This window comes from Henckelia pumila, unplaced genomic scaffold (genome assembly GCF_033568475.1).
Source record: "Henckelia pumila isolate YLH828 unplaced genomic scaffold, ASM3356847v2 CTG_461:::fragment_3, whole genome shotgun sequence".
Lineage (NCBI taxonomy): Eukaryota > Viridiplantae > Streptophyta > Magnoliopsida > Lamiales > Gesneriaceae > Henckelia > Henckelia pumila.
In genome coordinates this window covers 6,627,592-6,698,108 of record NW_027331831.1, presented here as the reverse complement: position 1 = coordinate 6,698,108, position 70,517 = coordinate 6,627,592, and the positions used below count along the sequence as shown (strand labels likewise).

The 70,517-nt window shown below is 35.0% G+C and overlaps 10 protein-coding genes across 15 annotated transcripts; 6 read left to right on the top strand and 4 right to left on the bottom strand.

The window, feature by feature from the left end:
• The first annotated feature begins 4,125 nt into the window (after window positions 1-4,125).
• LOC140871947 (uncharacterized) lies at window positions 4,126-6,056 on the top strand. Its single transcript, XM_073274688.1, has 4 exons — window positions 4,126-5,136; window positions 5,229-5,358; window positions 5,476-5,666; window positions 5,736-6,056. The coding sequence occupies exons 1-4, from the start codon at window positions 4,126-4,128 to the stop codon at window positions 6,054-6,056; spliced, it is 1,653 nt and encodes a 550-aa protein (XP_073130789.1).
• An 18,242-nt stretch (window positions 6,057-24,298) lies between these two features.
• LOC140871671 (uncharacterized) lies at window positions 24,299-30,861 on the top strand. Of its 5 annotated transcripts, XM_073274292.1 has the most exons (17): window positions 24,300-24,731; window positions 24,898-24,985; window positions 25,644-25,704; window positions 26,108-26,244; window positions 26,412-26,464; window positions 26,546-26,618; window positions 26,701-26,840; window positions 26,952-27,122; window positions 27,204-27,425; window positions 27,588-27,628; window positions 27,930-28,017; window positions 28,096-28,294; window positions 28,382-28,483; window positions 28,638-29,375; window positions 29,499-29,718; window positions 30,456-30,558; window positions 30,654-30,861. In XM_073274292.1, the coding sequence occupies exons 1-14, from the start codon at window positions 24,551-24,553 to the stop codon at window positions 29,284-29,286; spliced, it is 2,205 nt and encodes a 734-aa protein (XP_073130393.1). In that variant the 5' UTR covers window positions 24,300-24,550; the 3' UTR covers window positions 29,287-29,375; window positions 29,499-29,718; window positions 30,456-30,558; window positions 30,654-30,861. The 5 variants fall into 5 exon arrangements, with proteins under 5 accessions (XP_073130394.1, XP_073130393.1, XP_073130392.1 ...); XM_073274293.1 differs by having other exon boundaries at window positions 24,299-24,731; window positions 26,710-26,840; window positions 30,456-30,861; XM_073274291.1 differs by having other exon boundaries at window positions 29,596-29,718; window positions 30,456-30,861.
• A 335-nt stretch (window positions 30,862-31,196) lies between these two features.
• Window positions 31,197-31,547, bottom strand: LOC140871946 (uncharacterized). The gene has a single exon (XM_073274687.1). The coding sequence runs from the start codon at window positions 31,545-31,547 to the stop codon at window positions 31,197-31,199; it is 351 nt and encodes a 116-aa protein (XP_073130788.1).
• Window positions 31,548-33,216: 1,669 nt separating this feature from the next.
• LOC140871515 (omega-amidase, chloroplastic) lies at window positions 33,217-37,470 on the bottom strand. Its single transcript, XM_073274050.1, has 10 exons — window positions 37,250-37,470; window positions 36,947-37,063; window positions 35,950-36,174; window positions 35,745-35,838; window positions 35,433-35,507; window positions 34,569-34,647; window positions 34,002-34,017; window positions 33,812-33,892; window positions 33,561-33,643; window positions 33,217-33,450 (listed from the first exon to the last, which is right to left on the bottom strand). Exons 1-10 carry the CDS (start codon window positions 37,322-37,324, stop codon window positions 33,375-33,377), a joined length of 921 nt encoding a protein of 306 aa, XP_073130151.1. The 5' UTR covers window positions 37,325-37,470; the 3' UTR covers window positions 33,217-33,374.
• A 3,038-nt stretch (window positions 37,471-40,508) lies between these two features.
• Window positions 40,509-41,261, top strand: LOC140871766 (17.3 kDa class II heat shock protein-like). Its single transcript, XM_073274456.1, has one exon. The coding sequence runs from the start codon at window positions 40,593-40,595 to the stop codon at window positions 41,055-41,057; it is 465 nt and encodes a 154-aa protein (XP_073130557.1). The 5' UTR covers window positions 40,509-40,592; the 3' UTR covers window positions 41,058-41,261.
• Window positions 41,262-42,503: 1,242 nt separating this feature from the next.
• On the top strand, window positions 42,504-43,192 carry LOC140871409 (17.3 kDa class II heat shock protein-like). Its single transcript, XM_073273909.1, has one exon. It carries the CDS (start codon window positions 42,573-42,575, stop codon window positions 43,035-43,037), a length of 465 nt encoding a protein of 154 aa, XP_073130010.1. The 5' UTR covers window positions 42,504-42,572; the 3' UTR covers window positions 43,038-43,192.
• A 5,071-nt stretch (window positions 43,193-48,263) lies between these two features.
• Window positions 48,264-48,992, top strand: LOC140871866 (17.3 kDa class II heat shock protein-like). Its single transcript, XM_073274609.1, has one exon. The coding sequence runs from the start codon at window positions 48,333-48,335 to the stop codon at window positions 48,795-48,797; it is 465 nt and encodes a 154-aa protein (XP_073130710.1). The 5' UTR covers window positions 48,264-48,332; the 3' UTR covers window positions 48,798-48,992.
• Window positions 48,993-50,459: 1,467 nt separating this feature from the next.
• Window positions 50,460-52,194, top strand: LOC140871822 (probable WRKY transcription factor 51). The gene is made up of 3 exons (XM_073274553.1): window positions 50,460-50,730; window positions 51,064-51,232; window positions 51,476-52,194. Exons 1-3 carry the CDS (start codon window positions 50,469-50,471, stop codon window positions 51,603-51,605), a joined length of 561 nt encoding a protein of 186 aa, XP_073130654.1. The 5' UTR covers window positions 50,460-50,468; the 3' UTR covers window positions 51,606-52,194.
• Window positions 52,195-52,214: 20 nt separating this feature from the next.
• On the bottom strand, window positions 52,215-56,296 carry LOC140871821 (protein PLASTID MOVEMENT IMPAIRED 1-RELATED 2-like). 2 transcript variants are annotated; one of them, XM_073274551.1, is made up of 3 exons: window positions 56,096-56,296; window positions 53,274-55,546; window positions 52,215-53,169 (listed from the first exon to the last, which is right to left on the bottom strand). In XM_073274551.1, exons 2-3 carry the CDS (start codon window positions 55,541-55,543, stop codon window positions 52,215-52,217), a joined length of 3,225 nt encoding a protein of 1,074 aa, XP_073130652.1. In that variant the 5' UTR covers window positions 55,544-55,546; window positions 56,096-56,296. The 2 variants fall into 2 exon arrangements, with proteins under 2 accessions (XP_073130652.1, XP_073130653.1); XM_073274552.1 differs by having other exon boundaries at window positions 52,215-53,163.
• Window positions 56,297-62,859: 6,563 nt separating this feature from the next.
• Window positions 62,860-63,894, bottom strand: LOC140871945 (uncharacterized). The gene has a single exon (XM_073274685.1). The coding sequence runs from the start codon at window positions 63,892-63,894 to the stop codon at window positions 62,860-62,862; it is 1,035 nt and encodes a 344-aa protein (XP_073130786.1).
• Between the last annotated feature and the right edge of the window lie 6,623 nt (window positions 63,895-70,517).

The window sequence follows — 70,517 nt, the reverse complement described above, 5'->3', positions numbered from 1 at the left end:
ATCCAACTGATGTCACTCTATCGATTAGAACTCCTAGCTAGCACACTCTCAATGTTCTTGACATCAAGTTAACAACCAACTACAAATTCTTTAACGTCTTTGTTCAAAAACTCTCACTAAACTATTTTATGTAACACATTTCTCTTTCGTGTGAGTGAGCTTTGTTCAAATGATGTATTATTCAATACTTGATTATGTAAGAGTGCCTGCAAACTTGATTCGGTGTGAAAGATTTAACTTTGAAAGCTCATCTATCTTCATGTTACTCACATCTCACTTTCTTATTCTTATTATAACTTCTAGACATTTTATGATGTTGAAACAAACATATTTGCGTTGTTGGAAATTTTACGAATTTGATCTGATTTTACTCTTCATCAGAATAGTTTGACATATCTGTTTTGGTCAAATTTCGATCTAGTATAGTCGAACTGATCTGTGCCATAGTTGAGCTGGTCCAATTCGAGATGGTCTGGTTCAAATTGATCTGATATGTTCGGTCGATTATAGATCTTGATTCATTGATTTTTGGGTAAAGTGATGAATACAAAAGTTGTATCCCTTTGTCTTGAATCACTCGATTTCAAGTTCGTAAAAGATAGACATTCTTGAAATACCAAACTATATACAGACTCGAACTCTTTCTTCATACTATACAGAAACTTCATCGTGATTTATCAGCTTCTTAAGCTTTGATTCAGACTTCGATTTGTGAAAATGATTTGTAGATCATTGTCCTAGATTTGTAAAGCATACTGATTCGTTTCATTTTGATAATTGAGATGATAGATATAACAAAAATATCAGAGCTGTTGTTTTTGATATAGTTGTTATATCAATTGCATCCAGCTTGATATTGCGACCATCATATCACCTAGATAACATCCGAACTAACTGAACTGGTCTAAAATATGACTTGTAGATATTTGAATTGGATTTTCAATCATTTTGGCGTCTGATCATTTGGATCATTTGGATTACTGTGATATGAGATATGTTTGAAACAATCAAATGACAGAATTTCAATTTGACTAAATTTCAATTTCATCTTCTTAAAACTTCCAACTTTTGATCTACCAGCTACACACTTGAATAAATATTTTAGAAACACAATAACAAATTTTGTTATCATCAAAATTAAGATTGTTTGTATTTTCAGACCCAACAATTTGAAACTTAATAATGTAGTAAAAATTATTATTATTATTATTAGTGGGTTTTTTTTTTTAAATATAGTCTTCTTGTTTTAAAATAAAATCCATCATCATTGCATTGACACTTGACAGTCATTATGTATTAATCTTTTTCATAAAGTTAAAGGAAATAAGATAAACTAATTTTGGTAATTTTTTTAAAATTTAGTTTTAGATTATTTTTAAAATTTAAAAAATACAAAGTTTTTTTTTTATATATAAAATTAGCGATCTCATGAGTACAGGTCAGTTTATGAGACGAATTTCCTATTCGACCTAACTTATAAAAAAATTACTTTTATGTTAATAATTTGATGCTTGTCATTTTATTTTTTTGTTTAGATCAGCGAACCAAGCTGCTCATGCTTTGGCTAGGAAAGCTGTTTCTATGTCTGGTCTGTTATGAAGGGCTACACCCTCTCCTACTTTAAGTTCCTCTCCAATTTTGCCGGATTTGGTTTAATGTTAGGGAAAACTGCAAATTTGGTCCTGTATGTTTGTCACTTTACGATTTTGGTCCTCTATGTTTTCATATTTCAGTTTTAGTCTCGCATTTCTGATTTTTGGCAATTTTGGTCCTTTTTATTCGAAAATGCTTACGTGGCACTATACACGTCAGCTCCACATCATCACTGAATTGGTGTCACGTCAGCGCCACGTCGGAAAAAGACTAAAATTTCTAAAAAAAATAAAGATAACAGACTAAAACTGAAATCTGAAAATATAAAGGACTGCGATCGCAAAGTGACAAATATATAGGACCAAAAAAGCAATTTTCCCTTAATGTTATATGTCATGGTTATTTAAAAAAAAGAAGTTATACTTCTCATTGTAATTATAAATCGAGTCAATCTATCTCGTGGACATAGATCATGAAACAGTACGTATCATAGGAGATCAACTAAAAAAAAGAGATCAACTAAATAATTAGTAATTTATTTGTCTTATTAAAAGTTAAAATAAAGGGCGAGTCACAAAATTTGGAGTATAAATAATACTTCATCAACATGCACATCTATCATATTATTAATTTCCCTTAACTTACGAACAAATCAATTAATTGTCTCTGTTCATTTTCATTTTTAGATGGTGGTTATTATTAATCAAAGGGGGAATTAGAAAAAAATCCCTAAACATAAACAAGTTTCAGCATTCAGTCCCTCCAACAGCTAAGTATTATTTGCACTCCCTGACACTCTAATTTATTTGTTTTTCACTCCCTACAAAGCCCAATTTACATATTTACCCTATATATATATAGATACATATACTATTATTTTCATCGGCAAATTTCTCTTTTCTGAACCCCACCTCCAATCTAAAGCCCTCACCACCCATTCAACGGCAGAAAACTCACGGCCTCAGCCAACGAAACCCATCAACCGACGAAACTCACCTACAAAGAGACTGAAGCAAGCAACGAGTCACCTTCTCCGTTCTTCGCTCTTGCATATTGACTGAAGTTGTGTGTAAGTGCTCATCTTTTGTATGTGTTTATTGACCATCGATACATCTGTGTCGTGTGTTAATGTTGAGATTTTTTAGTCGATTTGATCTTCTTTATATGTTTTTTTTCCAGATTTGTGTAGATTTGATCTATCCAGACTCATTTCAAATGGAATTGAGGTACTTGATATTCATTAGGTTTTAAACCCGAAAACATAATGTCATTAATATAAATTATGAATGAGAAGTCTTCATTTTGTTTTTTTATTATTTCCTTTACTTGAAATATATGATTTTTGGTTGATATAAAGAAACGATTAATTACCTTTGTGGTTTGGGGATTTACTCGGACATTATAACTTTGTGATTTAAAGTTTTTCTAATTGGTGTAGCCCGCAAGATTTTGTTATTCAATGATTGTTAAAATAGATCGTATGAGCTACAATCGAAATTCTCAAATTTGATAGATAGATTCATGTTTTTGGTTATATGAAGTTGGGTCTTGTTTTTATATTTTTTATATAGGTTTTGATACGATATTATGTTATAGACAATTATTGCATTTCTTCTAGTTGAAGTAAGTGAAGATTTTAATTTTTCAATATTGATGATAATAGTGCATGAATATTGAAGTGCAACGCTTCAAGATTTTTTTTTGGGATTTAAAAAAATCAATTGTAAACTCAATCATTGTTACGCATCTATCTACCAACGAGTTTTATTTATCCGAAGAAGATGATATTGTTGTGCAATCCATTCACCATTTTTTTTTGGCTTCTAATATTTTGTAATGTTATCTTCATTTGTCGTATTTTTTAGATGCCCAAATCCATGGTTCTCTTGTATATGAATTTCATAAAACTATGAATCAAATATTTTACCAAATAATAACATTTGGTTTAGATTGACATTTCAGCTTTAAATGAATTATAGTTCTAAAAATATCGTATGCGATAACTTTTATTGATTGAAAGCTACTTTTATTTTTGTAGAATGGAATCTGGAGTAGGGTCTTCTTCCAACCTTGCTTTTTTGGGTTGCTGCAAATGTAATGAGAAATTATTTGTGATTTCAATTATGAGTGGATGTAGTTTGGATGATTTATTTCAGAGTTTGTCAAGCAAATATGAACAAATTAATCCTCAATCTATGTCACTACAATACATAGCTCCACAGTACAAGATGTACGTTACCTTGAACAACAATGATGATGTCCGTAATATGATACATCTTCACATGTATATGAGGCTAACTATGATTGAATTGAGGGCCGAGAAAAAAGATCAGACTACAGGAGGTTTAAATACTGAGAGGTATAATTCACTCGTTCCTTTTTTTTTTTGCACTGTCTATACTGTTTACTTCAATAATTATTTGTTATCTTTATGTATAGATAGAGTTTGAAAGCGTGATTTTGTTGTTGTACTTCGTTATAGTTTTTTGGTGATTTTTAATGTTGATTTATCCTAAAAGTAATTCTAAAGTTATGGTTGTGAAATTCATAAGGGACGACGAAGATGACAGACAATCCAAAAGTGATAATGAGCTTGAAGAGGCTCCCGTACAAAATTCCCTTGATTCTTGGTTTCATTGCATACGTGGGGTGGGCCAAACATTCAAAGATGCTGCAGAATTTATAATTTATATGAAAAAATATCCTGTTGCTATAAGACGCTCATTTTTGTATGCCAAAAATGATCGAGATAAGATTATTGTTGTTTGTACTGAACATAGTTGCAAGTGGCGAGTTTATGCATCCAGACATAAGGCAGACAATATATTTGGGATAAGAAAATGCAATTTACAACACACTTGTGGAGAGGACAATTTATCTGGTAGAGGACATCCAAGAGCTGATTCAGCTTGGGTCGCAGATTTGATGAAGAATAAATTGAGGGGAGAGCCATCTTACCGTCCCTGTGCAATGGTGAAAGATATACACAGAGATTTTGGAGTAGATTTAGAGTATCACAAGGCTTGGAAGGGCAAGGAATTAGCTATGCAAGATCTCCATGGCACAGATAAGGGGTGTTATGACAAATTGAGATGGTATTGTCGTGCAGTTAGAGAAACAAATCCTGGTAGTGTGGCAGATTGTGAGATTGATATAGTAACCAATAAATTCAAACGGTTATTCCTTTGTTTTAATGCATGTGCAGTTGGTTTTGCTACTGGTTGTAGACCAATGATTTTTCTCGATGGAACTCATATTAAGAACAAATATAAAGGCAGTATCCTACTTGCAGTGGCAAAAGATGCCAATGATGATCTTTTTACATTGGCATACGCTGTAGTGGATGCTGAGAATGATTCAAATTGGGAATGGTTTTGTTTTCATTTGAGAGGTGTCCTTGTTTTGCAACATATCATGGTGTTTGAAAAGTTCACTTTTTTCTCAGATAGACATCCCGGTATTATCAAGGCTGTTAAGCTATTATTTTCGGGAAGTCACCATGCGTATTGTTTGAGGCACTTGGTGGATAATTTTGTGAAGCAGGTTAGTAAGTAATTTAACTTTTTGTTTGAAATCTTCAAATTGTATTATTTATTGATGGTCATATAAATGTGTTAACTTTTTTGTCATTGAAGGTCTTGCGAAGTTATCCATTACACAACAAAAAACATTGGTCATCTGTGTTCAAGAAAGCTGCATATGCCCCTTCACAACAAGAATTTACACGCCACATTAATAATATTTTGGAATCCATGCCTCGTGCTAGTACTTTTATCACAAGTTCTGATCCATAAAGTTGGGCAAATGCTTTGTTTCCTGGTAGGCGATGGGGTGTAATAAATAATAACATTTCCGAATGTTGGAACAACTGGGTTAAACCAGCTCGTCATCTTCCAATTGTTTCTATGGTGGATCATGTACGTGTGCAAATCATGAACATGATGCACAGACGACGGGAAACAACATCAGTCATGGTTCAGGAATTAAGCCCGAAGAAGGAGAAGGCTCTAGCTACCACATATATTGAATCCAGAAACTTGAGTATTAACAAATCATGTGGTTGGAAATTTGAGGTAGTTGATGGTGATAAATCATTTGCGGTTGATTTGAATGAATGGACTTGTTCATGCAAATCTTGACAGATTAATATGCTTCCGTGCAAGCATGCTTGTGCAGCTATTAAATCAAAGTCAATGTCGCTATATGCTTTTTGTGATCGGTATTTCCATATTGAAATGTATCGTCAAGCATATAAAGGAATGATCAATCCCATACCGACATTTGACATGTACGAGACCAACAATGATGAAGGATCTGTAATCAATGCTTCGGATATACGAAGTCAACCAGGCCGTAGAAGGACTAAGAGGATTCCGTCTCAAGTTGAAACACGTGTGTCAAAGTGTGATCGTTGTCATAAGCCAGGGCACAACAGACGTAGTTGCAAAGAAGCCATAGAATAGGTTTATATTGTTAATTGAAATAGTATCTCAATATTGAGTGTACCTACAATGATTTACTTGTTGACATCCTTTCTTATTATTTATGATTACTACGAAGTATTGATAACTAATTTATTTTTTTACATTTCTGTAGCAGAAAAAGGAGAGAGGAAGGGCAATTGATCGTGGATTTGCCTGCTAGGAAGCATACACGTTCCAGTGGTGGATTTGTGGTTTAGTTTTAGTTTAATGGTTTCAGTTCTTAGACATTTTAGTCCGAACTTTGTGGACTTCTATTTATTTATGGTTTTGTTTTGCCTAGATGGTTCTTGTGTTTGTATTGTGCACAGCATATTGATATGCTTGTTATCGTTGACGATTAATGTTGATGGTGTTGTTATTTGGTATTGTTGGATGCTCATAAAATAAACGCATATGCCTTTTTCTTCCAAATCCAGATTTCCCGCAGATGCATTAAAACAAGCGCAGAAGCGCTTCCTTTGTTTCTAAATTCTCTGTACAATAACGCAGATGCGTGAATTAAGCCGCAGATGCGGTTCTTCTTCCTTCTCAGTTTTCTGCTCACTGCCTCTTCACTCATAAGCGTGACTTTCTCCCGCATATGCGCAACTTGGATTCTTCTATTTATTTCTTCAAATCTCAGTCAATTCACGCAGAAGCGCGACATTCTCGTGCATATGCGTGATTTGATCAAATGCTTTTAATATCTTACAAATGAAATTCCTCAAGTCCCAATTTATTCCAATGTGCTTGTTTTACCACGTTATTTACTTTATTATCGGACATTTGTACTTTATGGTAGGCTTGGCTGTACCTAATTTTCAGAAATATGTACTCTCGTTAGTTATTTCAATATTTATTGGTTAGTGCATATTTATTTGCCAAGGAATTTTATTCACTAACCAAAGTGCACATGCATCTCCTATATTCACATCCTCAATGTAGTGAATAAATCGAAGGCCATGCTTGTGATTATACGCCATTTATACTATATTTAGTAGATACTAAATGCTTTTAATATCTTACAAATGAAATTTCTCAAGTCCCACATTATTCCAATGTGCTTGTTTTACCACGTTTTGTACTTTATTATTGGTCATTTGTACTTCATGGTAGGCTTGGCTGTACCTAATTTTCAAAAATATGTACTCTCGTTAGTTATTTCAATATTTATTGGTTAGTCATATTTATTTGCCAAGGAATTTTATTCACTAACCAAAGTGCACATGCATCTCCTATATTCACATCCTCAATGTAGTGAATAAATCGAAGGCCATGCTTGTGATTATACGTCATTTATACTATATTTAGTAGATACCAAATGATTTTAATATCTTACAAATGAAATTTTTCAAGTCCCACATTATTCCAATGTGCTTGTTTTACCACGTTTTGTACTTTATTATCGGTCATTTGTACTTCATGGTAGGCTTGGCTGTACCTAAATTTCAGAAATATGTACTCTCGTTAGTTATTTCAATATTTATTGGTTAGTGCATATTTAGTTGTCAAGGAATTTTATTCACTAACCAAAGTGCACATGCATCTCCTATATTCACATCCTCGATGTAGTGAATAAATCGAAGGCCATGCTTGTGATTATACGTCATTCATACTATATTTAGTAGATACCAAATGCTTTTAATATCTTACAAATGAAATTTCTCAAGTCCCACATTATTCCAATGTGCTTGTTTTACCACGTTTTGTACTTTATTATCGGTCATTTGTACTTCATGGTAGGCTTGGCTGTACCTAAATTTCAGAAATATGTACTCTCGTTAGTTATTTCAATATTTATTGGTTAGTGCATATTTATTTGCCAAGGAATTTTATTCATTAACCAAAGTTCACATGCATCTCCTATATTCACATCCTCAATGTAGTGAATAAATCGAAGGCCATGCTTGTGATTATACGTCAATTATACTATATTTAGTAGATACCAAATACTTTTAATATCTTACAAATGAAATTCCTCAAGTCTCACTTTATTCCAATGTGCTTGTTTTACCACGTTTTGTACTTTATTATCGGTCATTTGTACTTCATGGTAGGCTTGGCTGTACCTAATTTTCAAAAATATGTACTCTCGTTAGTTATTTCAATATTTATTGGTTAGTGCATATTTATTTGCTAAGAAATTTTATTCATTAACCAAAGTGCACATGCATCTCCTATATTCACATCCTCAATGTAGTGAATAAATCGAAGGCCATGCTTGTGATTATACGTCATTTATACTATATTTAGTAGATACCAAATGCTTTTAATATCTTACAAATGAAATTTCTCAAGTCCCACATTATTCCAATGTGTTTGTTTTACCACGTTTTGTACTTTATTATCGGTCATTTGTACTTCATGGTAGGCTTGGCTGTACCTAAATTTCAGAAATATGTACTCTCGTTAGTTATTTTAATATTTATTGGTTAGTGCATATTTATTTGCCAAGGAATTTTATTGACAAACCAAAGTGCACATGCATCTCCTATATTCACCTCCTCAATGTAGTGAATAAATCGAAGGCCATGCTTGTGATTATACGTCAATTATACTATATTTAGTAGATACCAAATGCTTTTAATATCTTACAAATGAAATTCCTCAAGTCTCACTTTATTCCAATGTGCTTGTTTTACCACGTTATGTACCTTATTATCGGACATTTGTACTTCATGATAGGCTTAACTGTACCTAATTTTCAGAAATATGTACGCTCGTTAGTTATTTCAATATTTATTGGTTAGTGCATATTTATTTGCCAAGGAATTTTATTCACTAACCAAAGTGCACATGCATCTCCTATATTCACATCCTAAATGTAGTGAATAAATCGAAGGCCATGCTTGTGATTATACGTCATTTATACTATATTTAGTAGATACCAAATGATTTTAATATCTTACAAATGAAATTCCTCAAGTCTCACTTTATTCCAATGTGCTTGTTTTACCACGTTTTATACTTTATTATCGGTCATTTGTACTTCATGGTAGGCTTGGTTGTACCTAATTTTCAAAAATATGTACTCTCGTTAGTTATTTCAATATTTATTGGTTAGTGCATATTTATTTGACAAGGAATTTTATTCACAAATCAAAGTGCACATGCATCTCCTATATTCACCTCCTCAATGTAGTGAATAAATCGAAGGCCATGCTTGTGATTATACGTCAATTATACTATATTTAGTAGATACCAAATGCTTTTAATATCTTAGAAATGAAATTTCTCAAGTCCCACATTATTCCAATGTGCTTGTTTTACCACGTTTTGTACTTTATTATCGGTCATTTGTACTTCATGGTAGGCTTGGTTGTACCTAAATTTCAGAAATATGTACTCTCGTTAGTTATTTCAATATTTATTGGTTAGTGCATATTTATTTGCCAGGGAATTTTATTCACAAACCAAAGTGCACATGCATCTCCTATATTCACATCCTCAATGTAGTGAATAAATCGAAGGCCATGCTTGTGATTATACGTCAATTATACTTTATTTAGTAGATACCAAATGCTTTTAATATCTTACAAATGAAATTCCTCAAGTCTCACTTTATTCCAATGTGCTTGTTTTACCACGTTATGTACCTTATTATCGGACATTTGTACTTCATGATAGGCTTAACTCTACCTAATTTTCAGAAATATGTACGCTCGTTCGTTATTTCAATATTTATTGGTTAGTGCATATTTATTTGCCAAGGAATTTTATTCACTAACCAAAGTGCATATGCATCTCCTATATTCACATCCTCAATGTAGTGAATAAATCGAAGGCCATGCTTGTAATTATACGTCATTTATACTATATTTAGTAGATACCAAATGCTTTTAATATCTTACAAATGAAATTCCTCAAGTCTCACTTTATTCCAATGTGCTTGTTTTACCACGTTTTGTACTTTATTATCGGTCATTTTGAAAGAGTGGGTGCCCGGTGAGCCAACTTGTGGCTAAGGGCTTTGATGACTCTTTGTATAAACAATCTTTTGTTTAATATAATTTACACTTTTATTAATGGCAATGACTTTATCTTTCTTCATATTGTTATATTGTGATATACTATTGTTGTTTTGATAAAGACCTTGAATATACTATAGTGTATGTAAGATGTGGTAGAACATGGGGATGTCTATCATGAAACACATCTTATAGTCACTGTATATTCTAAACTGTTCCTAGTCGATTGAGCCGTCCAATAATAAGGATAAGGATCGCTCGAGTTTGAGACTAGCATTTGCGATGCAGAGTACCACGTTTCATTGGTAAGGAACATAGAGATGTTCGAAGCATGCAAATGGATATTCATATGATGAATGATCGAACTACCCTATCCGGACTTTCCAAGTGGTTATCACTTATCGAGTGGATAAAGTCCGCGGTTTTGGTTGTACACCATTAGTCCTTACTACTTGAAACATCATTGAGACTCTATATGCTAGTACTGTGCTTTGACTCGTTTACCGACTCTATTGGGGTCATCAGGTGTCGGGATTGGGTACAGTTACAACACATATAGGAGTCGATGCTTTGTTGTCAAGGATTCACCACATACTTGCGAGTGTGGATATCCTATGCAATCTGAGGAGATATTAGTGTGACGAATCTCTGGCCAGAGTACATGATGTGTTTTAAGAAATGGTTTCTTAGTAACACATGCGATGTCACTATTTGATCTTCAAGATGTATTGCATAGTTATCGAATCTCGAACGACTCTCGATATACCAATGGTTGTTGATTCGATCGGGATATTTGGATGAAGGGACCGTACTGTACGCTAACCAAAATCTATTGGTTCTTGCAGGCACTATCAGTGATACCTAGGGAATCATGGGGCGATGTTGCTAGGCGCTCTTACCATGATTCGATGGGCAAGTCGGAAATTGTTGTTCCGAGTCACAAGGAGTTGTGAGCCCACGGCTAGCTGTATCCCTGAACCATTGAGGGTCACACAGAGTAATGGATTTTTAATCCCCGTTGAGATAGTTAAATTTAAAGAGTTAAATTTAATGAACAAAAAAGTTGGACTTCTTATTTAAGAGTAGAGGAGTAAGATTTCCTAAAATGACATAGGGATGGGCATTTTTGGAAATCACTGAATTCGGATTCAGAAAAATTTATCTTGACTTTAAAAGGTGCAGAAATGGTTTCTGTGCACATTGGTGAAATCGGTTTATCAATCGGAGTCATGATGAATTTTATATTAATTTCTGAACATGCGGGCTTTGCTTGTCGGGCTTGAACTTATGACTAATGGGCCCTAAGCTGTTAGTGGCCTACATTATAAATAAGTTATTGCAGTACAGAAATTACAGACAACAGGTCACAAAATTTTTGAAAACCCTAGTGATTTTCCTCTGAAGTGGCCGACCCCCTCTCCCCTCTGCTCGGTAAAATCCAGTCTGTGAATTTTGAATTACAGTCTGGTTTAACGGATCAAATTCGTTAAATCTCTTCGTAGAAACTTCTGATAGATTTTCTAGTGCAATCTATCAGAGGGATTAAATATCCGTTCGTGGACCTGATTGAAGAACAGTTCGTCCATCAGTTCCAGGGATATACAACAAGAGCAGAGCAATCTGTTGGTGTCCATAATCTCGCTTCGAGATTGGAGGTAAAAATTTATAATTGTTATTTAATTTTTACACACACAATTTAATCGTAAGGTTGATACCCATTATGGAATTGTTCCATATAAAATTTTTAAACTTCCGCTGCACCGGGTATCAATCCTGATTGATCTGATCGCCGCGTTCTCCAACACATTTGTATTTCATGGTAGGCTTGGCTGTACCTAATTTTCAAAAATATGTACTCTCGTTAGTTATTTCAATATTTATTGGTTAGTGCATATTTATTTGCCAAGGAATTTTATTCACAAACCAAAGTGCACATGCATCTCCTATATTCACCTCCTCAATGTAGTGAATAAATCGAAGGCCATGCTTGTGATTATCGTCAATTATACTATATTTACTAGATACCAAATGCTTTTAATATCTTACAAATAAAATTTCTCAAGTCCCACATTATTCCAATGTGCTTGTTTTACCACGTTTTGTACTTTATTATCGGTCATTTGTACTTCATGGTAGGCTTGGCTGTACCTAAATTTCAAAAATATGTACTCTCGTTAGTTATTTCAATATTTATTGGTTAGTGCATATTTATTTGCCAAGGAATTTTATTCACTAACCAAAGTGCACATGCATCTCCTATATTCACATCCTCAATGTAGTGAATAAATCGAAGGTCATGCTCTTGATTATACGTCATTTATACTATATTTAGTAGATACCAAATGCTTTTAATATCTTAGACATGAAATTCCTCAAGTCTCACTTTATTCCATTGTGCTTGTTTTACCACGTTATGTACTTTATTATCGGATATTTGTACTTCATGGTAGGCTTGGCTGTACCTAATTTTCTGAAATATGTACTCTCGTTAGTTATTTCAATATTTAAGCGCAAATTTAATTGTTCTTTATTTTCTGATACAAAATTCCGCAAAAGCGGCCATCTTCACTTTTAAAATCCTTAACTCCACCTTCACGCCCCCAATATCCTCAAAAGCGTGATCTACTCTTACCAAGCTCACGGTCCGACCAGTGCTCAATAATTATTCCGAAATCCAAACTTGACAATTGCAATACTTCACTCTCTCCGGTCGAAGCCATCATGTGAAAACTCTACACAAAAGTCTCCGAATTGCCTCTGCTTTTGCCCGAGTGTACTACATCGAAGTAGGTACTTGGCTATCCTTCTTAGGTTGCTTGAATTGTTATTGAGTAATTGTGAAGGAAGATATAGTTAGCCTTACATACACAAGGTGTTTGATAAATTGTGTAAGAGAGTGTGAAGGGGCTGAGTTGTTGAAATATTTATTGTGCACTTGTTGCTTATGATTAGTGGGTTATTTTGTGATAATTGGTTGAATTGAGTGTAAGGATGCCACCAAAAACAAAAGAAAAATGATCGGCCTCGTCGTCTTCGGGACAACCATCTTTTGATAAAAATAGGTTTTGGAATGCTGCCGCGGCGGCAAATTTTGTTGAATTGTCGCTCAAAAGTATGCATAAGGAGCGGGGAATGGATATGAGGGACTTAAACGCTAAAACTTTGATTGAAGCACGACGACGTATTTGGCAAGCATTTGTCAAACAACCTTCCGAGGCTGTCATGTCAATTGTTCGGGAGTTCTATGCCAATCTAATGGTGAAACATGATGAATACAAAGTGAAAGTGCGAGGGAAAATGGTGGCGTTTGATAATCAAACTATCAACGCCATGTATCAAATGTCGAACGTTGCATTTGACGATTATCAGCTTTTCACTGAGAATGAGTTCCCAGCCGCTGTCGTGCTACAGGCACTTTGTATTGAGGGTGCCGAATGGAAATTGAATAAGAAAGGTGTCCCTATTACATTGTACTCCAGATTTCTTAACCGGGACGCCAATAATTGGCATGAGTTTGCCGCCGCACGCATGTTGCCATCGGGTCACACTCTTGAAATTACGGTGGAAAGGGCTAGTTTGGTGTACTGCATAGTCACAGGAAGGACCGTTAATGCGGGTAAAGTGCTTCAGCAATCCATTTACGCTGCTAGTAAAAAATCTCATCTTAGCAGCTTAGTACATGTTTCATTGATTACGGATCTTTGTCGTTATGCTGGAGTGACTTGGGATGTCACTGAGCAACTTCATCCTACTCGTGCTCCTATTGTTCTTGTTGGGCCATTGAAAAGGGATAAACATAAGCAGACACAGCAGGCAGATATTGCACAGCCCCCACCACAGCCGTCTGAGCCTGCCCCTCCACTGATTCATCCGTCAACAGCACTTCCTTCACATGCTGCTCAAGGGAGTGACTATTCTGGCCGCTTCGATGCTTTGGAAAGGCAAATGCATAAGAAATGGAAGAGAATGCGAGAGCACATGGCATATGTGCATGATTTTAATGCGGCACTCGCTCAGAATTTCCCTCATACCAATGTGCCATATCCACCGCCACCACCATGGTCTTCAAATGACGAGTCTGACGATGATGGTACCAAGTCCTAATGCTCGGTACCGAGAGGTACATGTCCCTTGTTCTGTTTACTGATTTAAATCATTCTGGACAATGATTTGGTTTAAGTTTGGGGGGGTGATTTAGATTTTATGAAAGTGAGTATGTTTGAGTTGAGTTCAGTTCGTGTGGAGTTTTAAGTTTGTATTTTTGTTTTGTTTGTCGAGTGAAGTTGTTGTTAGTTGTAAATACAAAGTCATGAAAAGAAATGGAATGAACGAACAATGATGAAATATATTTTTATGAATTACATGAGTATCCGACTATTTGACAAATTGTGAACTGGAAAAGATAAAACAACTGAAAAGATGAACAAGGAGCGCATATGCGGTAAAAGAAAGTGCAGATGCGGTAAATGACAGAGAATTGAAGATACAAATTACCGCATATGCATTAAAATATGGTGCAGAAGCGGAAACATGCAGACAATTGAAGAAGCTAGGGGCGCATAGGCATGAGAAATCTGTGCAGAAGGGGCAAAGGGCAGAGATCTTGGTAAACAAGGAACGCATATGCGGTAAAAGAAAGTGCAGATGCGGTAAATGGCAGAGAATTGAAGATACAAATGACCGCATATGCATGAAAATATGGTGCATAAGCGGAAGCAGGCAGAGAATTGAAGAAGCTAGGGGCGCATCTGCGGGAAAAACACACGCATCTGCGTGAGGTTGCAGAGAATAAAATGAATGAATCACCGCATATGCGGCTTGTTTTAGAGCATCTGCTGAACCTGGAGTTCGCATCTTAAATTATGAATACTGGGGTCTAAACTCATAAACATGAGTTTTTTTTTGTTTAGTTTGCATCTTCAATTAAGTTTTTGCTTATAGCGGCTGATGTAACAAGTCAGGATACTTGTAAAATGTATTTATTATTCAGCTAGTTATGTACCTTATTATGATATAATTGTACCGGAATTACTCAATTTTGTACTTTGATTAACTTGTCAATTGTCGTTACATAACTCTATCGTGTAACTACATAAATGTCACAAATGTACGACATAAATAGGAAAATGACTTGGAATTACCATTTCAAAAAAAAACTTCGCATCAAAACATAATCATTAACCACAATTACAAGGATTTGTCTTTCAAAATGTGTGTAAGTTTTCAACCAACAAAATTATCCAAACTTAATCACCACCAACATAACAAACAAGTTAAATGGTTTTCAACAATCCTTTCTTATCGGATAAAATGGTAGCTGCAACACGAGTTCGATAAGCATTCATATTCACATCCCTTTGATACGCCCAGATTTCCTCTGTGTTTTTAGCCAAGCATTCGGTCCACATAAGTGCATAGACACCACACTCAAGTGTTGGACCTTGATCGCGACACTTTTCTGTCACCACTTCCTCATTGGCTAAGACAAAACCAGATTGGAACCGCATGTATCCAGAAAAAAATGATACCTATCAAAATTTAAAAGTTACAAGATTTCATTCTTAATATTATATTTAAACATTAAAATAGGGTCGTACTAATACTCACAAAAACATTTGTGGTGCCAGATGCGTATGGATCATGCAAGGAATTCCATATACTGAACACACCTTCTGCAGTTTTATACACAAGCAGAAACCAATGCCACCTATCATTCAATGGAAAAATGATGTCCTTGCATCTTGTAAATAGCTCCTCGTTTAAGTGCTTCAATCTTTCCCTAGTCGCAGATGTCAAGCTTGCAATAAAATCTTCGTAATCACCGCTCCGCAACTTACGTCTACTCCCATATTCTTTCAGTCTATTCAAAATTTCTCTCTGCAGAACAAAGATTGCAAAAATATCATACTTCTTATTTGGTCAAAAAAGACAATAAAACGTACATAATCGGGGTGCAAAGACGAACCTGAACCGTTGTGTCCACACAATATATTTCAGATCCATATTCCTTACTTTTTGCTTGCATAATTCGCATATAAACATTTATGATTTTGAAATCAACGGGTTGGCCAAAGACAAAGTGGCAAAATTTTCGACCATCTAACATAATACTTTCGTCTTCCCAAATTACGACACTACATAAAAAACAAAAAGTTAATGTTTTCTGAATCTATAAATTCAACAATAGTTATGAAAAAAATCATTGAATATAAGCGTACTCCAATTCCTCCATCGAAAGATATTGTGTCAAAATTTGTTTCTCTTCATCACTTGCTTCCTCATGTCCACAGTAATCGGTCCTACCTTTGAATTCATGTAGATCATCTTTCATTGGACTCTTAGCATTCTCATCAACATCTACAATGCACTTTTCCTTCAAACGAATACACTATGAACCACAATAGAAAATAACAAAAACTTGTCAGTGTGTGGAAATACATAAAACCAAAATATAAAGGATGAAGAGAATTTCAAACCCATTTTTGACCCTTTCTCTTAGGTCTTGGCGATGAACTGGGCGGCGTCACAAAGATCGAAGCTTTCCTTTTCTTCTTGCGGTCAACCCTTGTTCTTACTGTATCCACGATTGACGATTGAAAGCTGGTCATGATCTCTGCTTTACTGGTACCAACACAACTCATACTTTTCCTTTCCTCAACTGTTCCATCATTTTTATCAAATCCCACATCATTCTTAATTTCGTTTATAACATTTTGCACCACCAAATTAAGATCACTGTAATTGTCATGGTCATTAGACGATCCAATCTCAGATGAATTTCCAACAGCTTCAATCATTTCTTTCTCATTTTTTTCAATATTCTCTTCATCCTCGTTTTTGAAAATATGCACATTGCACATTACCTTGACTGTTCTCTATATTATCATCCTCAACATTTCTCTCAAAATTCTCATCTCTCTTCATATTCTCATTCTCCTCATTTGTCTCAGTATTCTCATGCCCATCATTTCTCTCAATAGGATCATCTTCTTTGGTCACAAATCCAACCTCATTTTTGCTCTGCAATTTAAATTCTGCTCCAACATCCATCATTTCTTTTTCAATCACAATCTTTGTCTTCCTACGACGCCTAACACTACCACATCCTAATTCAAAACACATTCGATTATTACTCACAACAACTTTTTTTTTCACAACTTCTGATCTTACTACATCGGTAGTACTGTCAGCCACTTTCAACACCTATGGTTGAGTAAACTATTAATTAATGGTTTGAACTTTTTAGTCAATTATCCATATTCCAAAAAAAGTATTTGGCAAAAGGTCAAACTACTTACGTCCAATTTCTTTTCCTCGGGAAAAGGATATATCGGCAAGACCTGTAAAATTATAAAATCACAAAAAATGTTGTCAGTGAAACCATGAAATTGAAATGAGCAATTCAATTCATTATATCAAACAATTACCTTTGTTGAATCTATGGATTTCAGCAATAATTCAGCTTTTTCCTCGTTCATTGGGATTTTGCTGTCCATCAACCGAAACAAGCGTGGGAACATTTTTAAACTACGTCGTACACCTAGAGAAGGCATTCTCTCGTATACCCAAGCCTAAACCAAATTAAATAATAGTCAATTAATCGATAAAACAATACAATAATAACTAAAGTAACAAAATACGCACCATTAATCCAACAGTGCATCCATCGAAATAAGTTTTACTTCCAGTTTTGCGTATTTCTCTCTGAATAAATCGAAACGCGGCATCTCCCCAAGCATATTCAAAGAATGTGGTAAGATTGTCCAGGTAAGGAAATATAAAACTCGGGGTAAAATAATTTCCGGTGGAAAATATTATGGAGTTGAAGATGAACAAAATGTAAAGCCGAACAAAATCATCAACTTCTAAGTCATCATCACTGCCTGCAAGAGAAATAAGTTTTTTATATATTGTCGCTCGCTTTGCTTTTCCAAATTGACCTCCAAATTGACGAGCCACAAATATAGAATCCATTCTTAGATCCAAGTCTACAGGCTGCCCAATATGATGCAATCCAAGAATAATAGAAAACTCTTCTGGAGCAAAGGGAATCATAATACCATCACCCACAGTCAAAGAACATGATTCAATCTAAAATCTATTCAATATGAAATCAACTCTACGACTACTAACAGCGAGTTCGGGAATGTCAACCCAATTAGCAAAAGGAGTCTCATTTATCCTAATCCATTGTTTTTGTCCTAGAATTGGTTTTAGTTCTGTCATCGCATCTTTAAAACAAGTGGGTGAGCATCGACTACAGTACAGTTTCATACTTCTCTTGTTTTGTCCTTCATCAACAACGTTCTCTTCCAATGTCGTTCCTGAACTCATATATATATATACAAAATTATCAATAAACCATAATATGATCAAGAACTGCGATAAAAAAATTTTTGCCATATAAATCACAAACAAACAAAAAATAACTTACATATAAATCACAAACACACAAAATATAGATATGATCATCACATTTTCATTACCAAATGTAAAACCATTTAATTAAGTGATAAAAATCTCTATTTCAATCATTGTTACATTGATTTTAAAATCCAGCTTATAATTATATAAGCATTTCGAATACTCAATTCAATCTAAATAAATAAATATACAAGTTTCATTTCAATACACCGATGTCGAAAGTTAACATTCAAAATTAGGTAACCGACGTAGAGAATTTAAGACACTACCCGCCATAATTCTTCCTAACAGGAAACAGGGGTGTGGTTTTTGCCCCACATAAAAATATTTTCTCCACTATAACATAATTTTTATATTTCATCAGGAAGAATAAACACTCAGTTTAATATTAAAACAAATTAACTGTAACCGGATGAACAAGAAAAAAACCCTACAATTCTAATGATCTGTAAGCGAATGAACAACAAAAAACCTAGAATTTAGGGATTAAGATTTAGCATACAGAAAAAAAAAGTAATATCAACAACAACCAATAATAACAAAATAGAATAGAAAAGAATTACTGAAATGGATTCCAAAAAACATTACGTTGTGAAGCTCTTTTCGATTTCAAATCTGGAGGATCAATGCTCGACTTCTTCTGCTTTGCCCTTTTTATGTTCTTCGACTTCTTGGGTTTATGCGACTTTTTCATCATCTTCCACGCCAAATTTGTTGACTAAATCTCGGATGCGCAGAAGACCAAACACAGATTAGGCCCGGTGAAGAAGAAAGGGAGAAAGGATGGATCGACTTCTTCTGCTTTGCCCTTTTATCTTTTGTTATTATTTAACATATATAAAATATATTTTTTTAAAAAAGGGTATATGGGTAATTTTGGGGCAAATGGGGAGTTGAAACAAAACATGAATATGGGTCAGGTAATGAAAATGGAAATTTACTGGCATGAGGACTGAAAAGCAAAATACCTTTGTGTTTGGGGATTTACTCCTAATTTACCGTTGATCAAATGACGAATATTATAAATATCATTTGATTTGGAAAGATATTCACAAGTTACGTGCAGGTACAACACGTACACATATGACATATGGTAGCTAGTAAACTATATATATATATATATATATATACACACACTACATTAAAGTGTTACTTGTCAACACTGTGATGTTATTGGTTAAAATTTATAATTAATGAATCTCTTAATAAATTAATACCGACATGTAAAAATTTACAGCACGTACACATATGGTAGAATAGTGAATTGCTGATTAATATAATTGATGATTGGATAATTATGAGTTTAACCCTTGATTTACAACAGAAGCGAATGTTGAAAAAATATTACATTGATTCTATTTCGATAAATAATTATAAAACGATTTTGCAAAAATATTTTTTTTATTAAAAAAATTGTTAAAAAATTTAAAAATTTGTTTTAATATTAAAATCTATCAATTTGGACAAGTATTTAAAAACATTGTTAATATCTTATTAGCTAGTGAAAACTTAAAGTATGTGTTAGATCTCCGAACTGGTAAATGTGACAAGTTATGTTGTATTGGGCTGAGTTTGAGTTTTTCCTATACCCTGAGGAATTGATCACTTATTTAGGTATTAAAACCTTTTATCGTTAATTTGTGTATTTGTTATTCCATTTAGTTTTTTTTATGCTTTTTTTTTTCAGAATTTAATATTTTGATTATATAAGCAGAAAAATTTCAGAAACATAAAAATGTGAACGCGTTTGAACTTCATGATGTCGATTGTTCATAAAAAGATTTTTCAACAATATAAATTATTATTTCATAATCTTGTAAAAAGCCTATTTAGTTAGCTTGTTTTTTGGGAAAAAAAAAAAAAAACACTTTTCTTATCTCTATCGCTCTTTTGGAACGAGTGTTTGGCTGGGATTATTTAGAGTAGTGTAATCGGAAATATTCTGAACAATCAAGTGTACGAAATTATGTGGCTTTAGGTATGATGAAAAGTTTGAAATTTTACCATCCATAAGCTTTTTTTTAATGATTCAATAACCGTTGTCGCTATCATTTGATATACAATAAGGTAGTGTTTGAAAGAGTTTCGAAAAATCATTTATCAGCTTTTTCTTAACAAAGTTTTGAAATTTTGTTAAAAAAAAGCTGTAAAATGCTTTCTAAAAGCTCTTCCAAACACTATCTAATTAATCCTCGAACCAACAACGAATGCAATCCATGAGCTTTTTCTTGAATTGTATTGTTCCATATGGTTTCGGCAGTTTGGTGATGTGGCACGGTAAATTTTGAATTTGTTACATACCATGCGTTTGTTTCTGCTTCTTATTTTACAAACTTGGACCTCGCCAATTTAGCAAATTTCAGTCCAAGAAAAAGTATGCATGCAATTGGATGAATTAGATGGTCCAGAATCCAGACTACTAGTCTTTAATACTCGATCCAACGGCTCAAAGACCTTGAGGTGGATTACTTTAAATAAAGGTTGGTTAAGTGAGTTGGAAATGAATTATTCTATACTACACCTAGAGTACTTTTTCTCCCATGATGTGGTCAAATATCAACCATTGGATTATCAAGACATATGTCAATTTTCATAAAAAAAATATATGGGTCACACGTGATCTAATGATATTGAAATAGGGAGAGAAGTACTCCCGGTGTAGCATAGACTAACCCGTTGGAAATCCGTGATCCGATGGGTCAAAGACCTTCTGCAAGATCTCTTCGGTTTGAGTTCATGGAGAGTTTGATCTGTATATATGAATTTTGGTTATTATACGTTTCTGTAAATTAACTAGATAACTTGGCGCTTCTATGAGAATTAAACGATTGTATTGCTCATTGTGATAGTGAATTCGATTGGAGTGTTGCTCGAAGGCCGTAATCTTGGATGTAAGATTGTTTATATTCTGAACCAAATAAAACTAGGGTTCTCGTGTTCTTACTTACTTGTTTCGATTCTTGTGAATGTTTCTGGTTTAAGTTACAACAGTGGTTGTATATGGTTTTGTAATGCAATCATGTAATTGGATTGTGTATTTGTGTTGGAAGGACTATCGTGTCAAGTAGCAAATGGGAAATTCGGAACTTTAATTTTATGAATCTTTTCAATTGTAATATATCATGAAGCATAATGGAAATCGTGGTTAAATAATGGAACAGTGATATTTATGTATTAACGCAAACACATATATTATGATTATCATACAAAGAGAGACACACATATTTGAAAGGTACCCGTATATGTTGTAAAATCTCTATAATTTAGAAGGTGTTTGGGAGAGCTTTTAAGCTCTTAAAAATAACTTTTAAGCTGTTTTAGAGCTTAAAAGCTCTCCGGATCTGTTTGGTAATTTTTTTTAAAAACAGCTTATAAGCTGTCAAAATAAGCTGTTTGACAGCTTATAAGCTGTTTTTAAAAAAGTAAGGGAGAGGTACTTTTTTCAAAAAGATCTTATTTTAAAATTATATCTCTCTAAAATATCCTTAAATATTTTAATAAATCTCCATCATATCCTCCACCCATTAAATATCAAATATTATTTTTAAAAAAAATTCAAATCACATAAATTTTTCTAAAATAAAAATATTATAACAATTTTATTTTTTAATATATGTTTATTCTAAAACTATTTTCATATATGTATAAACTCGAAACATAATTTTCATACAATTATATCTTTTTTGGTAATTTCGACAATAAAAAGATCTTATAATACCAAACACATCAATATCTTTAAGTTATTTAAAATAAGTTTATCCAAACACTTTAACAACTTATCTGTAAAATAAGTTCTAACAGCTTATAAGCTCGTAAAACATCTTTTAAGCTCATAAAACAGCTTATAAGCTCTAGTAGCTTATAAGCTCTTTTTAATAAGTTTAGTCAAACACCCTCTTAATACTTGATAAACCAATAATCTATAAAATAAATTTTCGATTTTGATTTGACCCAACGGATACACAATCTCACTGTTATATATACATAGAATCTATATTTTTAAATTTTAATTCAAATTATATTATGTATCGGTGAAACAACATGAATTTTTATAAGATTAAATTTATGTATTAAAAATTATACTATTTATTTAAATAATAAATGAACCATTCGAATAAAAGATTACGGATAATGAATACCAATATTCATGATTTCGTGCAGAGATGTAAACGAATCGAATTGTTCGCGAGCTATTCGGAGCTCGTCTCGATAAAAAGCTCGTTCGAGCTCGTTTGTTAAGCTCATCGAGCCGAACTCGAGCTTGATTTCGAACTCGAAGATTTTGAAGAGTCGAGGTTGAGCTTAAGGGATGTTCGGCGTGTGAAATCGCGAACATGTTCATTAATAGGCTCGAGAACTCGAGCTCAGCTCGTTTAGTTGGCTTACAAATATGTTCATTTACTTTATATGCCTTGCAAGCCCGAATTTGATTTGTTTATTTAGTTTGAGCTTGATTTTTATATATATTCCTGAATATGATATATGATTTGTGAACAAACTCAAGCTCGGCTCATACGTTGAGTGGACAATTAAAATATTAATACTAATGCAAATTACATGTGCAATATTATTTTGTAGAAAAAAAATATGAATTTACAACACATAACACGTAATCACAATTTGTATTTTTTATTTTAATTTAAATTATATTAAAATTAAAATGCTCTTAAAAACATAATAAATAAAATATTTTTATGTGCTATATTACTAATGAATGACAATTCAACCAATAAATTTCTAACGAACTGAAATAAAAATTTTATTTAAAACGTCTTACAATAATTAGAACTATATGTGATAGATTAATGATATTTAAAACTTTTAGTTAAAAAGGTAATTAACTTATCTAAATTAAATTTTGTGAGTTAAAAACTTGTTAACTTAATATATGTATATGCACAATATTTCAATTAAGTTGTAGAATATCATTAAATAAAATATTTCATATATTGTTGAATCGTGTTATAGGTAATCCATATCTCGTTAAAAAAAAATATATTGGTTTTTTAATAATATTTTAAAATAAATGTATTTTTTCAATTTAAAAGTAATATATATTATAATAATTAAACCACCCAATAAATTTTTATATACTTGTGAACTAAACATAAACAATGCTGATTTTCTTCAAGTATAGGTGCTCGAAAATTAAGTTTAGCATTTTTAGTTGGAAGCTTCAGATTTTATTTTAAAGGCATAAAGAAAACTGAAGCTTGTATTTTGAATTTATTAATTATTTGACCGTGTGATGAATTTTTTGGAATGATGAATATAATTGTGTACTATACAGTAGAGAAAAGTCCACATCGAGCTTGTACAACTTAGAAGCAGCCGAAGGTTTGATGCCGAAATTTGCATCTATAATTTGATTTATGATAAATTCATAGTTTTTAGGATATATTATGACTTCAGGAGTTAGTAATGATGATGTAAATTAATAAAGATCCAAAACTTTGATGAATAAAATTGATGGATTGTTTTTTGTTTTGTTTTGTTTTTTTTTTTCAAATTGAACTGGTTTTAAGGTTGAAGATTTACATCATAATAAAATTTTAAATCAAGTTGTCGATTTTATCGATAAATTATAATCGAAAAAAACTCAAACTCGAGCTCCGTTGTATCAATATATGCTTGACAAGCCCGGAACGAGCTTACTTAACACGTCCGAAAATGAAATTGCTTAATGAGACCGAAAACGAGCTCGAAAACGAGCTTGCTAACAAGCTTCTTAACTAACTGAGCCCGAGCTTTTACATATGCTAAACAAGACGAACTCGATTCTTATGATAAAAGCTCGGACCGAACTTAATCGAGTCCAAACAATTATTTATATCAACCCGAGGCCAACCCGAGCTTGATACTGGTTGTCTATCTTCGTGTATTATTCAGAGATAAATTCGAAGTCAAGCGCGAGGCACGTGACAAGTCTCGTCGTCTCCATTGGAACCGCTTCGATTCGATTGTCCGCAGCAAAACCCCGAGCCCCTGCTGAAGCCATAGCTCTGTGGATACTTACGGAGCCCTTTAACTCTCTATTCATACCATCGCATAGAAAATCACGCGGCTATAATTGGGGATTGCAGGTGAAACGCAGCAAAATCCATGTCAATTCGGTTCAAATTCAGGAGTTCTGTCAACTACGAAACGCTTCAGCTTGATGGCCGGGATTCCATATCTGTTGGAGAGCTTCGAGCGAGAATTATCGGCGGTAAGAGCTTCGGCGGCGTTCAGGAACAACAGCAGGGTTTCGATCTTGTCTTCGCCGATGCGCTATCCGCTCAAGGTTCTTAATTTCGCTCTGTTGTATTTCATGTTCTCTCAATGATTATTCTGTTTTGCTAATTTAATGTCGTATTTTTGTTGCCTGCGTTTGTTCTTTTTCTTTTCTTTTCTTTTTTTAAAATTAATGTTCTTTTATATTTTTAATGGGAAAACTGAATTTGATTCAGAGTACAAGGGGGATGATTTTCAAATTCCAACTGGATCCAGTGTGATTGTGAAGAGAGTTCCGGGAGGGGCTGTTCCATTGTCGGTTGTGTAAGTTCGTTTATGAGTGAATGGATCGTGCACCGAGCATTATTGTCTGTTTATGTGAACTCGCGTGATTTGGGTTTTACATTTTAGTAGGTTCATCATTCTATGACGGTTGGAGTTGTTCCGTTTGGACATATCTAGATATTTGAAGTTAATAATGGTTTTCGAAAGAGTAAATATCTGCTCGTGAAAATCGGAATCCGTGCCTGTTCTCATTATTCAACATGTAGTTCCGTGCTGAATCCATGAGCTTGCATTTGGATGTACTGTCGGCTGGTTTTGAAAATCAATGTTGGGACATTTATGTGCTTCTCGTGCATCCAAATTGAATTTGGTTATACTGTCAGCTTAAGGCATTTGTCTGTCAATTGTGTTGGCTTTCTTTTGTTCATCTCTTGAGGTCTTTAAGGATTTTTTGTACTTCTGTAACATTTTGGAGATGTTCTGTAAAAACCTTGAGCTTTGATTCGTAGTAAAAAAAGACAAACGTTCGCCTTTCTTTTTTATGTGTGCTGTGTTAGGACTTGTTGTGGGCGTAGTTATTGATGATCATTTACCATGTTTATCCTTCTATTTTCTTGCAAGCACTTCCAGCTGAAACAGGAGAAATTACTCAAAATTAGGGTTTGAAATTTAGTTTTTGATGTTGTCATTGCTGCAGGTCACCCATTGAAGCTGTAAAGGATTTAGGCACGAAAGACTCCTTTCCTTTGAATCCAGCTGTAAGCTATAGTTTCAGTCCTGACTTGCTTAAATTCTTTTGTTCGGTTGTATTTTTTTTCCTTTTGGAGCTGGCACCGTTCCCGAATGAGTATCGTGCATTATCATATTTACTCATGCTCATGTTCACATCCACAAACTTAAACATTGCCCCCACTTTTTTTTTTTCTGTGAGTAATTTTATTTCCGTTATGGGTTTTCTTGTTTTATGTTCTTCTGCTCATTAAGCTCTGTGGCGTGCAGTCTTGCACCAATTTTTTTTTGCATTTTACTGTTTCAAGTGGTCATGATCTAGTTTATGTTACTATATGGTCTTTGATTCTTCATTTGCCAAATGACTGTCTCCTCTCTTATATTTTGATTGCTGACATTGTTCATGATCATTGAGAACCTGTTCTTATGCAGAATGAACCAATGGATGCATTCGATGACTTTGGTTCTGAATTGTGTCCCTTACCTGACTCAAATGTGCAGCATTTTGACCTTGAAATAAAAAGGAATAACTTAACGGGAAACGAGAAAAAAGAAATTGATGGTATAAGGTATATCTCCTCCAGCACCTTTAATTATATGATAGCTATGGAAGTAATAGGAAACCAATAGGCGGGCATTTAACCAAGACCATGTCTCTGATTTACATGGTTTTCGTATTTGTACTTACATAATGAAGTTTTGCATACACTTGATTTGGATGCTACCTGGGGTTCAGGTTAGAATCTCAAAAGCTTGACTCAGATGTCACCGGTCCGGCAATTCCAGAAGGTTTGTGCTATTTTGGTTATCTTCTTCTCATTCTTTCTGTAGACTTGGCTTCAAATGGTGTACGTATCATGTCATTTTCAGGTTCTTATAAAACAGGGAACGATAGAAATTTTTTGCGGGAAACCACAGCCAAAGGACATCTGACATCAAACAAGTACAGAATTTGGGCTTCTTTCCTAAGCTTCTGACAGTTTTTACCCTTGCTGTTCTAATTCTCTGACCTTGATTTTGTTAAGCATTCAAAGGCTGATCACATCCAATTTCCCGGTTGCGCAAAGTAGTTATCTGCCTCCAGAAATGAAATGCGCTCTCTGCAACACTATTTTCAAGGAGGCTATGATGATACCCTGTTGCCAGCATAGCTTTTGCGAGAACTGTGGGTTATCTTTTATGTGAATTTTTCTTTGATCATTGCAACTTTAATACACTGTTTTCACCATCCTTACCGTAAAAAATCTCTTGAATAGTTGGTCACTATAATCTGCAGGTATTCGTTCAGTGCTAATTGAAGAAAAAAGGTGTCCAAAATGTTTTTCTACCAAATACAATGTCGAAGATCTGCTGCCAAATCTCTCACTCAGTCAAGCAATCGTGCGTTTCCTTGAATCTCAGATGCTTGACGGAGGCTTAGAGAAAACCATGCAGAAAGATGTGCCTGGTAGGATTTTTTTTTTTTTAATTTTTTTGGAAAATTTTCACGAACATGATAGATTCTTTTTTTTTTCCCTGGCCAATGCAGATGGAGAATCTCGAATTGAAGCTAAAGATGATGCTTCTTGTGCTTTAACTAGAGATGTAAAATCATCTCTTCTGGAACAGAAAGACAAACATTTACATGAGTCAGGAGTTGTGCATTCTCGTCATCATGATATTATGCAAAGAGGATCTAACGCTTTCACGCCCGTGGCCGATTTTCAGGGGGAGAATCAACCTGTTGTTCTCCCTCAAGCTAATATTCCTGGTGTGTGTACATACCTCTATTCCTAGTTTATACTTGGAATATGATATTCCAACAAGATGGAGCTGTTTTTCATTTTTGTAAATGTCACCTTCGTATAGAACTGCCTTCATGAGTTTTACTTGTTTTTTGATCCAACCTCTGCATTCATGCTATTTATTTCAGGCGGCGAGAAAAATTTTTCGGCTCCTGGTGGATATAAAAAGGTAATTTCATCAGTCATTTCTAGTTATAACTTTTTATTAATTTGAGATTTGGCTGAATTCTGATATCCAAGATTCCTAATTTAAAGCCTAATATCGGTCCTGTTTGGGAAATTTGTTTGTCCCAAAAATGTACACTCACAGATAGCAAAACAAAAACATGATCCACCCTAATTTTTGTTTTTGCCTTGCCTCTAGCTATTGTTTATATACAATAAAATTCCATTTTCAGCCTTCATATTTTATTAATCCAAGTAATCTATGTTTATGCTACTGGCATTGACATCCCTTGGTCTGAATTCAGTGGGGTCGTAATTGTTACACTTGCGGTTCACCTGACCATCTCATGAGAGACTGCCCGATGTCCTATCCAAGTCCAATGTTTCATCCAGGTATTTATCCAGCAACCAAGCGCTTTTACTTTGTTTATATCTGCAATTTTTTACATATTCGAATACATCAATGATCAGGAGACGGATCGTTTCAAGGAGGCATGCCAGGCTATGCACCTCCCTATTGGAATTGTCCTACATTACATCATTTTAGACCCTTTGCAAATATCTACAGTAGTCCAGCAATGATGCCATTCAATTTGCCAATGGTTCCAGCTTCACCTTTTGCTGTCCCTCCCTATTTTTCTTCCATGCATGGTGGTCTATCTGGGCCTGGGTAGGTCTTGTCTTCGACAGCCCTGTCTTCTACTTGCACCAAACAAATTTGCATGCATGTTGTTTTACAATAAAATAAATTTTTCAGTGGCAATATGATGATGGGAAATATGGGACCTCACAATGCTGAATACTTTGGGCTTCAATATCCTGAAAATAGAAGGAAACATTCAAACGAGAATCTACGAAGGTAATGATAAATTTTACCAGATAATTACTTCCTCCATTTCCTCCATTGTCATACACTGGGTAAAGTAGGAGATCATTCATGCTTGATATGTTTCCATTTAATTTTTCCCTTTGTATCTTTGGCTCAAATTGCTCATATAGTCTCCGTGCTTCAGAGAACCACTTTCTGATGATGAAGATGGTGGTTTTCCTGAGGTCTATCAGCCTAATAGCCCAGAAAAATCACATAACTACAAAGCAAAGAAGGTTCATGAGTCAAGCTTGAGTCACTCTGGAGAGAGTTATACTCGAAGAGCAGGGGGGAGAATTAAGCATGAAAAGTATGAGGAATCTGGCATTAACCGACATGAGAATAGCTCTCACTCCTCTTTTCCTGGAATAGAGAGGAGACCACATTCAGACAAGTCAAACTTGGTCAAAGATGATGTGTTTAAAAGCTCTGACCGGCATAGTGATGGTAGGCACAGACACCATCATGGTGAGTCAGAGAAGCACCATGAGAGAAGGGGATTCTGTGAAAGCGATTTGAGTTTGGGGCATCATTCAATCCAAAAAGGTGTTAAAAGAATAATTGAGCATGATGATGTCAGAGGCTCTCACAAGAAGCATCGGGACAGCTATTTGGAGTCAGGTTTTGAAAGAAGATCGCCTGATGACCCTAGGAGGGGATGCAAAAAGGGGGATGCAGGTCATTATCATAGAAACTCCAGGCATGTTGAGAAGATCTCGAGAGATAAAGAGCATGGCAGGCGGCAGAATACCAGTGTTTCTGATGAAGACCGCCATTACCGCAGAAGAAAATGAATGGACGCATTAAAACGTGTACTAGGTGACATGTATATACAGTCATGCATGAATGGGCGTTGTCGATCCATACCCTAGCCCTTCAATAGGTAATTTGTATTTGATTTAGTGCAGCTGTGGCTTTACTTAAGCTAATTCAGTAATCTTTTTAACTTAAAGGTCATTTAGTTCGTAGGCAGCGAGATAATAACGCCCTTGGTTTTGTGGTGCAGATTTTGTGAATTGAGTGAATAATATTCACGCAATTATCTCCAGGTTGTGCTATCATTTGTGATCGCTAACTAACCCTCTTCCCTTCTTGAATGTGAGGTTTGGATGCTGGCAAGAAAGTTTTTGCCAGGCTGTTCTGGCATTGGAAAATAGTGTGTTTTTGGTTCTTTTTTCTAAAGCCACTCGGTCATTTTTCGCACAGAGGTGATGAAGCTGATGAAGGTATGGTTTTTGTTTATTTATTTATTTATAATTATTTTTTTCGTGCTTCATTCGGGACTTTAATGAAATGAATTCGAATACAAATAAAAAAAGTAAAATGCTTTGAAAACCTGTGGCCAATTGGAAATCGCTCCGTAAAACCAAATCTGGATGATTTGATTAGCGATGGGCAGAGATTGGTGGTGGGAAATATTAAATTCAAATTTGATATTTTAGTTTTTTCAAGGAAAAAATGACCGATCTATGTATAAAAGTCGCCTATCGTCGCTATACTCGTAGATGAACTGAGCTGTTTTAAAAAATAAAACATGACAATGGGTTCCAAAGGTGTCATGATTCAGAAAAATAACTATGGCAATTTGTGATATATATAATCTTGATTTTGTGGAGCTGCGGGGTTATCATGGTATTTTTCGAACTTTTCGATAAGTCCAGCGACGCACAATTTAGGATGAACAAAATGTAAAAACTAATGGGGTAAACCTGATCCCCTAGACCATAAAATCCGAGAATAAAGTTGGAAAGCAATGGAGTTTCTGAACTGGGAAAAAGCAGCGAGAATGTAAAATTATGTTTTGTACCATTTTTAAAAATTCAATCAGTGTACCAACGTAGTGGTTTCTTGAAAAACAAAACCTTTGCCTTTAAAATGATCTCCCGAAGTCTTTTGGAATCACAACTACTCAAGACAACCCGTGGTTAATGAGATGCTATGTGATTCCTCCATATGTATGTAGTGGCGACAATTGGTTCAAACATGCGAGATTCACGTCCGGCCTCGGGGATTAACCGAACACCAACTCAACGACACAGCTACTATTCATGAGCACGAAACCGAAGGTCAAGTCACTTATTCTCTTCGTCTCCCCAAGTTCATGATGTTTTGTGCGTGTACCATGCTAATGACTTCCTTTCTTATGTATATATATTTCAAGGTTAAAATGACAGTGAACTGGGATAACAAGGGCAGGCTACTACGGTTGAAGTGGCGTCAAATGATGCACAGCCAAAGCCAATGAACAACTTGTTCCTTTGAACAAACAAGTTTACAGCATTAGCTTGAACTTTAATGTAATTGGCCTAAATTTGTCTCTCAGAGATCTAATCAAATTCATCAAAATAAAATATCCTTTTTTATTTTTATTTTTATTTTTTTAAAAAAATATTTCAAAACTGTTCCTACGATATTTGATGAATATTATATTTTTTATGTATTAATTTAAGTCAATCATTAGAATATATAATATATATATTGTATAATTCATTTTCATCTTTATTTTTTAACATATAAATATCTAAGTATTAGCAACCATGAATCGGATTACAAATGTTTTATTCAGATTAGACCTTTTTTTTGGTGGAATTAAATCAGATTAGAGAGTAAAATGTGAGTGGAGAATAGAAAGGAGAATTCAACAGCAATATATATGAGAGGGATTGTGGAATAGTTTCTACGCAGCAATATAAAAGCAAATCAATCAACTACGTTTCACTGGATCAAAGTTGGAAACGCCTATCACAGCGCCAATGATCGCAAAAAGCACGAACCCACCTGCCCCGATGCTGAGCAGAAAGTTCTTCAGTGACGGCGAGAAGCTGTCGGCCGCCGAAGCTGCGTCCGGCACCACCATTGCCGCCGTCAGAGCGGCCGAGGTAACAGCCGCGACGGCCTTTTCCTTCAAGGAAGCTTCGATCGCGCTGTTGTTTCTCGCAGATCTGACGATGACAGCTTTGGATTCCCTGACCGGAAGCGGCTTGAGGAATGCATCGGGAGCTGGCCGCTGGATGCGGGCGGAGGTAATCGTCATCGCCATGGAAATCGCGGCCATTATTGTGGCGCTATATATTTTTTTACAAGGTTAGTGTTTGTCAGTGCTGAAATTAAAATGGGAATAATAGTAATAGTAACAATAAATAAGAGGAGAGATTTCCCGATGACGTGGCATATTACGTGGCATATTCTTCACCGCGGTTTGGGCGATAAGGTTATCCACGAAGATTGACAAGTGGGAATGAGAACCTGTGGAACATATACTGCAAAATGATCCTAACAGCCAACATTTTAAAATATCTTACTTCGTATTACAATTATTATTTGTTGATGATGGCACATACAATGTCGAAATAGGTTGGGTCCGTTGAGTTAACATATCATGTTATATAGATGAGTTAGATTGATAAATTTTCAACCAGCATAAATGGTGGATCGGCTCGCACTGCCCCGCCAAGTGGTAGGCTGCAGGCCAACCCTGTCCGAACACGTCAAATAAAATTAAAAATTGACGGATCGATCCGTTCCGCACCATCAAATAGACGTGTTGAGTTGATAATTTACTAACCCCCTTAAATAGTGGGTTTCGTCCGTCAACTGACAAGTTTTGGTGAGTTGCGGTTTGACCCTTCTCACTGGTCTGTTTTGATTACTCTTCACTCATACGAAGCATAGTTTTCGAAAAAAATTATTTCTATTTCTAAATAAAAAGGGTAAATATTAATATTTGAAATTGAAACGTGATTAGAGAAAATAATATATAAAAAAATTGTTATAATATATAATAAAATATGTAATTAGTTTAATGAGATGAAGATTATTTTTAAACAAATTTAAACTTACATCATAACTTTATATAATTAATATAAAATAAAAATTCTGGTAAATAAACCAATTTTTGAGATATATTCTATTTAAGTAACTCAAAAAATTATTATTATTTTTATGTCAAAGATATTACTCACTGTTTGATATTACTCCTTATGTTTATAGATATGTTTATAGATATCACCTTTTTTTTTGGTTCCTTATATATAAGTTTAATATTTTTATACTCTTTTACTAGTATATTTCGATCAACTATATTTTAAAAATTGTGCGATCATTTCTTGAATATATTAAATAGGGCAAAAACTCCTATAAGACGGTCTTAAAGGTCATTTTTATGAGACGGGTATCTTGTATGAGTTATCCATTAAAAAGTATTATAATTTATGCCAAAAGTATTACTTATTATTATAAATATGAGTAGGGTTGACCCGTCTCACAGGAGTGTTACTCATTAAATAGGGATAAAATGAGAAGTTTATACTTTTCTATTGATTTTTTTAATCCGTGTTAAAAAAACAGGACTAGATAATCGAGACGAAAATAATACTTTTTTTTAATCGCAAATATAAACAAATCCATAATCCATGAGACCACATAAAGGAAAACTTGTTTTTAATATAAACTGTTGTTGACTTCTTGTATTATATATACCAGAAGGTTTATCAAAGATACGAAAAATCATCTTTTTAGGGGCCTATTACAATAGTTCATATGCTTTCAGCAGGGATTTTTATTTTTCATTTTTTGGAAGCAGGGTTTGAATCCTACTGTCTTGTTATCTGTAGCTGTATTGTTAATTTAAGCGGGTTCAAGTGATTAATTGATTTTGGTCTGTGTAATTTTTTTTAAAGAAGGAAAAACAATGATTTAAAGTAATATCTATGCATACTCTGGTGTCGAAATAACTTGGTGTAATCTTTTTATTCACTGAATATTTCCTACATCAACAAACGATTAAAGAGACTCAAAACAGGCTTTGAAATCACAAGGAACTAAGACCGAAAAGCTGCGAGAATCAACAGCTCAATGTTCTTCAAGTACCGGTTAGCACATATCAAGAATTCAATCTTTGGACATCTACCAACTGATAAAGGTCGCCTCGCCTTTGCTTCTCCAGAGGGAGATTTGTTCTGCACAATGTCAATGGGAAGATAAGAAACTTAAAAGAGTCGTCACGGCGATTTACTTGTTTATATATGTTATACGGCACAGAACATCTGGAGTTTTGATAGTTTCTTACCTTCTTAGCTCTATCTGTGAATAATCAATCTCTGCTATGATTGTTGCCTCCTCATGTTCGGTTGTCGCCAAAACTTCTCCAAACTTTCAAATATTGGCACATGATGGGGAAAGGTCGAATGCAATTTGATACAGATAAAAGTGAGAAAATTAAAGTCGCATATCAAATTTAAATTCATCATTTAATTTTCACTCGAATGTACTTCATATCGTGATATTTTTGTGTTGCCATCTATTTCAGGCATTACTTACTGGCCCGATCAGGGTAGAATGACCCCAAGCTACATATCCAGCTCCGGAATCTCGAGCAGGTGAACAAGTTGCTACATATATCTGTAAATACAGAGTCAATGAAACAAAAACCCAACATCACTATAAATTCGTGTTCATGAAAAATGACAAATAAATCAGAAGGGTAGATAAAGTAACGTGGTGTTCATACCTGATTGTCCACAGCCCTGCATAGAAGAGCGGATGACATGAGATGGTAAAATTAGATGATGATGTGATTTAACATGACAAATGACATCAAACAAAACTGCATTCTGGTTTATATCTCTCTTTTGTTCAATTCTCTACATGATCAATTTATACCAAAGTAGACAGTGGTTGATCCCAATTACTCAGTTAACATGCATAAAGCTATGGATACCATACTCGATGTAACATGTATCATGAAGTGCATCCAAGCTTTTGCTTTGAAGCCGTGAAGGAAGGGGCTCTGTTTTTGTCCAATAACATGTATGCAATGTTGCAAAGAAGCAGCATAAATGAAACAAGACGAGCCTAAGCCGAGCAAACTCATTCAATGACAATCAGTTCGAACCAACCCAAGTTGGTTGTATCAATCACTCTAAATGCAAGAGAGAATTAACATATATATGCAGAGAAGTAATGTGTCAGCATAGCATTCCAGTGAACATAATAGAAAGCAGAAAACTCTTGCAAATAGAGTCTAAAGGTAAACTTAAATAATCTCCAACAGGCAATAACTATAATAAATAATAACCTAGCCCTTTGTAGCAACTCCCAATGCAAAGGCCCCGTAGTCATGTTGAATGCCCCTGGATAACAAATCAAGTTTGCACCTGGGCAAAAATTTTTACACGAAACGAATGAATAATAATTAATAAGGAAGAAAATTCATGGCATCCACTAATGACTTCAGTGAATTTTAGTCCTGATTTAAAATAGGAAACTGTTTTCCCATCTTTCAAATAATCATTATGTCCTCAATAAATAAAGTAATAAACACTCTAATTAGCAAGAAACATTTATACGAGAGCATGGCTAGGAAGAGTTCTACCAGAAAGGTCGACCATATTGAGCATATATATGAAAGTTCCACATTTTGTAACCGATGAAGGTGAAACAAACTTTTGCGATGACAGGCCAAGTTCTATAATGTTTAAAAAATAAAAGGTGTCATACATGTAACTTCAAATTATACAGTTGCTTTTATTATATAAAAATTCCACATCTTGCATCTTCAAGGCTCTCGAGAAGGTAACTTAAAAGAATTTTCTAATAATATAACACGCTCAATAAGAACTTGTACAATCTTCATGAGAGGGCAAGAGGCTTCCAAAATTGAGATGCATCTCATTCACAACACACACACCCCCTTAAGGAGGCACATAGCTTCATATATCCAGTCATTAAAAAAAAAAAGTTGATGGTTGTCTACACACTCTACATGTTCTCATGGGCATAACACACAAATGCAAAGACCCTGCCTTGTGCTTGAGTCAGATACGTTTTCTCAGCATGTTGCTCGTGCCTTGCCGCAAATTAAGCATGCGATATGGATAAAAAAGTAAAAAAGTAACTACATTGAAAAATATCAAATAAATAAATTTAATCATGAATTAACCTCTTGCTGCATAGAGCATCGCAAGTTCCTGAAATCTGATGTCATAGCATATACCAATCCCAATTCTGCCAACATCTGCACATACATAAATGGACAATGTGAGACTTTTATGAAAGATGTGCACAAAATTTATCAATGCATGGATCCACAGTCTACTCTTATCCGGGAGGATTCATTCCTAGAATTGAAAATGGGAAAAATCTAATTGATGACCATGCCCATCCTAGAAATTGCGCTAGTAGAATATACAACAATGAGCGGTCTGGAAAATCAGTATTTAGGGAATTTAATCATATAAAATTACATTAACACCTGTGTCCACTACGGTAGGAGTCTCCCCAGCTGTAAGAGTCTTGGATTCTTTAAAGGTAATCTTTCCAGGAATATCAATATCAAAAAGGTGAATCTGTCATCAAACTAAACTCCGTTACAATAAGAAGTTAACTTTCTCCCATAGCAACACCATTTTAGATGGATTATCTGTAGAACTTTTTCATAAATGAATACATTTATTAACCTTATGATGCTTAGCTTTCAGCTTTCCATCAGGCCCAAAGACACAACACGTGTTGTACAACTTATCTCCACAGCGTTCAGGAATTGAACCTCCGACTATGGTGATGTTTAGAAGACGAGAAACATCAGACAACATGGCTGTCGATGGCGAAGCATCAAAGCCCGCATCGATATCCTCAGCATATACTGGAAAGCTATCATTTGAATATGGACTGTTCCATATTTCCTGATGAAAAAGTACACAGGTAATGTCACAAAATACTCGCATTGAGACAAACTTATTTTGCACAGTGAAATTGATAAGACCATGGCGATCCCAGAGTTAACCAAAACCAGTGGTGACTGGTGAGCTGTGGAACATAAACTTTTGAAAATTTTATGCATAAAACGTGAAAGGTTTTTCACCTGGCCACAAGTGACACTTTGCAAAAATAAAAAAAAATGAGCTGCACACCTTTACAATCGGTAGTGATTTATTGCTTATGGCTGACACCAAAGCACAGAAAAGTGAATCAATTTCTGGAATTTGGAAATATTCGGTTATTGAGATATGCCTTCATCTTTAACACAGAAACATAAGGGGAACCAAAACCAAATGAAATGAGATAATTAAAGCAACAGCTAAATTTGGGAAAAAATTCAGGATTCCCCCATAGATTTTAAATTCATCACGCACTTTATACAGAATGGTGGGAACTCAAATTTTCCTTCAAATTAAATTGAACATTGTTAATTCCTATGGGAAGAACTAGATTTCATGCACTCAAACAAAGAGCAGCAGACCACATCTACGATATTTCCAAGCAATTAGTGAGCAGAAAAAGATATGTTCATCTATGAAATCTAATCCCTCACACTAATGTTCAACTCCGCAAAACAAAGTAGTATATATCAATAATTATTCAGCCTCATAGTGATCAAAAGCAAACAGGATGCACCAAAAGAAAAAACACAAACGGGCAAAACTATTAAGGAATCGATATATAGAATGAACCTACTGGCAAAACAACAAGCTTTGCCCCTTTCTCAGCAGCCTCTTCTATCGCAGTGCGTGCATGCAGGATGTTCTTCTGCTTGTCGTCGGTGACTTTCAATTGGCACAATCCGATCTTAAACTAAATAAACACCAACAAGAAAAACCAATTTAGTTTGTAAAAAACAACCTCATTTGCAACCTTAATCCACACATTTCCAGAAACCCACAAACATAAACACACAGTAGGCCCTGTATAAATCAAGAACGGAGGCATTCGAAAGAACCAAAACATGAACTTTAAATCCAACAACTTAAAGCCGATTGCCTTAGTGATCGGAGGAGCGGACGACGGGAGGGCAGGGGGTGCTCGAGCTTTTTCAGGGCTGAAAGTGGAGGCCATGGATGAAAGGGAAGCTGCGGCAATAAAGTTTGTACGCCTTGATTTGCTGCTGTGCGCGATTACAGTTCTTGGAGTGAGGCGATTCCAAGAATGGGGAAGGATGGAGGAAAGAGGCCGCGCAGAACAAAATTGATGAGTCGCAGCCAAAAGACTTGAAGACCAGTAGACTCCACCAATTCTCATTTCTTCGTATTAACCTTGAGATGCTCGCTTGATAAATAGGGGAAAATTTTATTTCCATTACAATATATTTCTAAATATAATTGTAATTATTTATTGAAAAATCAAAATACGAATCTAGTTTGAATATAATTATTGTTAATGATCCAGGCTGAGTGTAAAATTGATTTGTTTTTAGCTGGATGAGTTGCATCTTAGTTGTAACTGATACCAATGTTTTCATAACCAGACCGGTTTTGACCGGACCGAAAAACCGTTTATATAATATAATATAATAAATAATATCTTTTAAATTTTAAAAATCTAAAAGATGTATATAAATAAACAAAAATATATTTATCATAGTTTAAAAAATAAATAACTATATAAATATATTCAAAATATTAATTATAGTTATATATATATTATATTTTTATAAATAAATAAATTAATTAAAAAAATATAATAATAGAAAAATAATATTTTTAACGAAGTACAAATTTCAAATAATCATGTGTATATATATAATAAAATAATAAATTAAGATTTTAAAATTAAAAAAAACAATTTAAAAAAAATAAAAAAAATTCAAAAACCGGTTCAACCGGTTTTTTGGCCGGTTCTTGGCCGGTTCGCCCGGTTTTGAGCGGTTGAACCGTTAAAACGATTTTTAGGGGTATTTCGGACCGCACCAGTGATCGGTTCCCGGTCGAACCGGCCAGTTCGGTTCGGTTTTTAAAACACTGACTGATACATTACTCCGGCTCCACTGGATTTTAATTTTCCCCATTCGACTCCATTGATTATCGCCAAGTTCGATCAAATCAGGTTTGAGTCAAGTTTTGATTGAATCCACCTATAATTTGACTAACTTACACCTTTATTACCTGAGATGTTTTTTTTTTTTTTTAAATATGTATCACAATTTAAAATAACAAAAAAAACAAGCAAACATGATTGTTTAGTTGAGCCCATAAAATAAGAAGCCATTTTTCTTTACGGGTATTAGAAGCCATTTTATTAGCCTTAGGTGGAGAGGTTCCTATCTGTCCTGTTCCTGAGGCAGCACAATCCGATCATTTTGGCCCATCAACATAAAGATGAGTCCAAGTCCAATAAAAATGGCAGCCACAAATTGAAATGAAAGTTTCATTTAAAGATTTGGACCAAGTCAAAAGATAATAGAGGAGAGTGGAAAGAGAATGTGGCTCATTTTCATAGAGTGGGAAGTTACTCCAATCGGGAACAAAAAAGGAATCAGCAGCAACAAGTGAAGGCTCTCACAAACATTCACAGCTAAATTCCAAGCTCCAAAAAGCTCTGAATTCATCAGAATATTTTTTGCCAATTTTCGAAGTTCATAATTTGTCTGCTTATGTCCAGATATTTCAGTGCACGTTTTCATCACTTTTTGTTGGTTTCTTGTTAGAGGTGTCAAAATGGGCTAGGCTCGTCGAGTTGGCCTGCCCGTCATACAAAATAGGTGGGTTGAGTTGATAATTTTCCAACCTACGTTAAAGTGGGCTGGCTCGCACCACACCGCCCCGCCTAATGGTGGGTTGGGGTGGGTTGCAGGTTGGCCCGTCAAAACCCGTCAAATTACACGTAAGTCCACCGAATTGACCCGCCTCGCCACTTAAAATAGGTGAGTTGGGTTGAGTTTTTTTCACCTGCTTAAAAGTGGGCCGGCCCGCCCCGTCTAATGGTGGGTTGCAACGGGTTGTAGGCCGGCCAGTCCGCCAGCCCGTTTTGACATCTCTATTCTTTGTAATGTCCAATAACATTTTATTTGTTTTTTATGACAAACATGTGTCATTTTCAAGTTTGTAATAACAACGTTCAATTTTCTATTATTATTAGGATATTTTCTCCAATATTTTCAGTGTTATTTGGCATATAATCGGTGAAATTGAGACCGACGACCAAACCAAAGCTCACATTTTCTCTTGGTTTTAGAAGTCAGATTTTTATTTTATTTTCATTTCATTTTGGCACATTTGTGTCTGACACACACCCGCTTGAACCATTTTTGTGTGCAAACAACAATATTTTTTGTTTAAAATTAAACATTTCTATCGCTAAGCACTCGGGAAGATCTTCAAATAAAATTGCATAATATGTGGTGAATAGAGATTGGTGAGGTGGTCTCTTAAATTAATGAGACGATTTGATTCGACTCATATCCACTATAGAAAAAACGATATTTTTTCACGAATCGAGTCGAATAAGAAATATATTATACAAAATTGATCGTGAGAAAAACTTTTGCGCAATGTAAAACACATGAAAAATTGGAACATGGTAAATTGATTCCATGTCTGAAACATTTTCGATTATAAAGACTTTGTTTGAACAAGTATTTATAAAATTTATAAAATATTTTAAAAATAATAAATATGTATTTGAACAACTATTCTATAAAAAAATTTTGAACATTTCAAAAATAATGTTGTTTTGATTTTTATCATTATTTCATTATAAAAAAACATCTAAAAACACGTCTCAATTATTTTTTAAAAATTATATTTGAAAAACACTTTTTCAAAATATTTTTTAAAAACATCTCATAAAAATCATGTCAAAACAAATACTTTAAATTTTTATTTATTTATAAAAAACTAAAAATAATTTCAAAATATACATTCAAACGGAACCAACGATTTTTCTAAAGTTTCTCTCGTCTTTTTCGGTAGTTGGTGACACAGACACTCCAACCTTTATGTATTCAACAATGTAAATATGTAGTTTAACCGGACAAGTAAATATTATATGAACTCTCAAAAATCATCCAAAGAATCTGGGCTGGATTTGTAAAATTCGTAACAGGGTTTTGGTGAGTGGACTTACATGCCCATTAAGGCAATCACATCAGCCCAAACACTAGCCCATTAAAGCAATTACATCAGCCCAAAAATTGTGCCCATTTATTATCCTTCTAGAAATCGCTAGACTTCGCTCTGGAAACACCTCCTTTCTTCTCGAGACTTCCTGTATATCTATCTATATATACTCATCAATCGGATCCTCGTTCATATCACAGATTTCAAGAAATTGGAAGCGAAAATAAAAAAAACGTGATCCACAATCCAGATTAGTAGCAAGTGTAGGCATGGATATCAGGTTCCTCGGACTCGATTCCCCACTCTTCCACCTGTTCGACGCCGCAGAGGATTCCGACGGCGGAAAATCCGTCGGGGCACCCACCAGTACCTACTATCGCGACGCCAAGGCAATGGCGGCGACGCCTGCGGATATCAAGGAGTACCCGAAAGCGTACGAGTTCGTGATCGACATGCCGGGGCTGAAATCAGGCGATATCAAAGTTCAAGTGGAGGATGGGAATGTGCTGCTGATCAGCGGCGAGCGTAAGAGAGAACAAGAGAAGGAGGGTCAGAAATACGTGAGGATGGAACGTAGGGTGGGGAAATTCATGCGCAAGTTCGTGCTGCCGGAGAATGCCAACACGGAGGCGATCAAGGCCGTGTGCCACGACGGCGTGCTGACTGTGACGGTGGAGAAACTGCCGCCGCCGGAGCCCAAAAAACCAAGGACTATTGAGGTTCAAATTGCTTGAAGAAATGCTCTGCTAGCTGTTTTTTGGTTCTGAAAATAATAGTAGCCTTGTTGGGTGTTTGTTCTGTGATGGAATAATTGTGGAAATGTTTTGGTTTTTGATCTGAGGGGTGAAGATGTTTCTGTTTCTGTTTCTGTTTCTGTTTGTGCTCTGTAGTTTTGAGAACTATTTTTTAAAAAAAATATGGTTTCTTAATTTTCAAAATCTTTTGTGTTCATATTCATAGATGGTATGAGATTAATTATTCTGGTAAAAAAAATTATCATATGGGCATGAAAGAGCATATTTTATTAATTAAATTAAATTTCTAACTCACGATCATTTTCTATAACACAACTATTTTCCAAATATTCAGATCATATTTAGATAGTCAGTTGTGTTTTCTGAGATATAATAACAGATATCAAGAAGGGATATATCCACAATCCAAGATGTGAAAATATATTCGACCCACGAAATAGGAGAGGTATAAGAAAGAGCAAAATGTATTATTATTTACTGTTTGGTATCTCCAGACTCCAATGTTTTGATTGTATACCAAAGTTGAAATTACACTAATAATGAGATAAAAATAACTGTCAAGCTGAGAGAATATAATTAAGATTAAATATTTTTCCTTGAAAATCACCAATCACGATATACATATATATTTGGTCTTATTTTGGGGTATATATTTTCAAATTTCTTGAAAAGTAACTTAAAAACAATTTTCATAAAATATAGTAAAAAATATGGGCATTCAAATTAAAGCATAATTTTACTTTTATTTAATGTATTGAGACGTGAAAAACATTGGTTTTCATTTTACTAAAAAATAACATCTAAAATAATTTTCTTAATTTACATATATATATATTTATGTTTTTTTTGAAACCATATATATATATATATAATTATTTAAAATATTTAAAATTACAATTATAGTCATATTACATGACTTTATTTAAAAATATATAATTCTCAAAAATAGCTTCCTTTTTTTAAAATATTTTAATCATATATTTTATCTTTTAAGTTCAATCTTTATTCTTGTTTATATTTTAAATTTTCAAGATTATTATATTACTATTAGTAAAAGATATAAAATTATTAACTTGAAAAGAACACAAAATTATTATATTTAGATAATTATTGATTTGAAATGTGCAAAAAAAAAACACTATTATGTATCAGCATCATATTATTAAATTTGAGAAAGTAATATAACTTGTTGCCATTATTATTATTATTATTATTATTATTATTATTATTATTTATAAACCAAAACTCTCAAAATACAAAAACATTTTAGGCTAATACAGTCTAAAATTAGGCCCGATTATTATAAATTTCTAGAAACTGCTAGAATAAGTCCCTTCTTCCTCATTTCCTCTGGAAATTTCACCTTTCTTCCCGACACTTCCGCCATGTCTATCCCTATATATACACCTCAACAATTCTTCCATTGCATCAGAAAATTTTCAGAAGTCCAACAAATCCCACATTTTCCCCATCAATAACAAGCCAACTATCGACATGGATATAAGGTTTCTTGGATTCGACTCCCCATTGCACCACTTGTTCGGAGCTGCGGAGGATTCTGATGGCCACAAACCCGTCGGCGCACCCACCAGGTCCTACTATCGCGACGCCAAGGCCATGGCGGCGACGCCGGCTGACATCAAGGAGTACCCGAAATCATACGAGTTCGTGATCGACATGCCGGGACTGAAATCCGGCGACATCAAAGTGCAAGTAGAGGAAGGGAACGTGCTGCTTATCAGTGGCGAGCGTAAGAGAGAAGAAGAGAAGGAAGGTGTGAAGTACGTGAGGATGGAACGAAGGGTTGGGAAATTTATGCGGAAATTCGTGTTGCCGGAAAATGCCGACGTCGAGGCGATCAAGGCGGTGTGTCAGGACGGCGTGCTGACTGTGACGGTGGAGAAATTGCCGCCGCCGGAGCCGAAAAAGCCGAGGACTATCGAGGTTCAAATCGCTTGATCTGAAGAAAAAGCTCTGTTTTCTGTTGGTATTAGTAAGTCCTTTTGAGTGGTGGGTCTGGTATGGAATAAGTGATGCTCAGTTTTGGTCTTTGGTGGATTGTGTTGTCCTTTTGTTTGAGAATTATGAAAGTGTGTGTTTCTTGACTTTCAGAATCACTTATGCTATTGCCATCCTTTTAATTATGGCATCTTACTCCAAAGAAAAGTGACTTGAATTCGAATCTTTCACCTCGAATCTCAAATCTAAATAATAATGAGAAAAAAACATTACAATCCCATATGGTTTCTTGAACAATTCACTTATCGGATCGTAATTATGGGCATTAAAATGATTTCGATCATAATGTTGGCTTAGCAATTTGTGCCTCCCATTATAATCTTCGAGAGTACAACTAACTTCACTTGTATAGTTTTCTTATCACATTTAGCTCATTTGGGCACAGTTGATTGTTTCCTAAAACCAATGTAATTACTTTACTTGGTTAAATACCGATTGTTTATACTCCATATGACGTGAGTCACGTGACGATCTACGTTGTTAATAGGTGAATATGGAAGATTTGTATAATATGGCAAGTAAATCTGTGTAAAACTATAAAATATGCTTTTTTCCTTTCATAGAAACCTCAACTATGCCGAGGTATATATCTTATCTATCTATATATACAGCTACACAATAACACAAACCTCGGCTCGCATCCGAATTCAAAAAAGCAAATCCTCGGAAACAAGTATCGACATGAATATGATGATTCCCGGAACCGAATCTTCAGTCTTGTCCCAGTTTTCCGCCGGAGGTGGCAACACACGATCCATGGAGTTCAACTCTTGTGATGCTGCGGCCATGGCGCCAGCGGATGTCAAGGAGTGCCCCGGATCATTCGAGTATTTAATCGACATGCCGGGGATTAAATCAGGCGATATTAAAGTGCAAGTGGGGGATGGGAATATGCTGACCATCAGCGGGGTGCGCAAGAGGCCAGAAGTGAAGACAGATGAGAAGTACGTGAGAAGGGATCGAAAGTGCGGAACATTAATGCAGGAATTCGTGTTGCCGGTGAACTCCAACACCGATGAGATCAAGGCGGTGTGTAAGGACGGCGTGCTGACTGTGACGGTGGAGAAGTCGCTGCCGAAAAAACCCAGAATTATCGAGGTTCAAGGTTCTTGAAGAATGCACTGTTACTTGTTTTTATTAGTATCTCGTGTGATTTTGGCTACTGTTCTTCACCTTCAAGGGAATAAAACAAATAGCATCTGTTTTATTTTGGTCCATTCATGAATCATGAGTATTGCATCAATCATCCTGTGTTTTCAAGTTTTATAATGCAGAAGACTCCCTTGAGCACACAGTAGTGCCTCTTAGAAAATTGCCTATGTTGTTCAAGTTTATCAGGATTTGAGAATCGGAAGAGGAAGAAACACTTTCATCATTATAACTCAAGTTTTTCAGAATGAAAAATACTAACAAAAAGTGTTCAAATATTCAAGATATCCCCGACAAAATACATTCTTATAGCAAAGAATAAAAATGCTATTTGTGTGTGTGTGTGTGTGTTTTTTTTTTTCAAGCCAACACACTTAATACTCCCCTCGAGATGGAACGTGTATATAATGAACATCCATCTTGGTTCGCAAAGTATGAAAACTGAGTTGACAACAAGATTTGGTGAACAAATCTGCTAGCTGCAAATTTAAAGAGACATGAAGAAAAAGAACTTTGATGATGAACTCTATATCTTTCACGCACAACATGACAATCGATTTTATTATGCTTCGGTGCTCATGGAAAACTAGGTTGGGTCCGAAGCCATGTGAATGGTTCCTTGGCCATCACAAACAACACTGTAGGTTGAGGAAGAGAAATGCATACAAGTCCTCAAGAAGAGAGAACGACCAAACCACCTCACATGTAGCACTAGCCGTGGAAGGATACTTCGCCTCTGTAGATAATCGTGATATCGTTTGTTGTTTCTTAGACTTTCACGATATTAAAGACTCTCCAAGAGGCACACAAAAACTAGTAACAGAACCGCGTGTATCAAGATAAGTGGCCCAGTTCGAATATGAGAAAAAAGTAAGCTTAAGAGGGGACAACGAGCTATAAAACAGCCCGTGTCCAACCGTATGTTTGAGTACTGAAAATGCAGCCTGAAGATGTATCTCTTAGGTTAGCAACGAATTGACTCGGCTTATTCACAGATAAGCTAAATCAGGTCTTGTGACTGTGAGATACAACAGTTTTCCAATCAATTTTCGATACATGGATGGACCATACAACAATTCACATTCTTCACAACTAATCTTTAGGTTAGTGTCAATAGGAATATTGCGTGGTTTACAACCAGTAACTCCTGATTCAGTCAATAACTAAAGAGCATAATGCTGCTGACAAATGGATATGCCACACTGTGAAATAGAAGGAGTGACATCTTACTTTAAAGAAGAGTGTCAAATCCAAATCTAAGTAATAATTATAACAGAAGCAAAAAAAATCGCATATAGTTTCTCTGTCAATTCACTTGTCATCGGATCAATTATTCATGGGCACTAAATTGATTTCGAACATAATGTTCAACTGGCAATTTGTGCCTCCCATGATAATCCTCTGGAGTGCAACTATCTTACTCGTATTTCTCTTTTAACATTGAGTTCATTTCGGCACAGTTAGTGTCTTCCTAAACACTTCTTCAAATGAATTGTATAAATGAGTGAGACGACATACACTCGTGAAATGTTATCGGTTGTAAACAAATAGCATGAACAGCTAGGTAGCTAGATGCGCCAAATCAATCACACTGGAACAATAGAAATGAATGTGTTGATCGTCATAGGATGGAGCCAACAGAAGAAAACATGGCTTCAAAGCATTTCATGTAGATTTTCATGCAAATTGAAATTAAGAAAAAAAGAAATTTCTCTATCAAAAGTTATTTACGTTGAAAAACGGTTGAGTTCATGCTAACAAAAGGGCAGTAAAATGATGCTAGATCCAAAGATCCAAAATTAATTTGAACATGTGGACGGACCATACATAGACAAATTAAAATTGAACCATTGGATGTAGTGTAAGGTTACTACTCTTTTGCTAGCATCTCGTCAACCAAAAAAACATCTAAAGTATCACATTACTTATCATATTTAATGGCAAATATCACATTAGCTCGTATGATGTCAAGATCTACTTTTTAAATTAGAAAGATGGTAAAAATTAACAAAGGTTCAAGTCCAGTATAATGTAAATTTAGATGAATATGGAAAATTTGCATAATATGGTAAAAAAATCTGTGTAAAAGTATACAATATGCTTTTTTCCTTTGGTAGGAACCGCAACTCTCTCTTCTAAGGGATGCATCCATGTATCTATATATACAGCTAAACAAATCTTCGCTAGAATCAGAAAGCCGAAATCCCTAGGGGAACGATCGGAAACAGGATTCGACATGAATACGAGATTACCTGGAAATATACCCCAGTTTGGCATCGGCATTGGCAACACGCCACCCATGGGGTTCAACTCTTGCTTCGCCGCCCACGCCATGGCGCCAGCGGATGTGAAGGAGTGCCCGGGATCATTCGAGTATGTGATCGATATGCCGGGGATCAAATCAGGCGACATTAAAGTGCAGGTGGGCGATGGGAATGTACTTGTCATCAGCGGAGAGCGAAAGAGACAAGAAGCAAAGGCAGGTGAGAAGTACGTGAAAATGGATCGAAAGTGCCTCAATTTGATGCAGAAATTCGTGTTGCCGGTGAACTCCAACACCGACGAGATCAAGGCGGTGTGTAAGGACGGCGTGCTGACCGTCACGGTGGAGAAATTGCTGCCCAAAAAGCCCAGAATTATCCAGGTTCAAGCTGCTTGAAGATTTGCCCCAATTATCCTGTGTCTTTGATTAACCTCGTATGTATATATACGAGTAAAATGACAATGGTTGCGTGCATACAATAATGATCACAACATGATGATTTTATACGCGATATTTTTTAAAATATTTATATATTTCATACTGAAATAAACTGTAGAATTAAAAAAAATATGATTAAGAATAATTAATTAGATATTTTTCAAAATATTTATATATTTCATATTGAAATAAACTGTACAATGAAAAAAAATATGATTAAAGAATAATTAATTAGAGACAAGCAAACATGAAAAAATTAGTCTACATGTGAAAAAAAGTTACGAGGAAAGTTATATTTACGTGGAGAAGTTAGCAAACATGCGAAAAAAATGTGAAGAGGGTAAAATGAGAAAAAAAAATTAATGTTCTCAAACAAACGATTTTTGTAATACTGTCAACTATATAATATAGTAGAGATATATCGATAAATATCCACAATTAATCACACATAATTTTTCCTCTTAAAAAAAAAAATAAATTTGCCCAATGTTGTTTGAGTTGTTCGTATTCAAGAGTAGCTTCGTTGACTAGCAAATTTGTACCAAAAAAACAAAAACCTCCCTACGGTTTTCAAGTAAGAATTCGTCTATATCATCAGGTTAAAAATATATGTAGACCAGTTTTTTTTTTGTTTTTTTTTTATTTTAAAAAAAGGTATTACATTAACAAAAATTATGATGATTAGGTAATTATTTTTCAGTTATATAAAACAATATATATTTCATTTCAATGGCCTTCATTAGGTGTGACTAAAGTTCTAAAACCGACAGATTTTTATTATAATGAAAGAGAGAATTGGAACATAACTGATCTTGTCAATGTTTGAACCAGTTCGAAATAAAATTAATTTTTAAAATTTAAGAAGAAATTATGCGACTCATGAAATAATTAAACCAACTTTACTTTATTACGCAATAATTGTATCATAAAAATTAATCTTGCCGTAAATTAAATAAACAAAGTGTTATAACTCAAGTAGTTTATTTTTTTTAAAAAAACTCAAGTAGTTTAATTGCACAATTTAATTTATCATATATACTATTTCAGTATTTTGGAAAATAATTTTGATTTTAATTTTAGAGACCATTCCAAGTGGACCGTGCTCGACTGAGAATATAGGAAAACAAAAGTTGAAGGCCCATTGGTTACGCGCAATTATACCAGCCCAATCCAATCTAAAATTAGGCCCAATTATTATAAATTCTAGAAACTGCTAGAGAAAGTCCCTTCTTCCCCGTTTCCTCTGGAAATTTCACATTTCTTCCCCACACTTCCGCCATGTCTATCCCTATATATACAGCTGAACAAATCTTCCATTGCATCAGAAAAATCGTAAGTGCATAAAATCCCACATTTTCCCGATCAATAACAACCCAACTATCGACATGGATATAAGGTTTCTTGGATTCGATTCCCCATTGCACCACTTGTTCGGCGCTGCGGAGGATTCTGATGGAAACAAATCCGTCGGCGCACCCACCAGGGCCTACTATCGCGACGCCAAGGCCATGGCGGCGACGCCGGCTGATGTCAAGGAGTGCCTGAAATCATACGAGTTTGTGATCGACATGCCGGGACTGAAATCCGGCGACATCAAAGTCCAAGTGGAGGAAGGGAACGTGCTGCTTATCAGTGGCGAGCGCAAGAGTGAAGAAGAGAAGGAAGGCGTAAAATACGTGAGGATGGAACGAAGGGTCGGGAAATTTATGAGGAAATTTGTGTTACCGGAAAATGCGGACGTGGAGGCGATCAAGGCGGTGTGCCAGGACGGAGTGCTGATTGTGACGGTGGAGAAATTGCCGCCGCCGGAGCCGAAAAAGCCGAGGACTATCGAGGTTCAAATCGCTTGAAGGAAAGCTCTGCCAACTGTTTGTTTTTGTTGCTTTTGCGTGAATGTTATGTATAAATAAGTGTTGTCTCTTTGTGGGCTCCTAGTTCTTGAGCGGATGGATTGAGCGTGTTCAATGGTTTGCAGAATTTTACCTTAAAAAAAAAAAAATGGTTTGCAGAATTTTATATAATATTTTCTTGATCTTGACGTTTCATGCACTTTTGATATATAAACCACGAGATGATTCAATTATAAAAATGAGTGGATTCCATATACTTAAAATAAATTTGTCAAAAAATAATCAATTTGGCAAAGGCTTCTCTGTATGCACAACACGTTGAAACTAATTCAAAACGAAACAAATATTCGTTCCTGGTAAAATAACCCTAGTGGACCCAAGAGACCACGGTGGTTTCGAGGACCCGGGTGGTCCTAAGGGCCCGGTGATCATGGGAGCCCGGGTAAAGTGGGGAAGTCGGACATTTAGGAAACATGCTCTTGGGAGCCGGGAGAAGAAGAGAGCTGGTGGGGCCTAAACTTTCTATTTCAAGGGTCATGAAAAGGCCACGTCTATCTTACATCATGCTCTTATTACAGACCAAATCATTACCAATCACGTTTCAACGGTATGAGTTTTTCTTGAAATTACGGGGTGTCTAATCAAACGTGATAACTGTCCCATCACATTAAAAGCCGTCAGTTAGCTCATACCATGTAATTATTAATAACCCAGGCCACTGGCCAACATGTATAAATACCGGGCTCCCGAGCCTAGCCAAGGTACGTTCATTATCACCTATCACCATTGTATCGCACACACTCACCCTTCCAAAATTCTTAAGCTCATTCCATACATCTTAACCTAACTTAAGGATCGGAGTGACGACGCCAAAAACCCTTTCGGATCTCTACTTATGAGTTTCTTTGTTTCCTGGCGTGTAGATTGCATCCAAGACGGGACGAAGGAGCTTGCTGGAATTTCACCCGGATACTCTGCCCATCATTCGGGAACCCATTTTATGATAATCGCATCAATTGTATTTACTCTTAAGGCCAAAACTTTGGGAGGTGGCTATTATACTTCCAACCTTCAAATTCAACAATACCGTACTGACTGGTGTTTGATTGTCTAAATTGACTAAGGAAGTAGCGGATCAAACACGAGACTCTCAAACCAACAACTCTGTCCACACGCCAAGCATGACACATCTCGCTCCCCTGCCCATTTTTCACTCGGGAGTTGGGGACCATAAGCTCGTGTTATGCATTTTACGGGCCTGACGGTGCCGCCAGTAGTATTCTCAAATTACCTTATGAGGAATGAACTAAATTCTGTTCATATTCTTAGGCCCAAAAATGAAGTTTTGGGGGTTAGGGGAAGAGTCAAGGGACTCTCCTCGTGCTACCGAGCCAAAGAGTGGGGTAGTCGAGCCAGTCGCGTTTCACGGATGAAAAACATTCCAAGAAAACTCCAGTTTTTTCCATAATATTACCTTTCAGCTCCTTCGTCTAAATTTCAAAGTCCGTCACAATGTGGTCCCAGCTCATAATTCTAGGCCACCACCAGATTGATTGATGGGCAATCAGTAAAACAAACATGAAGGTTCTGGCCCAAAACAGGAGCTTGCCAAGAAAGTCCCTAGAACCCAAGCAGCTTATATTATATATACACACCAAAGCACCTCACTTGATGATCATGGCTCAAAACCCCGATCCCGATATATTTCATGCCACTTTTTGGCCACAGTGCTTCTCGGGGAGCATGTATTCCCTCAAAACTAACTTCGAGGTTTCTGAGTTATCGGAGTTCAATGGGTACTTTGCCGAGGAAAACCCAGCATTTGCTTCATTACCTGAAGCTTATATATCTCAAAATTCGAACTCCATGGTGAATGATGACGGCATTAACTTTGCTGGGAGCAACAGCTCTTTTCATGAAAGTTCTAGCAACAGTAAGCAAAGTCATTCATAGCCAAGTTCCAAACTTTATAGCATCATTTTTTTTGAACAATTCATAGCATCAAATTTTACATATATATGTTTGCTAACATACACGGATGCGACATCAAAGAACACATGTTCATATACTAGTTTCATGCATACATGTATCAAAGTATTTGTCGCCCACAGACGATGGATTTCAACAAGGGCCGAGCAGAGTAATTGTGCCTCCTATGAAGAAAATATCTCCGAATTTGCCGTGATGATTTTTCACATTTTCTTTGTTGATAATAAATGTAAAGGTTTACATAATAGCTTATATTGCCCTCTCATCACCATTACAGATGTGATGCCAGATGCCGTGAATGTGATAACAAGAGAAAGTGACAAGCAAAAGAAAGTAACGAGAGAAAAGATTGCTTTTAAGACCGAGTCAGATATTGAGATACTAGATGATGGTTTCAAGTGGAGGAAGTATGGGAAAAAGATGGTAAAAAGCAGCCCCAATCCAAGGTTCCACATTACTTCATGACACATGATTTCTTCTACGATATTATCGTCTATCACATGAGTAACTCAGTCTCATTCAAACTCAAATTCTGGAACCAATTTTTGTATCACTATGCTGATAAATGGACCAATTCTGCAATATTTACCACACTGCAGTTCGTGTCAAATCAAGATTGGAGACAGCTTCTAATTCTTTGTTAAGTAACTTCGAAATTTACACAACTGATCACAAAATGTAATCAACAGGAACTATTACAAGTGCGCGGTTGAAGGATGCCCAGTTAAAAAGAGAGTTGACAGAGATAAAGAGGATTCACGATATGTCATAACAACATATGAGGCCATCCACAATCATCAAGGACATCCTCAACCTTGATTTCAGTAATTGGAATTTCATACAAATGTCATCACTATTGTTTGAACTTCTACACTTTTTCAAGAAATAGAGAATGCAGCTGTATGTACCTTGAAGAATTTTTCAGAATTCTTGACAGTAATTTAAGACAGATCCCAGAGCTTTCAGTAGGATGCTCAACTGTTGCAAAATAAAGTGAATAAATTGCACAAATTTCACAGCTGGTAATTTGTTGCGAATATTGCCCACCATTCTCAAAAGCGTTGGAAATAAAGGTATCCTAGAATTACCAGGAAAAGCAGAACTTGTTTTTAAGATTAACATATGGCACACAGGCTTCAAAGTCCACTACCAGCAACAAAAGGAAATAGGTTGTTTGGTTATCGATGATTTAATCTGTGATTTAAACATATCCCACAACAAATTTATCTCCTTCATTGTTGGAGGAAAAAAATGCGCTGAATCTCTATGGCTTTCAAAACGATAGCATTACCCTGTGATCTGCGTCAAGGAGAGGTTATTGTTTGGGTCCTTCGAACCTCTAGACAAGTACCAACATATAATTTTACCAAAGGAAAAGCTGATACTATCAAATATGTATTGTTTTTTTTCCCGCAAGCTGTTGGATTTTTATGGGAATATAATATCAGGATTTCTTATGTGCACATTTAGCCCAACTATCTCATCCCATGTAGCTGCTTCACCTCGGATATGTGACGATATGCTCCAAAGGACGTCCACAGGCCATGCCATTCTCATTATTCTAGAAGAAGACTGTACAATTGCCATAGATTTGTAAACATGATTCTTGTTCGTTCGACCCAATCCACTAGAGAGCAACCATCGGGATCCTGATTGCTGTTGTTTATTAGTTCCCCAAAGCTCTTTACCAACTGAAGTATTTAGTAGGCCGGTAATATGGACTTCCGAGAATTTAAATTGAGGAATACCCTTTTCAAAGACCCACCTTTTTTGTTCGGAGCCAACAATCTCTTCAACCAATCTTTTGCCCAAACCATCCTTTTCATCATTTAAAATTTTCCCTGATGTGCAGGCCAGTGAATGGGAGGGAATTCTCTCTACCTCAATCATCGCAAGCATTGAGGAACCAACCATTTCATTATCACGCAAGGGATCTCTAAGCTGAACTTTTAAACCCATTATGAACTTTTTATTTGAAGTAGCATAATCCCGTCCCCTGCTCATATCTAAAGACTCAGCGCAATGAGCTGCAAGAAGTTTCAAACCATTTTCATCAGTGCCATAGTCAGTGTCAAAACCTTCAACGTCTAACGTCATCCAGTCTTCCAGTGACAATGAATATTTGACTAACTCATCAACACCAGAGACTTGCAAGCCTGATGTCCTTTCAGAACCAAAGTTCACACAAATTTCAGTAGCCTCATCTGGAGCAGAACTCCCGGAACACTGGATCCCAACTTTCGAAGGTGATTCTTGATCTGGTAGACCAGACTGAATCCTCAGTCCTTCAAGTAAAAGGCATTCAAAATTGCTTATAGCCACGGGAACAATATTTTCAAAAGATACACAATCTGAATCTATCTCGTCCAAACCCGACCTGTAACTTTTCAGAAAAAAAAAAGAAGACAAAAACAAAACAAGTCTTTAAAAATGAAATATTAGAATTTGATGGAAACTTCATGATGCCATATTCAAGAATTCACAGACCTCTTAAAAGCCTCTGATATGGATTCAACCTCTGGCACCACTTGTTGTACCATTTTCCCCGTGATATCTTCCAAAGGCATCAATTTATTTGCTTGAATAGACATCTTTTCAACTCCTACGGATGCCCAACAACGAAGTATTTCCGTGACAGTGAGCCCCATGGCTTTGGGAAACACAACTGGAGCAGAAACTTGCACGATTAATCTAGCCCCATTATTTGCATTTCTGAAAAGTAAAGGATTCATTGACCTCAAGAAACCACCACCCTTTATCTGAATGATTGGACCAAGGCATTCTTGAAGAGAAGGCAACTTTAAAGGTTCTGCTGGGGGCACATAGACTGGGCTTCCAAATCCACCAGAGCTAGAACATGGAGAATTCTGAAAATCCTTCTCATTCAAACCCCATTCATGCATTAAAGCTTCCGTTTCCAAATTTTCGATTAATTTGGCATTTTGTTTACTCAGTGAGTGGGTTATAGTACCTAGATACTGTTCATCAGCTAGAGTAGCTGGGGACAAACCAAAATCTTCTGCATGTGGCATTCTCTCATAGCCATTGGGCATGCGACAAAAAAATTCCTGCTCCATTATCACATCGGTATCAAGAGAGTCATTTTCCCACGGAAGGTTGTCCTCCTCAAACTGTTTCAATAGTTGACCTCTGGGAGACTCAAGATAGCTATCAAAAACTATGTCATCTGTACTCTGTTTACGACACAACATGTTAAGAAAATCGTTTTCTATAGATTCTGCAGCATCGTCCAAGCTAAGAGATTTATGAACCTTACTACTTTTGTTGCAAGACTGGATTTTCATGGATGTTTCTTGCTCATAAATATTGTTTATGACATGTGGCGAATCTAAATCTGCTGATCTAGATGCCATCAAATCATAGAAAACTAAATCAAGTTCTTCGTCAGATGGTTCTTTAATGGACAAGCTATTTTCTATGTGTTTGGTATCATCAATCTCGTCATGGTCATCACTACCAAGCTTTGGATTACATTCAATCTTCTCATCAAAAACTATCTCTTCCCAATCAAAAATTTCGGCAACATTAATAATTTCAATTCGAGAACTGTCCATTCTTTGACTACCATGTCGCTCGAGCTTCGCCTGATCCAACATGGATCTTTCTAAACCGAGCTCAGTTATGGAAAACCTGGTATCATCAACCTCGTGTGCAATATTACCACCAGCAGACTCAAGAGAAGGGGCAGCCTTAGGTTCTAGGGACTGCAAAGACTCGTGAGCATAATCAAACTCCAGAACATCACACATCTTTTCCTGGTCAAGCTTTTGGTACAACAAAGAAACTGAATCTGCGAGTTTCGATCCTGTGCTTGGGAGATTTTCATCTAGAAATTTCAGTTCTAGTGACTGGGACCGACGATGCGACCGTTTACGTGAACCTGTAGGGATGGTACCATGGTAATTTATCTGGCTTGTTTTATGACTATTACCAAAATCAGTAATATAATTTGCTCTGGTTGGTCCACGTTTGCTCTCAGCATTAGGAACTTTCACATGATTACCTGACTCAAATGACTTGCTATCCATCAAGAAAAATCCAAAACTAACATTCAACATGGCACCTTTTGCTATGCCTGTGAGCTTAAAGCTAGTAGTCCACTTCCCTGAGCCCCCCTCTTCACTCTCTAACTCCTCCAAAGTCATGGGGAGCAACCTTGTTAGATCAATCCAGTGTTTCCCAATGTCAATTGTTGTAGCCCCTATCACTGAGGTATGAAGCAAGAAGACTTTCGGTTCATAGTTTGCTGAATTATGAGTCCTGTTTCTGCTACAATTAACAGTACTCCAGTCCATGAGAGTCTCTTCAAATTCGGCCAGTCCCAAATATACACGGGAAGGGTGAGTTTTCAACATCTTTCCCTTCCGACTCCAAGCCACACACAGGTTAAGACCGTTACAATTCGAAGGCAACCCTTCGATAGCGTGCACGTGGAGAAAGAAACAACAATTAAGCTGATGATTACGGTTGTGGGTCAGAGCCTTTAAAGGCTTCCAATTCCATATTGATGATTTTTTGTCCTTTTGTGGTGAATCTTGAATCTTAAATTTATTTCTTGCTTCTAAAAGGCCGTATTTAGCTACCACATTAATACGGTGATCAGAAGTTGGATTCAATGCCTTGCGCTGGTTTCCATGTAAATAAAGGGCGTGGCTGATTTCTTCAATATCGTGCAACAAAAGCCCACCGCCAAACTCTTCTTTGTCCGTCTTCACGAAGTTGAGTTCTGATGACATATCCTGCAAAACTTTAAACTTGCCTGACCATATTCGACTGCTAATAATGGCAATGACAGTGGCTAAAACACCAATCAGAAAGGCAAAGTAAAACAATTCAGCACTCGAAGTGCGGTAGTAGCTAAATCACAATCGGTTAAAGCAAATGTTTCTTATGTTCCTTGTTTTTGGATACTTAGCTTTCCCCGCTCATCATCTGCACTGTATCAGAGATTGAATCAATTATAAATCTCTAACCCATCACATCATTTCTACTTCATTTCATTCACATTAATAATCGGATTGATTATTGTAGTCTTCCTTAAAAAGGAAAAGATCCAAGATGGCATCAAACACTCACTACTTTGCTCCAACTTCACTCCAATGAACCAAAACGTTTCAACACAGAAAAAGTAAATATATTCAAATTAAATCAAACAGAGAAAATCCCGTATGTAAAACATAAAACACATCAACACCGACAATTATTGATGCATAACTAGAGCCCATTCAAGAAGCGACTGAATCAAACGATCATATAAAATCCAACCGACACACAATCTTGGAACTTACAGATATCTTTGATTCAGAGAAACGATGTTTTCTGCTGAGACTTGAGACCTACATATATATTTTTTCAAATTTAATTTTCTTGTCCGACGGGGTAGAATTCCTCGGCGCTAGCTCGTTCGGTTGGGCAGTATATTCTTGAGGGTTGTCGGCTTCTGCAGTATACAGTCTACACCCAAAGCAAGTAAGCAACCAATTTTTCTTTTGAATATTATTTTTTTTTTCCCACCAATAGAGAAGAAGACTAGTTTTATCTACCCATTTATTTATTATTATATTATTATTTATATTATATTTATTATATATATTATTTTATATAAGATATTTGTAGATAATAAATTTACTATGTATCTAAAATGTTTAATAATTATGTCGACGATTCTCTAATTTGATGGCTTACAACTTTTTTTCTATTACGTGATATCTCATAGTAGTGGATAAACGTCAGATGTTCGACCTACTGATGTAATAGGCTGCAAAAGCACTAAGTAAATCATGAACAACGCAATAACCTACAAGTTAAGTTGGTGTGGTTCAAACCACGCTAGTCAGTAAATCAGATTAACACAATAGCTTGTAAATTTGGTTAGTAAAATAAATCACACTAAGCATGACAGATTAGTCCAATAAAGTGTTAGTAAGATAAATCGAACAACTGATCACTGATCAGATATTTACTTACTCCACCAATTTGAACACCCCTTAAGCAATTTCTTTTAATTTTTGCTAGTTATTAAAGTGGGGAAATTTTTTTTTTTTGGTCGTGTATGTTTGTCACTTTGCGATTTCGGTCTTCTATATTTTCATATTTCAGTTTTAGTCCGTTGTCTTTGTTTTTTTTTTTTTGTCCTTTAATTCTTTTTTCGATGTGGCGCTGATGTGACACAAATGCACTGCTGACGTGGAGCTGACTTTTATAGTGACACGTAATCATTTTCGAAGAAAAAAAAAACTAAATTTGCAAAAAAACAGAACATGCAGGACTAAAACTGAAATATGAAAATATATATAACAAAAATCACAAAATGACAAACATATTAGTCTAAAATTATAATTTTTCCTTAAAGTGGGTTAAGAGGAAAATTAATTTTTTTTTCATTTTTTTTTACAGATATATTTTATTGAGCACAAATATTTTATTTTTAAATACCGTTGGATTTTTAAAATGCTACATAGCCTTTTAAAAAAAAGTACATAGCTTTTTTTTTTATAGGAAAAACATATTTTCATTAAATACAATATATCGCGTAATAATAATAATAATAATAATAATAATAATAATAATAATAATAATAATAATAATAAACCCAAAAGAAGCTTCATGTAAAAATGAAGAAGGAAAAAAAAGAATCTTGCATTTTTATTTTATAATAATAATTTTTAAAACAAGTTTTTATTTTATCTTAAGATTCCATTCTTTTATTTTCAAGGTAAAGCAATTTAAACGATTATTGTTCACAAATGAAACTTGATAAATTGATTTAAAAATAATTAAATTTTAACAAAGATTTAAAAAAATGCTAAATATACAACCAATATGTTGTTTAACGATATTTTACAAAAAATATGTCGTGATATTTTGATATTATCTCGTAGATTTGATATTATATCGTTAGATTTTATATTCAATGTATCATGAAATTTGATAAAATTAAATTTTTGTATTGAATTTTGTATGGTGTAAAAACTGTTGTACAAATTTCGTTATACGTATAACATCACTCAGAAAAAATTATGTAAACAAATATGACAAAAATTATTGTAAAATCATCTCACGGGTTAATTTTGTGAGACGAATCTCAACCCGGCCTAAATCATGCATGTCTAATTTCTAAAGTATTACTTTTTATGATAAATATAAGTCAAGTCAATTTTTTTCATGGATATAGACATGTGATACGGTTTCACAATAGTATAATTTTTATGCAAGAGAACATTTTAAATTGTTGGTGCTTAAACAATGTATGCTTATGAAAAAATATGTAGTTTAATTAGTACTTTAGTGATCAGTCGATAACAATTATGACAGTTTATATTTATTAAAATTTAAAAAATAAATAATACCACCTATCACAATATATATTAAATAAAGGAAATTTTTTTTTTGAAGATAAAACGATGACATTAAATCATAATATCTGCCTATACAATTTTTTGTAACCAAGAAGGAAAAGTATTAACATCAATCCAATCCATGGATTGAGGCAAAATTTTAAATTGGAACCGTGCATGAACTTTTCCAACTATGTGAAAATAATTCAAAATAAAAACTGGCATAAATGCTGTTTATATATATATAGAACTGTAAAAAATAATACTAGAATAAATACGGTCATTATTGGCTTGTTTCATTTAAAAATTATCTTCAACTTTTATTACGACAACACATTTAATTCATTTATTATTGACATCCATATAAAGTGAATGTAACTTGCTACCAAATATCTTAAGCATATAATTAATTAGTTGATGTATAATGTATTATATATCCTAATTAATTATTCAATGGAGATGGAAACAAGAGAGTCCGCCATTAATGTAAAAGGAATCATTTGCAATACTAATTGGTTTCGACAAACACATAGTGACGAAATTATTTTATTTTATTTTATTATTCTTATTATTATTTTTAAAAATAATAATAATTGTTTGCCCAAAAAATATTAAGTTTGACTTGGCCCAACAAGAAGAATTTCGGGACTCGGTGATGGGCTTTTGATTTTGGGCCACAAGTTTGATAAATGGCTTTTAGGTTGAAAATGTGAGATTTGTTAAAATTATAAAGAATATGGAGTTGAGAGAATGAATAGAAGTGCTTTATTCACTATTGGAGGCCTCTATTTATAGAATGTATTTACAGATTTGAATAGTAGATAACACGATAAACCTAATCTCAATGATCATCTACAACACATTATCTATAACACTCCCCCTTAGATGATTATTGAATTAACAAATCGCTACAGAGAAATATGGGGTCTTGAGTGCTGCCTCATTAAAACCTTGTCAGAAAAACCCAATGGGAAAAACCTGAACGAAGGAAAAAGAGTACAGCAATAGATGCTCCCCCTGATCTCAATCATCTAAGATCCTTTAACTGATGCATCCCTATTTTGTGCACCAATTTCTTGAAAGTTGATGTCGGCAGTGCCTTTGTAAATAGGTCAGCTACATTATCACTTGAACAAATCTGATGGACATCAATATCACCCTTTTCTTGAAGCTCGTGTGTGTAGAAGAACTTCGGTGAGATATGCTTTGTTCTATCCCCTTTGATGTAGCCCCCTTTTACTTGTGCAATGCATGCAGTATTGTCTTCGAATATAACTGTTGGGCTATCTTTGGTTGTTGGCAACCCGCATGATTCTTGGATGTGTTGCGTCATAGATCTCAGCCATACACATTCTCTACTTGCTTCATGCATTGCCATAATCTCAGAGTGATTTGAAGATGTTGCTGTTAGGGATTGTTTCACTGACCTCCATGATACGGCAGTGTTTCCTCGTGTAAACACATAGCCTGTCTGGGATTTAGCTTTATGTGGATCGGAAAGATAACCTGCATCTGCATATCCAACTAAAGAAGACTTTGATTTTGTTGAATAAAATAATCCCATATCGGTTGTACCACGAAGGTAACGAAAAATGTGTTTTACACCATTCCAATGTCTTCGGGTTGGACATGAGCTATATCTCGCTAGAAGATTAACAGAAAATGCTATATCAGGACGAGTATAATTTGCGAGATATGACAATGCTCCAATCGCACTTAGATATGGTACTTCTGGACCTATGATCTTTTCTCCATCTTCAAGCGGTCGAAAAGGATCTTTGTTAGCATCAAGTGATCGAACAACCATTGGTGATGCTAATGGATGTGCCTTATCCATATAAAAACGTTTTAATATCTTCTCTATATATGATGATTGATGAACAAATATCCCATCTTGTAAATGTTCAATCTGTAGTCCAAGACAAAATTTTGTCCTTCCCAAGTCTTTCATCTCGAACTCATTTTTCAAGTAATTGGCAGTTTTAGCAAGCTCTTCTGGAGTGCCAATAAGATTTAGATCATCAACATATACTGCCACAATTGCAAAACCCTTATCTGTTTTTTTAATAAATACGCATGGACAAATAGCATTATTTGTGTACCCTTCTTTTAACAAATATTCACTAAGACAATTGTACCACATGCGTCCAGATTGCTTTAATCCATACAAGGATTTATGCAGTTTTATTGATAACATAGTCTTGGGAGTTGCATTATTTTCTCTTGATAGTTTGAGTCCTTCAGGGACTTTCATATATATATCACTATCAAGTGAACCATAAAGATAAGCAGTTACTACATCCATGAGTTGCATATCAAGATTTTCTGATACTGCTAAACTGATCAGGAATCGAAAAGTAGTGGCATCCATCACAGGCGAATATGTTTCCTCATAGTCAATTCCAGGTCTCTGCGAGAAACCTTGGGCTACGAGTCGAGCTTTGTATCTTACAATATCGTCATTTGCATTCCTCTTTCGTACAAAAACCCACCTGTATCCTACTGGGATTACATTTTTAGGGGTTCGAACTACGGGTCCAAACACTTTACGTCTTTCTAGTGAATCTAATTCAGCTTGTATGGCCTCTTTCCATTTTGGCCAATCATTTCTCTTTTGACAATCATTAACCGATTGTGGTTCTAAATTCCCATTATGCATAATGTCAAAGGCCACATTTAACACAAAGACATTATCAATAATTGTATTATTTCGATCCCACAATTTTTGAGATGATATGTAATTTGTTGAAATCTCATTATTTTCACCAATTTGCAATTCTTCAGGAATATTTCCTATATCAGGTTCATTGATTTCTCTTACAATATCATCCGGAATTTCTTCTTCGGGAGCTTTTGAATTTTCTTTATCTTGTACCTTTCTTTTTCGAGGTACAGTTTCCTTTTAACTAATTGGTCGACCACGCTTCTGGCGTATTTTAGATTCGTTTGCAGGTTGAATATTTGTTGGTCCTACAGGGACATCAATTTTCACAGGTGTATTCTCTGCGTGTATATGTGACTTTGTCACATTCTTTGTATTGACAAAAGCATCAGGCAATTGATTCGCAATTCTTTGCAAGTGAATGATTCTTTCAACTTCTTGCTCACTTTGATTATTTCGAGGATCATAATGAGATAGTGTTTTCTCATTCCAACTAACTTTTCGTTGTTCTTCAGGATACAACTTTACTACTCCTAAAGTTGGAAACTCTGACTCATCAAAGTGGCAATATGCAAATCTCGCAGTAAAAAGATCACCAGTCAAAGGTTCCAAATATCTAATAATAGATGGTGAATCAAATCCCACATAAATCCCAACTCTACGTTGTGGACCCATTTTGGTTCGTTGTGTGGGTGGGAGAGGGACTTGAACTGAACAAACAAATACTCGAAGGTGAGAAACATCAGGTTCTCGACCGTAAGCAAGTTGTAAGGGTGAGTATTGGTGATAATTAGTTGGTCTTATGCGAACCAATGATGCAGCATGTATTATGGCATGGCCCCACGCAGAAGATGGAAGTTTCGTTCTCATTAGTAATGGTCTAGCAATTAACTGCAACCGTTTAATAAATGCCTCTGCTAAGCCATTTTGTGTATGAACATGGGCAACTGAATGCTCAACTGAAATCCCTATTGATATACAATATTCATCAAATGCCTGCGATTTAAACTCAGCGGCATTATCAAGACGAATTTTCTTGATTGAATAATCTGGGAATTGAGCTCGTAATTTAATAATTTGCGCAAGTAATCTAGCAAATGCTATATTTCGAGTTGAAAGCAAACTCACATGTGACCATCTAGTAGACGCATCAATCAATATCATGAAATATCGAAATGGTCCACATGGTGGGTGTATAGGCCCACAAATATCCCCATGGATTCTTTCCAAGAAGGTTGGAATTTCAACATCAACCTTTGTAGGAGAAGGTCTTATAATTAGTTTGCCTTGTGAACAAGCAACACATGAATAATCATTATGCAAAAGAATCTTCTGGTTCTTTAAAGGGTGTCCATGTGAGTTCATTATTATTTTGCGCATCATTGTTGCCCCAGGGTGACCAAGCCGATCATGCCATAGTTTGAAGCTTTGTTGGTCGATAAACTTCTGGTTTGTGCAAGTGTTTGCTTCAACTGCTTTTATTGTGGTAAAATACATCCCAGAAGGGAGTGCACATAACTTTTCTTTTATCTGCTTCTGGCCAGATATAATAGATGTAATACCAAGGTATTCAAAATTATTCTCATTTAATGTTTCAATATGATATCCATTTCGACGGATATCTTTAAAGCTGAGCAAATTTCTGCTGGATTTGCTAGCATATAATGCATTTTCAATGTATATGCTTGTATCATTTGGTAAAATGATTTTTGCCTTTCCATAGCCTTCAATAATTTTTGATGCACCTGATATTGTTATAACATTATTTTCAGCTAATGTTAATTCCAAAAAGTATCTTTTATTTTGAAGGATGGTATGTGTTGTACCGCTGTCTGCGAGGCATTCATCGTGATATTTCATCATTAATCTAAAACAAAATATAACTCAATAAGCAATAATTTCAATAAAATGATAAATAAAATTTATTGAATAATAATCAAATAACATCACCGAAAATCCTAAACATGAATTGAAATTCAAAACAATAACTAGACAACGATAACCTAATAACGAAAAAATTGAACTCCAAGTAAAAACAAAGTCATAGAAAACATTATTCTTTGTTTTCTAACACACCACCACCAATCAAATGATCTATATTTCCATCAGGATGAGCGAAGAAATCAGAGACATCCAAGTGAGTTATATCAACTGGATCATCAGAATCCACAAGATTTGCCTCTATTTTTCCTTTTTCCTTCATCGAGCTTTGGTAAAGATCCACAAGATGTTTTGCTGTACGACAGGTACGAGACCAATGTCCTTCCACCCCACATCTATAACATTTATCTTCAAACTCCTTTGAACTTTTTTCATTTGCTTCTTCATTATTGGAATTCCACTGCTGGTGGCTTGTCTTATGTTTCTTTCCAATTTGTTGCTGATAGTTTCTTCTTTGGCCACGCCCACGGCCATGGCCACGGCCACGCCTGCTCTCATTGTTATGATTTTGTGCTGAGTTAGCATTTGCTTCAGGAAATGCATTTCCATTTGCTTCAGGAAATGGTGTAGATCCAGTTGGGCGCAATTGGTGATTTTTCATGAGTAACTCATTATTTTGTTCAGCAACTAGTAAGCAAGATATTAGCTCGGAGTACTTTTTGAATCCACGTTCACGATATTGCTGCTGCAGGAGCACATTTGATGCGTGAAAAGTAGAGAATGTTTTTTCTAACATGTCTTGATCCGTGACTTTCTCTCCACAGAGTATTAGGGTGGAGCTTATCTTAAATAATGCAGAATTATAATCACTTACAGACTTGAAATCTTGTAAGCGTAGATGCATCCATTCGTATCGAGCTCTTGGAAGAACAATAGTTCTCTGATGGTCAAATCTTCCTTTTAGATTTTTCCAAAGCTCTTGTTGTTCTTTCACAGTGAGATATTCGGTTTTCAACCCATCGTTGAGATGATGACGAAGGAAAATGAGTGCTTTTGCACGATCCTGCTGGGACATTTCATTTCCTTCTTTGATTGTATCCCCTAAATTCATAGAGATAAGATGGATCTCGACATCCAATATCCATGACAAGTAGTTCTTTCCGGACAAATCAAGTGCTTCAAATTCAAGTTTGGTGATGTTCGACATGATGAAATCTATATACAAAAATCAATTATTAAAATTACTACAATATTCGTTAACAATAAAAAAATCTTTAAAAATGCAGATAAAGTACGAATAATCAAAATCATGTTGCCCATTTACACAGACCATTCACATTAATACTTACTAACATATATATATGAGATAATTTGAATTAATTAACAAAAGGATAGGAACTAAATAAAAATAATTTGAATTAAAAAGCTCAAGTTTTAAGTATTGGATAATGATGTGAATCTAAATTCATGCAATTTATATGTGCACGATACCAACCTACATCAATATTCTCAATACAAATCTTTGAAATACAATCGCATCAATTTTAAAAAAAATATCATCATCGTAAATTCCAAAAAAAAAAATCTACCAAATAAATTCATTAGCATTACTTTAATTATTATCGGATATATTATATATCATATATTTCAAACTAGACATATATATATATATATATATATATATATATATATATATATATATATATATATATATATATATATATATATAAACCGATATTCTTCAAGAACATCGGAATGATTTAATATCTTGAATCATAGATCTTGAAGGTTAAAAATTATGTCACTTCAGGGACATCAATATAGAACAAGAGTAATGCTACTTCAGGAGCATTAATAAAAATTATGAATTTGCGTTCTTCAAGAACATCCACATAACCTAGATCTTGTGCTATTTCGAGAGTATAAATATCAAATCTGAATATTGCGCTACTTCAGGAGCATTAATTTAGAACAAGGAGTATTAACATAAGACCAAAATTTCTGCGATTTCGAGGGCATCAATATTAATTTAAATATTGTGCTGCATCGATAGCATTCATACAAAAAAAAAATTGTTTGTGAGTTTTACCTCAAAGAGCACTCGTGCTGATAACGTGTTAAAATTATAAAGAATATGGAGTTGAGAGAATGAATAAAAGTGCTTTATTCACTATTGGAGGCCTCTATTTATAGAGTGTATTTACAGATTTGAATAGTATATAACACGATAAACCTAATCTCAATGATCATCTACAACACATTATCTATAACAAGATTAAATATTTCAGCATACATTTTTATTTCCGAGATTAAGGTTTTGTTTGGTCAAGTCTTTAAAAATATTTTTAGTGTTTTTATAAGTGAAAAAAACTTAAATATATGTTTAGAAAATATATTAGTAGATCTTGTAAATTTGTCTCATTCTTAATAAATCTACGAGTTTTATTGTTAAAAAATGATATTTGTAAAATATTTTTAAAAATTATTATCTAAGTATAGTTTTTTTTTTAAAAATGAAATGTTTTTTAGATGTTTTTAAAATGAAATTGTGGAAAGAAAGGATGATAACATTACTTTTGAAATATTAAAATGTGTTTATAGAATAATTATGTAAACACATATTTATTTTCAAACAACTTTTAAAACATTTTATAAAAATATAAAATGTTTTATGAGTACTTTCCCAAATGGAGCCTAATTGTTCGAGATTCCAGTATTGTTTTTCAGCATAGCATCATTTTCATTTTCATTTTCATTATGATTATGAGTGTTTAGTTTTTGGAGTTTAATCATAAATATTAAAACCCTGTTGATTTCCATAACTTTTAGCGTGTCTGGTACGCTCCCAGCACAACCAATCCAAAATTTTGTATCCAACAATAATATATACTGGCGAATGGGATACACGCATTGTGTGTGTAACGTATTAAATGAAGCATACGATCGATGTATAGCGTAATGCATGAGTAAATCGATAACCTATATAATCTCCACCGAGGTATCATCCACTAACAACATGATTGAAAATTTTTAATTTTTTAAAAATTATAAGTTAACATTGTAAGAAAAACACATTTAAAATCAATTTATATTCAACAAAAATCCATATTTAAAAAGACAAAACAAAATAAAATAACATCATCATCATGCAATAGAAAAACCGAAGTAACTAAATAATTGGATACCGGTCATACACCATATAAACAATTCTAGAAGAAAATTAACGTCATAAAAAATACAGTTAATTGGTCGTAAAACGGACTTGGAGTAATCAGTATCCAAGTCGAACATATATTAATTACCTGCAGGAGACTTAACATGTGATTTTAGTAAACACATATAAGTTCAACATATAGTTGATATATATGCAGCTAGTAAATTAAAAAAAATCAAACTATTTTAGTTTTTCATTAATTTAATTCTCTAGCAATTGAAAAAAGGATAAAGTAAAATATTAACTTACCAGAAAATGAAAGATGTTCTAACATAAAATTTGAATCCTGTTATGAACACAGTAAAATAAAAAGGATAAAGTAAAATATGAACATAAAATATGGTAGAATATAACTCATAGAAGAAACATTTGGATGAAAAAAGAAGGCTGAGAAACATGAACGTTAAAATTTTGTTTTGCACATTATATCACAATTAATTTGTTGATTAGACGGTAAAAGTGTACAATAATGAGAACATTTAAAGTAACATTATTGCCAAACTAATATACATCTAAAAAATTAAACATAAAAGGTAAATAAAACACCAAAGAGAAAACATGTTGTTATGGATTATATCGAAGCGAACATGACGATAATAGAAATTGCGAAATAAAATAATCAACAAAAACATCAAAGATTTACGTGGTTCACCCAATATAGGCTACGTCCATGGAGCTGCTGCAAATCTTTATTACCGGAGAAATATTACAAGTGTATACAAAACACTATATCTCTCCACACCCAAGCCTCGAGTATTACCGAGAAAATATTTCTCTAACTCACACAAGAGATCACCGAAAAAAAAAACAACTCTTTTTTTTTCTCTTTATTTTCTTCTCTAATGTCAATACAAAAGAGAGGAATGTGATACAATAACTGAAATAAGGGAGCTCTATTTATAGGAGGTCTTCTCATTCAGTTTTGATAATATTCCGATGTGGGATTTTAATATGTGCCTCACCCTTAACAATTCTTCCACTTGAAGACTTGATTTCAAACATGGCTTCACACATTCAATGCAGCAGCTAATGCCTCCTCGCTTATATTTGCAATCCAACTGAAGTTGAACACAGCTTCAGTTTGTCAGTGCACCGCCTTTGTGAACATATCAGCTGGATTTTTACTTTCAGGAATCTTTTCAAGCATCAAGATTCCATCTTCCAAAACTGATCTGATGAAATGGTATCGAACCTGTATATGCTTCGTTCTAGCATGATAAACAGGATTCTTTGCCAAATGAATAACACTCTGACTGTCACAGTGTAATGTGCTATCCTCAAGCTTCTTACCCAATTCCTCAAGGAATGATCTCAACCAAATCATCTCTTTGCTCGCTTCCGTGACTGCAACGTACTCAGCTTCAGTAGTCGAAAGTGCAACAATCTTTTGCAACTTGGACACCCAACTTATTGCCGTACCACCCAATGTGAACACATATCCAGTAGTACTCTTTCTGCCATCTAGGTCACCACCCATGTCGGCATCGACATATCCTTGTAAGTCCTGATTAGTCCTCCTGAAGCATAGAGATAAACCATCAGTGCCTTTCAAGTATCTGAGAATCCACTTCACTGCTTCCCTGTGTTGTTTTCCCGGATTGCTCATAAACCTGCTCACAACTCCCACTGCGTGTGCTATGTCTGGTCTGGTGCACACCATTGCATACATGAGGCTTCCGACAGCAGAGGCATAAGGAATCTTATTCATATAAGCATGCTCCTGCTCCGTCGATGATGATTGAGCTTTGGTTAGTTTAAAGTGACTAGCCAGAGGAGTACTCACAGCTTTAGCTTCATCCATGTTGAATCTGCTAAGCACATTTTTCACATACTCTGCCTGAGATAACTTCAAGACTCCGTTCACTCGATCTCTTGAGATCCTCATTCCAAGGATTTTCTTTGCAACACTCAAATCCTTCATTGCAAATTCTTTTGATAACTCTCTCTTGAGTTTATCAATCTCCTCCAGACACGATCCTGCTATCAACATGTCATCCATATATAGCAGTAGAATGATATAAGGACCATCAATCTTCTTCATATAACAACAGTGATCCGCCTGACACCTCAGGAAACCGTTGTTATTCATGAATCCATCAAACTTCTTGTACAACTGTCTTGGAGCTTGTTTGAGACTGTACAAGCTCTTCTGAAGTTTGCATACCATTTTCTCCTTCCCTCGTACTTCAAATCCCCGTGGCTGCTTCATATAAATTTCTTCATCCAAGTCACCATGAAGAAACGCCGTCTTTACATCCAACTGCTCCAGATGTAAGTCTTCCTTAGCCACTAGTCCAAGTACAGTTCTGATAGTGGTTAATTTCACCACTGGAGAGAAAATCTCGGTATAATCAACGCTTTCCCGCTGTTGAAAACCTTTCACAAAAAGTCTCGCCTTGTACCGCTTGCTACCGTCAACTTCTTCTTTGATCCGGTACACCCACTTGTTGTGTAATGCCTTTTTGTCTTCCGGAAGTTTTGTTAACTCCCAAGTCTGATTGGATGACAGTGAATTCATCTCGTCTTTCATGGCTAACTTCCACTTGATTGAATCATCATTTTTCATCGCTTCATCAAAGGTCTCTGGTTCACCTTTATCTGTCAGCAAAATATAATGAAGTGCAGGGGAGTACTTATCAGGTGGTCTTATTGTTCTCGAAGATCTCCTCAGTTCAATCACCGGAGTTTGTGGATCAGCTTCTTGTGTAGTTTCTTCTTCCTGGTTACTATCCTCCGATTCTGAAACATCCTAGACTTATAAATTTCAAAAATGCGGAAAATTTAAAATTTTTTTTTCTTTTTCTTTTAATTTTGAAATAAATACTAAGTAAAATATTTATATATATATACATATATGCCCATACATATATGTACAACCATAAAAGAGATTTAAAATTTAATAAATAATTATGCAACATAAAAATAATTACTAAAACGTCTGAATCATGCAATACTTAAAATAATTCAAAACAATTTAATCAACAGTGCATACACTAAAAAGTTGCATAAAAAAATAATACTTAAATCTCAACACTGGAATAAAATCTTCAAATAAAATAGTGTTTAAAAATATTCATGCATAGAACACTAGCACGATGCAGACTACGGTCACGGGGCCACTGCAGCTCCGCTCATACGTCCTCACCACCGGTAGGGGTAACCTGCTCCTCTACGTACTCACCTGCACCATATCAGTGTAGTGAGCCTAGAGGCCCAACATGCATACTAACAAGGGTTTAAAATAATTTAATACACTTTCATACATAATACTTAACCTATAAATGCATGAGCATGCTTCAAAAATAATAACATAAATGTTGCTTAAAGAAATCACTGTATTATACATAACATACATAATATCATACATACTTGAGTTGTCGAGCACTTATTTTCTTAACATCGAATGGTCCTATCCGTAAGTGTGACCCATACTTATAGTGCGACTGATCAGTCTAAGAAACCATCGTACGTGGCTGGTGGCGAACCACCCATACATAAATGGCAGAAACTGCCCATACATAAATGGCCACACTACTTCAATTTCCACCTAAAATATTTTATTTGCTCAACCATAGAACTTCAATCATAGCATAAAAATTGATTTCATGAATGCATGTACTTTAAATAAATTGTGTGTCCTTCATTTATATTTAATTTATTTTCTAATATCATATAAATATTCAAATAACTTTTCATGCATAAAATAATTAAATATAAACTCAGGACACATGAAATTTCTCATGGTTTGATTCAACTGCTGGCCCTAGACATACAAGCCCATTAACTTAAGACTTGGCCCATTAGTGTACTTAAGCCCATTAACTTAAGACTTGGCCCATTAGTGTACTTAAGCCCATTAACAACTTTTCTAGGCCCAATAAATCAACCAAAGCCCATTAAGACTAACTTAGGCCCAATAACACTGTTCCTGTCCCAATGGGCCCAAAAGCCCAAAGACTGGCCCAATAACTTTCATGGGCCCTAAAGCCCATAAAAATTATTGGACTCACTTAAATAAATTAATTAAGCCCAAATAATTTAATCTTAGCCCAAAATAATTAAATTGAGCTCAATCAAATTTTAAGATTTAATTAGGCCCATTAACCCTTTAATTAAACTTAAAACTCTAAAATAAAAATACCCGAGCCCAACTAACTTAACCCGGACCCAACTAACTTGACCCACGACTTAACTGACCCGACCCGGACCCAAGACCCGACCCGGAACTAACCCTAACACCTAACCCGTCTTCCCCCTTGTTCCTCTCGGCCGCAGCCGCGAAGGGCTGCTGCCGGTGGCCGGAGCCCCGCCGCCCAGACGTAGCCCACGTCTGGGCGGTCCTAACCAGACCAAAACCTCGAACCCATGCAGCCCCAGGAGCCCAGCCCGAGCTCCCTTCCACGAACCCTATCTGCGCGCCTACAGGAGCCGATCTGCACCAGCTGAGTTTTCTGGGCTCGTTTGGCTCGAACCACTCGAGCCATTCGAGCCTAGACAACCCTCACACGACCTAGGGACCCTTGGACAGCAGTTGGACGCACCCATGGCATGAAAAACGTGAGCATGATCAAGAAACCAAGTAATCAAACGCAAACAACCATCACCGATTGAATTTT

What these genes read in the sequence shown, in the direction of transcription:
- LOC140871947 (XM_073274688.1), top strand. Translation starts at nt 4,126, where the DNA reads ATGGTTGTGAAATTCATAAGGGACGACGAAGATGACAGACAATCCAAA. An exon ending in TGGATAATTTTGTGAAGCAG is followed by an intron (nt 5,137 to 5,228) that starts GTTAGTAAGTAA and finishes TTGTCATTGAAG; the next exon opens with GTCTTGCGAAGTTATCCATT. An exon ending in CATGTGGTTGGAAATTTGAG is followed by an intron (nt 5,667 to 5,735) that starts GTAGTTGATGGT and finishes AAATCTTGACAG; the next exon opens with ATTAATATGCTTCCGTGCAA.
- LOC140871671 (XM_073274291.1), top strand. Translation starts at nt 24,551, where the DNA reads ATGTCAATTCGGTTCAAATTCAGGAGTTCTGTCAACTACGAAACGCTT. An exon ending in GCTGTTCCATTGTCGGTTGT is followed by an intron (nt 24,986 to 25,643) that starts GTAAGTTCGTTT and finishes TCATTGCTGCAG; the next exon opens with GTCACCCATTGAAGCTGTAA. An exon ending in AAGTCCAATGTTTCATCCAG is followed by an intron (nt 28,018 to 28,095) that starts GTATTTATCCAG and finishes ATCAATGATCAG; the next exon opens with GAGACGGATCGTTTCAAGGA.
- LOC140871946 (XM_073274687.1), bottom strand. Translation starts at nt 31,547, where the DNA reads ATGGCCGCGATTTCCATGGCGATGACGATTACCTCCGCCCGCATCCAG.
- LOC140871515 (XM_073274050.1), bottom strand. Translation starts at nt 37,324, where the DNA reads ATGGCCTCCACTTTCAGCCCTGAAAAAGCTCGAGCACCCCCTGCCCTC. An exon ending in TGAAAGCTAAGCATCATAAG is followed by an intron (nt 35,839 to 35,949) that starts GTTAATAAATGT and finishes GTTTGATGACAG; the next exon opens with ATTCACCTTTTTGATATTGA. An exon ending in GATGCTCTATGCAGCAAGAG is followed by an intron (nt 34,648 to 35,432) that starts GTTAATTCATGA and finishes ATTTTTGCCCAG; the next exon opens with GTGCAAACTTGATTTGTTAT.
- LOC140871766 (XM_073274456.1), top strand. Translation starts at nt 40,593, where the DNA reads ATGGATATCAGGTTCCTCGGACTCGATTCCCCACTCTTCCACCTGTTC.
- LOC140871409 (XM_073273909.1), top strand. Translation starts at nt 42,573, where the DNA reads ATGGATATAAGGTTTCTTGGATTCGACTCCCCATTGCACCACTTGTTC.
- LOC140871866 (XM_073274609.1), top strand. Translation starts at nt 48,333, where the DNA reads ATGGATATAAGGTTTCTTGGATTCGATTCCCCATTGCACCACTTGTTC.
- LOC140871822 (XM_073274553.1), top strand. Translation starts at nt 50,469, where the DNA reads ATGATCATGGCTCAAAACCCCGATCCCGATATATTTCATGCCACTTTT. An exon ending in TCATGAAAGTTCTAGCAACA is followed by an intron (nt 50,731 to 51,063) that starts GTAAGCAAAGTC and finishes TCACCATTACAG; the next exon opens with ATGTGATGCCAGATGCCGTG. An exon ending in AAAAGCAGCCCCAATCCAAG is followed by an intron (nt 51,233 to 51,475) that starts GTTCCACATTAC and finishes TGTAATCAACAG; the next exon opens with GAACTATTACAAGTGCGCGG.
- LOC140871821 (XM_073274551.1), bottom strand. Translation starts at nt 55,543, where the DNA reads ATGTCATCAGAACTCAACTTCGTGAAGACGGACAAAGAAGAGTTTGGC. An exon ending in ATATCAGAGGCTTTTAAGAG is followed by an intron (nt 53,170 to 53,273) that starts GTCTGTGAATTC and finishes TTTTCTGAAAAG; the next exon opens with TTACAGGTCGGGTTTGGACG.
- LOC140871945 (XM_073274685.1), bottom strand. Translation starts at nt 63,894, where the DNA reads ATGTCGAACATCACCAAACTTGAATTTGAAGCACTTGATTTGTCCGGA.